Here is a 72,089-nt window from a genome sequence, read left to right on the forward strand (position 1 = left end):
AAACTGACAAAGCAATGGCTAAAAAAAGAGAGAGAAAACAGCCAAATAATAGTACATAAGACACAAGATAAGAAAAACTGAGGACTAAGCAACACGAGCCCCATCGAAAACTGGGGTGAAGCTTATGTACCCATGAACAACTGGATTTATCAATCATATTTATAAGGTCATTTTTACCAGGTGCTGTTTGTCTTCAAAAAAAAAGATAGCGAATGGAGTATCCGTCCACGACTGACATAAAATCACTAAACAAACAGGAAAAAACACATAAAACAAAGGAACAGTGCATTTAATGTTTGTAGTCATCACAAATTCATAGTGAGGCCTCCAGTAGGAAGAAAAAAAAAACTTACTTCAAGTTTATGTTGGCCTCTAGAACTGGTTTGATCAGAATACTTACAAAATTACTTTTGATCACATCACAATTGACCAACGAAGTCATGGATTTTAAATTCATTTGACTGATAAAACTAATGAAAACTAAACATGGGTTAATTTCTACATTCAGAAATTAATCAAACCCTTGTAGGAATTCTTTAATTTAGGGTTATAAATCAAATTACCGAATGAATGTTAAAATTGTGTTAAAATAAGGAAACAATTCATATACCTAGTACTTGATAGCTATATCGGTTTTAGCATCTTTTAAATGGATACAAAATATGTACACACAAATATACAAACAAAATTATTTAAAACGGAGTAAAATGTTCTGTTAAATATATACTTACCTATGATAAACTAATACCAGTCAATTCTATGACGTCCTTTTGCGCTTTTTCATACGAATCTACATATTAACAATTATATTTTGTTTAATTTAATGTGAATGACCTTAACTAATAACTATTTCCCTGTTGGTGAATTAAAAATGATTTCCTTTAACACGCCTTCACGGTGATTAAACAAATAACAATCAACACTGTATCTGTCGCAGTCAAATAAGGACTAGTAAAAACATAAGATCAATTTAAAGCAAATTGTTTAGAGAACAATTGAAGGTTTGTTCACCCTCAATGCACATCTTTTGGTATGAAAATATTAACTTTCAGTTCGAAATGTCATATATGTCTCAAATGATAAATAACTTGAAACTGATTCTAAAAGTATATATGGTTGTAGAAACGTTTACATAAAAATATTTCAAAAAAATATTTACCTTCGTTGTCTAATTTTGGGCTAATTTTGTAGTTTACTGTTATAGTCTTAAAGCAGAAGTGTAAATAAACTCATTACAAAAATATGTAATTTTGTTTTGCCAGACGCGCTTTTCGTTCTAACAAATACTCATCAGTGACGCTCGAATAACTTTTTATTTAAAAAGCCAAATTAAGTACGAAGTTGAAGAGCGTTGACAAACAATTATTCATCAAAGGGCTGCCAAATACAACTCATAAAAAGGTAGTTTTCTTAGATCATATAGATAATTTATAAAAGAAGGATTTAATAAGACATTAAAATCTTATAAATTGCCCGCCGAAATGACTTATATCTAATTACAGAAAGTTTCAGAAAAACCATATTTTGTATTTGCCATTACAATTTTTTAAGGCTATTTGACTGATATACCTTCGTCAAATAAAATCAATGAAAATTAGCAGAATTACATTTAGACAGCTTGCCACCCTTATTTATACATGCGTTACGTGTAGCACTAATTTATCGAAGGTAGTTCATAAACAACAACCTTGATCTTGTTTTTTTAAATCGTGACATGTAATTCGTATACACCGACTTCGGGAAAAAAACATAAGCATGCATCCACATTTTTCAAGCAACATGTCTACCCATCACAATAACGTGGATGTCATTTTACAATGAATTGTTCATAAAAAAAATTTGAAAGCGTCATTCATATTCGTACTATTGCAGAGTATTGTTTAAGAACATATTCTATATATCTGACTAAGTAAGGCATTCGAAAGTAGACCTAGTTTGTTATTTTAAAAAAAGGACACTTTCAATGTATTAGGTAGCATATATGCAAGTACAAGAGGACAGCAGTTTGTCATTTTAAAATCTTTAAGTTCTTTTTTGAATAACAAATCGTGTATTACTCTTATCAGATTTTCATGATCAAGCCGATTATGAGTAATATCTAAATATTTTTTTTCTATATGGTAATGTCCCAACGTCCTAGATTTCTATTTTGCAGCTTGCCATTACCTTAATAATCAAGATACGGAAGATACAGAAACGTTAAATCTGTCACAGAAGGGAACAAACAAACAAATATGGTCCACTTTGTAAGGTTACTAAATGATCTATATCTATTTGAAAATCTAGACAATAACAATTTGTCTGCAGCATTGATCTCTATAAACTGTAATTTCTGAAGAGGTCTGAGTAAAACTCTTGGGGAAGTGTTATATTTGTGAATATTTGTTCTGTTCTGAACAACAAATTGCGCGCCACATTCAAGTGTGTTAACGACACCAATGAAAATATCTTTTGGTATCTCTAAACTGTAATTCAAATAATTTCATCCAATAGACATGATAGATAATGACTCGAGACTTGATCTACCATTAAATGTTCCTTCTTCTATATATGATAGCCTATCTAAAGATAAATCCAACTATGTAAGAGATGATTAAAGGTTGTTGTTGGAATTATTTCTTTTCGATTAAATTCCAGAAAAGTTAATGCATTCCTCTGGGAAAAGGAGGGATGTTGCCGCCAGGGATGTTTTTCTTATTACAACAAACTAGTATCAGAATTACAATACATCCCTGGTCAAATTTACATACATACTCTTAGAATATTCCCGTGATTACAACCGACATTTTAGATAGATCACAAACCGAGAAAATGTAAAAATGTCATATCCTCATCGTGTTTGAAATAAAAACGATTCTTAAAAACAAAATGAAATATGTCTATTTAATATGAATAAAAAACAATTGTTTCAATTGGAAACAAAGTTATGATAACTTAAATGAATCATTATCATGTTTAATACATAGACTAAAGTATGGCGCGTTTGTATCATTTACAAAAAAGGGATAAGATACCAGAGGGACAGTCAAACTCATAAATCGAAATTAAACTGACAACGCCATGACTGAAAAAGAACAAGATAAACAGACAAACAATAGTACACATGACACAACATAGAAAACTAAAGAATAAGCAATACGAACCCCAAAAAAAAACTAGGGGTGGTCTCGGGTGCTCCAAAAGGGTAAGCAGACCCTGCTTCTCATGTGGCACCCGTCGTGTTACTCATGTAATAACAAATCTGGTAACTGGTTTGCTCCTTCATATTTTGCAGTCTATCTGTTTCATGCGATGCTTGTCTTTAATTGAAACGATATAATATTGAGTATCTAAACATGACACAAAGTCAGTATTACAGCACAAAACACAAAAGGTTTATCCAAAAAGAGAGTTGAAAAAAGCGTTGGTATTGCTTATCTTCCTTTAAATGTCACAGTGCGGCCATTTCCACAATGCCACTTAACAACAACATTGAAGTGAAGAACAAAGCCATGGAGTAATCGCAACTACATTAATTACTTCCTGTCAAAATTAACCCACCAATCGCACAGAAAAATGCACGAACAACACAAACAACTATGCGATCACGGGGCACATCGCGGGCACATCGATAAGGAAATAACAGGCAATAGGTAGGAAACACTTTGTAAGTTTGTAACACACCAATTCGGGCCTGGCCAAAAAGACGACCCGTAAGAAGTACATACTAGTATCAAAATGGTGCCCTCGTATATGAGACGGTCTTTATTTGTTATACATCTCGTCAATGTGTTTGTATTGTCTTTCATTTTTGGTGGCGTGCTTTATATATGCGATTTTTTGTATTTCTTTGGTTCTTATATATATATAACTTTTGGACTATATACAATCTCGGTCTGTTTCTGAAATTCATTCTTACATACTTTTGATTTTTAACCCTATATGCTAACATTGCCTATGTAAATTTTAAAATTGTTTGTATGCACATTGAACGACAAATTTATGTGACGTAAAAATTTTTTTGACGTCAGACACACAAGTCAGTGAATATGTTTGTAAATAGATGATTTGTGTTCTGTTAAATTGTTCCTTTTAAAATTGTTATACTATAATTACTGGTGTACCCATATTTTGACTATTTTATTTATTGTATCTGTTTAATTAACGCATCAATGTAAATATAACGGAATTTGATGAGACTGTCATCAAAGTGAGAGAGTTAGCGCTATATAACCAGGTTTAATCCACCATTTTCTACATTTGAAAATGCCTGTACCAAGTCAGGAATGTGACAGTTCTTGACCATTCGTTTTTTAAGCGTTTTGTTTTTTATTTGATTTTGCCATGTGATTATGGACTTTCCGAATTGATTTTCCTGTAAGTTCAGAATTTTTGTGATTTTTTTTTGCTAACAGAACAAAAATACTGAACTCCGCGAAAGTTCCTAATCAAATGGCAAAATCAAAAGCTCAAATATATGAAATGATTGGATAACCTCTCACTTGCATGACAGTCACATATGTTCCATCATATTGACAACAATGTGTGAAAAACAAAAATAGACATAATTTGTAACAATGTCAAAACTAGGGACACAGCAGTCAACATTGTTATATAATCTTAATCATTATAAAAACAAAAACAGATTACTTATGTACGTAGCAAGTCACCCATTTTTTGTATATTCAATTTGTATGGCCTTGTTGATTTAAATTTAAAGATCATTTCCTTTCCCAATGCCTTTATCATTGTTTATGGCAGACAAAACAATTAACAATGCACACATATCTCTGTCGCGGACAAATACGGAAATCACGAGAGTAATTAAAATCAGATTGTTTAATTGAGAACAATTTAAAGGTTTTTTTTACCCATAATTCACATATTCTGATACCTAAGTTGAAATGTAATTTCTGGTGTTATTTATTGTATTAATTTCCCTTTTTTATAACATTACCATAGTTTGCAGTTATTATACCAATTTTACCATTATCAAGTAATTTTAATTATACATGGGTCAATATATACTCTAAGTTTTGGACATTAATTAAACCATTATATGAATTCTTTAATTTAGGTTAATAAATAAAATTACCGAACGAATGTTAAAATTATGATACCAATAAGGAAACAATTCGTTTCATGTTATTTGAGAACTACAAAAACACATAATAATGACACATTTGTATATATAAATATATTTCAACAACAAAAATTACAAACAGTATACAATATTCTATAAAATAAATGATTTAAGTTGAAAAAAAGATATTTTTGCCTTTTCCTTCGCCTTTATGGTAGACAATATAATTAAAATCCACAAATTACACTGTCGCGGTCAAATTAGGAAATAACCCAACGGAAAGCAATGAAAATCAAATTGTTTAATTGAGAACAATTTAAAGGTCTTTGCTATATAAATTTTAATTTCTGGTTTAAAATTGTATTCCTGGTCTAAGATAAGAGCTAATGGTTTCTTCCTCTTTTTGTTTTTGTTTTGTTTAACATAAGGGAGATTATTTGCTACTTTCGGTCTGAAAAAAGCACTAAAAGTGCATATGACAAATTACTGTACACCAACTCCTAAAATGTATTGTTCTAAATACATTAACATCAAAATAGTGCGTTTACTAAAGTCACATACGTTCACCTTTTTAAGGTCAAATGCCTTTCAACTATAACAACGGTCATACAAGTGAAAGTTAAAATTTAAAGCATCATGATGGATTTCTTTTAAATATTCTAATGCAATTAATGTGTATCAATGTTTCAGATTTGATTCGTTAAGCGTAAAATATTTTATCTTCCTTTTTCTAACAAAAGAAGCCGATATTTGAATTCTGGAATGTATTCACATGTAATTTCTCAAAAAGTAAGCAAATCACATACGTTTTGCACATAGCATCTTCTTTTTGACAACTTTTATTACATTCTGACGTGGACAAGAAGTCAGATAACGCCCGCAGTTTACCTTCGATGTCGAAAGCATACATTTGACATCACATTGTAATGGCGCAAAAGAAGATAATATCTTATCGCAGAATTTTCGTTTGATGAAATTTTACACTGAAATAATGAATGTAATTGAATGATTTGTTTATTTAACATCAGAATATATATAAATGTATTGATTCGACAGGTTAACTAAGTTTTCTAGAGTAAAACTACCGATGGACGTCCGCAAAGCTTCAAATGAAATACAGTTATCACTTTAATGTAGTGGAAATAGTAGATTGCAAAAGTGACTGCCATGTTCGTTCTACATTTATGGCTTGAAAGATTTGCAGTATTTACATGTCTTCATCGTTTTATGTGCGATTATTAGGACACGATTTTGACGTTTAATATACAAATTGACGACTTCTAATTCAACATGATGATAAAAACCATAAAAATGTGAAATAAAGGCAACGATAGTATACCGCTGTTCAAATTCATAAACCGATTGAGAAAACAATGGGTATAAACCTAAAACTAGGAAAACAAATAAACTATCAGAAGGAAACAATGGAACAACAGAAACTTTGCACTAAAGGCAAAGGCCAACATAAAATTGAGAATGGAAATGGGGAATGTGTCAAAGCGATAACAACCCGACCATAGAGCAGACAACAGCCGAAGGCTACCAATGGGTCTTCAATGTAGCGAGAAACTCCCGCACTCGTAGACGTCCTTAAGCTGGTCCCTTAACAAATATGCATACTAGCTCAGTGATAATGGACGTCATACTAAACTCCGAATGATGCACAAGTAACTAAAATTCAAAATCATACTAGACAAACAAAGGCCAGAGGCTCCTGACTTGGGACAAGCGCGGTTAAACATGTTTTTGAGATCTTAATACATAGAAACGAACTATTTGAAAACAACTGATTGGATGGCAATGACAGTAAAATTCTCTATCTCCCTGTCTTTAACAAAGGATGCCAACATCTTGAATACCGGAATGTAATGACATGACATTTTCCAAATAATACACTAAAAACTCAAAGTTTGCACTGATAATTCCTCTTTTTTTAAATTGTATTACATTCAGTCAGGAAATGAAGCCGGAAAACGCTCGGTGTTCTAGTTTTAATGATGGAAGCATACCTATGACGTCACATAGATAAGAAGCCAAAGGAAATAACATTATTTCTCGGAATTTTCAGCTTATGTTACGCCAAAATATTGAATAGTTTGTTTTTTTTTGCATTAACATAGAGATAACTGTATTGTATTTGAAGATTTGTGGACGTCCATCTTTGCAAGGTTAACTCAACTTGCGTTTTATGTTTAATGTTGATCAGAAAATAAAAACAGATGTAAAATGTACAGAATACACTATTTCAGAATAACAATTGTGAAACTATCATACAAAAAACGAATAAATTGATCCCATTAATATTCAGGCAATATTTTAGAATTTAAATCAGATGTACGACGTACTACATTGTTTTTGTTCAGATGTCATGAGGCTGATTAGAAAAGAACGTACACATACCATATACATTTAAATTTCAAACAAAGTTGGCTGTTTGGAAAAAATGTCAAGCTAGAGTAGTCTTTTTCAATTATTCAGATGAACCTAACGATTCCGCTATTTTCTTCCAAAACACAACATTACCTTGTTCATCATTTGGGTACTCGATATACGATTGCTTCTGAACTAACTCAAGAATGACTAATGGCAGATCTTTCGGACGCAATTGTTCATAAAAGACCAGAAAGAGAATGTTTTGTCCATCTCTTGAATATATGCTCTCCATTCGTGCCATGTTAAATTCAAACATGCAATAATAAGAATCGAGAAACGATTGAGTTACTATGCATATAGTGAACCTACTTTGGTGAATGCCATTGGTAATGTTTTGTGTTATATCTTCTCCTGGAACGAAATCCCGCTGATGTACGCAGAGTTTCAAGTTTTCATCACGTTCCAAGTGTGGTATAACTTCACTCACAACGAAATCGGTTTCTTCATTTGCATATGATATGAATGCATCGTATTTATAAGTAGTGCTAGATTGAATATTTTGGAATACCTTGTACTTATGTCTTGTCATATAATACAGATAGCGTAATCTCCATCGAAACCTGTACAATAATCCAGCAGATAGAATAAGAAGAGACATAATTATCCCCACAGTTATACAAATAATTAACGTGGTAAACGAGCTGCATTCCTTTTCAAGTTGTTTGACAACTTCATTTACATTTGTCAGTTGAAGAACATTATTGTTTTCAAACCGGCACCTGTATTTAGATGTGTGCATGAGCAAATCTAAATTTGCGTCCATCCATTGTAAGAATTTCAGGTTTTGACAGCTACATTTTAATAAGTTATTTGAAAGATCTATTTTCAACTTTGATGTTTTTGAGAGTTTGTGTAAAGTATCCATAGATGTTTGTGAAGATATTTCACTGATGTTGTTATATGATAAATCCAGTCTTTCTAAATTAACGAGATGAGAAAGATCGAAAGTAACATCCGTTAATTTGTTGTGACTCAGATCGATTTTTACGGCTTGTGCATGTCCGTGAAATATGGCAAAAGATAAATCCTGAATAAAATTGAAGGATAAATCAACTTCTTTGAGTTCAGTATTACTGGAGTTAGTATATCTTTCCGTTGAAAGGTATGCACCTAGTGTGTTATTCCGTAGGTTCAGTATAGACAAGTAGGGCATTCCAAAATAAAACTTCGACAGTTTATTATTTGCAAAATCGCATACTTTCAACGTGGGAGGTAACATGAAATACTTTTCGGTACCAACAGCTTCTACAAAACTGTTTTTATTTGCATATATTTCCTTTATTTTTGTTGCATTTAAATCAAAAGCAAAGTATTGTGGCACAAATACATAAACAGATGGAGAGGCATTCGTCATTTTCAAGATTTCAAGTTTGTCATTGAAATACAAATCGGACATTAAATAAGACAGACCGTTGTCAGTTAAATCGTTTTGTGAAATGTCTAGATATTTTAGCTTTTTTCCATTTCGCAATGTCCAACGATCATAGCTTTTTATTTGACAGTTATGCATGTCAAGATACTCAAGATTGTGAAGATTGAAAAACGTTGCATTTTGTATATAAGGCAAAACACAATGGCCTATTTCTAATCTTTTAAGATGTGTTAATGATCTATATGGATATGGAAATATAAACAATTTAATCACTTTCGATGGCTGTATTGCATCTACTTCTATACTCTCTAGTCGAACTAGAGAAAATAGTAAATCGCTTGGAAAAGATGGAAATTGGTAAATTTGTTTGAACAAATTATTCCACCCTACATTCAAATGTTTTAACGCAACCAATGGCTTGAAAATATTATTTGGTATTGCGAAGCTATAGTTCAAATAATTCCCTTGTATAGATAAAGTTTGCAGATTTGATAAACCATCAAAAGTTCCTTCTTCTAGATATACAAGTCTATTAGAAGATAAATTTAACTCAGATAGATTGTTCATGTGATTAAATGTTGTTCGCGGAATTATTTCTATCAAATTAAACCAAAGAGAAAGTTTTTGTACACTCCTTGGAAATTGAGGAATGTTGTCACTAGTTATGTTTTTATTAATACAAGAAACTCTTAGATTTGAATTGTAACATTTACATCGCGGATCAAATGTACATGTATTCTCTGTAAGGTTCGTTGTATATACAATCACGATGCAGAACATGAAATAAACTGTGACCTTCAGTAATTTAGATATCTTCATAGTTCTATTTTTAAACAGCAATGGTTCTGAAAATATAATAAAATGTTTATATTGAACTTTATAAAAGTTGTTAACGATAAATGATCTCAAAACAGGACAATTGAAAAGTTTCAAAGATTTTTTTTTACAGAGGTTAAAGGATTCCTATACCTTACTTTCTATAGACAATATATAAATAACACATAGATGAAAAACTCTGTGAAGGGTAATAGAGTATTTTAATCCACCATTTTGTATATGGGAGTGTTGCGGTTGTATTTTGGCTTTTGGTTTTGCCCTATGATTGGGGACTTTCCGTTCTAGGTTTTCCACTGATTTTAGTATTTTTGTGATTTTACTTTGTTCTTCATGAGACAATGTTATTGTCCGCCTCGAATCAACCAATCAAAATATGTCATTTTGATATATATTGATATCTAAATATATAATTCCTTTACTCGTACAAGGTCATATCTTATCATGCAAAGATGTTGACTGATATTATAAATGCCTAAAATATCAGCTTTCTCATTTATAAAATAAATTCAAAATTTAATATTCATCATGAAGCAATGTGATACATGTATTTCATTAAGATGAAACAAAAGCATGTTACAATAAAATCGAGAATGGAAATAGAAAAATGTAAAAAAGACAGCAATGTGAAAATGGATGTCTTACTTGATTCCAAAACATATAAAAGTTTTGATTAAAACGATCTGAAAATAATGGCAAACTTCCTCCCCATTTGACATTCATAAAACGATTGAGTTAATTGAATAACTGTTTAAAGTTTGGCTTTTTAACTGTTTTGATCTGAGCGTCACTGATGAGTCTTGTGTAGACGAAAGGCTCGTATGGCGTATTAAATTATAATCCTGGTACCTTTGATAAATATTTAAAGAAATAAATCATACAACCCAAAACATGGTGTTGCATGTAAAGACAATTGTTTTATAATTCCTTAAATGTAAGGTTTAAATAAAAAAAAAATGGTCTTAATATTCATAAACTTATATAGGAAAGATAATTAAACAATTTAAACAGCAATCAGAACATTATAGAATATGCCATCAAATATATATTTACCTTCGAATGACCAGCTCCTCAACTTTAAATAATGTGAGACAATGTTTTATCTATTTCACGTACGTCGTTTAACTCCGACTAGACGGTGAGATAGAATTATTCTGAATTATATTGACTTCAAGCCGACTTTGATAAAAATGTTTCCTTTTTCCATTGCATTTTAATATTTCCTTTTTAACATTTATTGAATGTCCTTTTTTTATTTTTGAATGTAAAGAACAATTAACAATTCAAAATTTTAATTTTTTTGAACTGATTTTTTTAATTGAAAAATTAGTCACGTTTTCCTTTTGCACTTAATAATATTAATAATTGCAACCTTGAAATGTGAAACCAATAATAACAGTTTAATTCGGATAACGGTTCATTTAAAAACGTTTATGAGAGATATGGTAGATCATGCATATACATTTTCGAATTTTAGGGATGATCATGATTTTAAAGTTATAGTAATGTAAAAAAATAGTTCTCATACGAGTCGATGATAAAAAGTGTTACAATTTTTCTATTATGGTTGCGTATATTTTACTCACTACATGTATATGTACCACTTTATGTTTATGAATTGCAAATACTGTAAATCAATTGTATTTTGTCTTATTATTGCCACATATTGTTCCTATAAAAAGTAAAATAACAAAATAAAACTCCAAGGAAAATTATAAACGGAAAGTTTAATAAAAAAAAAATAGTATACTCGAAACTTCGTGTTGTTTATTTTCTATTTTTTTATGTTGTTTCATGTGTACTTTTATTTGTCTGTTTGTCATTTTTATTTTAAACCATGGCGTTATTTTCGATTTATGAGTTTGACTGTCCCGCTGGTATCTTTCGTCCCTCTTTTTCAAACAAATCAAACGAATGGAAAACAAAAGTCAATTCCTTTTTTGAGATTCCATTTCTAAACTAAAGGTATTTTTTTTAAAGCAACATGTTTAAGTAAAATATATTTTGGAAAATCATAAATCACAGAAGCCATAAACGTTGAGATCCTTCACAATTTCAATGGCATGTACTTGCAAATAAAAACTCTCACAGTTGAAAAGAAGGAATTATTTGATTATGAACAAAGAGTCTTCAAATATCAATTTCATAACTCTGCACTGATGTTATGTAAATATGTATTGATGGCTTTCGTTTTAGTTCTGAACTTACTATAACGGACATGCATGGCAATGTGATCGCTTAGTATAGACCAGTATTCTTATACGTTTTTTAAAAAGAAAACTTATATATACCAATATTTTTCGTTTAATACACTGAATCAAGCAAAAGGGAAAAAAGTTAGAATATTTCCTTCATTTTACCTGGTTTTACTTCAATAAACAGTTATTACATCTATAACAAATTTTAATCGTCCAGTATATGGTATTTATGGCCACTTCAAGAATATTGTCCGTGTGGTAAACAGGCATTGACGTGTTCAAAAAGTTAATCAAATGAACAGAAAACAGTTTGTCCCTGTGACTTTTAAAAAAGAGGGACAAAAGATACCAAAGGGACAGTCAAACTCATAAATCTAAAACAAACTGACAACGCCATGGCTAAAAATGAAAATGACAAACAAACAACAGCACACATGACACAACATAGACAAATCTTTTTTTCTTTTTTTTTTAATAAAATAGATACTTTATTGCACAATTCTCTGCTGTTTACAACTTACTCGACTCACAGCATTCAGTCGGGTATCCCTGTAAATTAGTTACTGTTTAACCAGGGAGATTATACAGTAAAATTATTATATATCAAATATGATTAGTTATACAGTAATAATATATAAATACACTGATTTTGACAATTTGGTTTTTTTACAGCTTCCTCATATTACGTAATTTCGGAATTTGTACAATCTTTTGTCTGATATTGTTTATAAGTTTGCAGTTCTCCTGTAGATACTCCTGATTACCCAGTAGGGGTGTTCCTTAGATAGGAAGCTCATACAAGAAAGAAAGAAGTTAATCGATGACCTTAACCTTGATCTAAACAAGTTCACGTGAAAGTTGAGATGATCGGATGATTAAAGAATGCCACGTGTATAAATTTGATGATGAGCAGGAGGTTCTCATCTAATTTAAGTGTCTCTTATGGTGAGTTTTTGAAATATTTCCAATTGTTTTATTTATGATAATTTTATAGAAAGCATCATGATTTATTCTAAAATGTCAAGGAATTTTTTGTCTGACATTAGATAGTACAGTGTTAATCTTCACTAAGCATGCTGACTTTTTGTACAGGTAAACATTGATCATTTGTCATATGTAAACATACACATGAAACTTGTTTACATTTCCTATGAGTCATCCTTCATGATATGTATAATGATATTAAATATAAATACATTTATGATATAAACATGGTTATTATATATTTTTATAAACATCACTCAAAAACCTACTTGATTTTTTATCAAGAACTTTCATACTATCAAAGTATTGTTGAAACATATACAAATCAACAACAAACAACATGAACTCCACCAAAAAAACAGGGGTGATCTCAGGTGCTCCAGAAGGGTAAGCAGAAACGTAACATTTTGGTATGCTTTTTTAACACAACGGGACGCCATCACGAGTTGATTGGCCGTTATTGAATATTCGTTTCACAGATGATAGCGGGTCCCACATGTGGAGCAGGATCTGTCTACTCTTCCGGAGCACCCGATATCACCACACATTATTGATGGAGTACGTGTTACTGAGTCTTTAATTTGTTTTTATTTTGAGTCTTGTGTACTATTATTTGTCTATTTGTCCTTTTCTTTGTGAACCATGGCGTTATCAGTATATTTTCGTTTTATGCGTTTGACTTTCCCTTTGTTATCTTTTGCCCCTCTGTAAAACATATACAGTCAGGGGCATTACTTAAACAAGTAATTTTTTTTTAGTTACTTATATAGGTAACGTTTGTTTAAAAAAAATATAAAATAACTCAATAGAGTTATTTTAAATTTCAATAGAAGCATGGACTAAATGTAGTTTTCATGAATTTTTACAGCATTTTATATCATAAAATGAAGAATATATTAGATTTAAGAGGAGTATAGAGATTAAGGGTTACTTTAAATATAATGACAAAAATATTACTTGAATAAGTTATTTTTTACATCTTTGACAGAATTAGTAATGACACTTATTTAAGGAACATATATAATTGTTTTGGGTTACAAATTATAAATAACTTCAAGTCTTAATTAATTCACAAGTTTCTATCTATTTATATCTGTCTACCTTCAAGATTTTGAGGAAAATGATATTTTAATAGTCCCAAGAGACCAATCTTTGACCCAAAAGCGTCGATATGAAAGATAAGTGCGTCAGGAAGGCAATTAGTGTTTCAGAAAGATTAGATTTCATATTTCATGGGAAAAATAAGCAGATGACTGCGAAAATTTGTTAAAGCTAGGAAAATCTGTATAGTTGGACACCTATAAAAATAATATTTAGAAAAGTTACTTATATAAGTAATATTTAAAATAGCCTCGTTTTCAACATTACTTGTATAGGTAATTTTAAATGTTACTTATTTAAGTAATGCCCCTGACTGATATATATATTGGAGCTCGTACTGTTCTTCATAGTTATACATTTCTGGCTTTGAAATGAATAGATCTATTGCATTAGTAAACTATCTTTGATTCCGATTATAAACATCATTTGTATTAACATGAATAAACAATCTTATTTATCGCCTTGATCGTGTTGATTCCATGAAACTCTATTGTTCCTTCTGATTACAAAGTACATTCAGTAATGTATGAAAAAAAAGAGTCAACGATGAGAATTCAAGGAGTTGAGCTAGATGACATACAATGACGATTTTATATAAACATGTGATGGTTTGAGCTTTTAAAATTTAAAGTCGCGCTGAAATTCCCTATCGTCAACTGATAACCTGTTAACTCAACATTTGATAGGGGCTTTTTTTCAACACAGGAATCTGATGTTTAGTGGTTGTCGTCTGTTTATTTGGTTCAAAAGTGTTTCTCGTTTCTCTTTTATTTTTAAAGATTAGACAGTTGTTTTTCTCGTTTAAAAGGTTTTCACTAGAATTTTGTTGGCCCCTTATAACGTGCTGTTCGGAGTGCGCCAAGGCTCTGTGTTAAAGACTGTACTTTGACTTATAATGGTTTACTTTTATAAATTGTTGCTTGGACAGAGAGTTGTCTCATTGGCACTCATACCACTTCTTCTGATATCTATATATGACAGATTCCATTGGAGTCAGGTTAACCGAAATGTGTTCCATAGTTACTACTCATGTAAATCAGAACGAAGTGCAATGGGGGAAAACCCCATTTTTTTATTTGTTTTAAAAAACATAAGCATTAACTTGTCTAATGCTTCAAATATACTTTTAGTGGGGTTTCGTGTTGAATAGTGTTTTCTTTTTATGCAATATTTTTTCTATGTTTCTTATAATATATAAATACATCAACAAAACTATACGTTTTCATGAAATATTACTACACTTAGAAGTAGTATGCAAACATTGTCAACCTTTTGAAGGGAAATAGACAACATTAAGACAATACATCAATTTCAATAAAATTATTTTGTTTTCCTGTAAAAAAGAGGCGGAAAATACCAAAAGGATGTAAAAGAGAGCTTAAGAACACAAAAGGTACATTCAAATTCATCATTCGAAATAAATCACAAATTGCATGGGTAAAAAAGCAAAACGGACACACAACGGTATACAAAATACAACAAATACAACACAGAAACAAAAGACTGAACAGCATGTCTAATTCGGCAGGTCATATTCGTGGAAATGAGACGAGACTTTAGCTGCGACGAATGGATCATATCCATTGTCATCTGTGAATTTGATAGTCCGTAAAATATACGAAACGATGATTTGATCTTCATCTTTTGACACTCTTGGATTAGCGGCTTTCTTGTTAATCAAAAACGCTATATCAAGGACATCATAATACAGTAAAACCTGTTTCAACCGAACCTCTTCGGGACTAACAATTTTGTTCGGTATTGGCTGATGTTAGGTTTTATCAGGTTCACGACGCATACAATTTGATATGACAGTGGTTAAGAACATGTTTGGTTTATACCGGTTTTCGGTTTATGCAGGATTCGGTTTAGCCAGATATCACTGTAGAAAACATGGTATCAACTTAAAAATGTGTTTTCCAGAAGTAAGTGCTACTTGAATGCTGCTACATGAACTGGTAAGTTTACAATAAGATATTTGAAATCATCTGCTATATATTAAAGTTGTCTTTCTGATCGACCCTCATTGTAAAGTTCTATATGCAAGTCTTATGTGTACGATACAACTAGAAAATTATCTGGCAATGTCATGTAGAAACGGTAAGAGATCCAAATACAAACATCCGAATTCAAAATCATCATAGAAAACTAAAACCTGAAATGCTTCACAGTGATAAGCAGATGAGTCCTTTGTTTAACATCTGTCGTGGTGCTTATGTAAGAACTGACCAGTGTCTAATTAGGTAGGTCACATTTGGAACTTATTCAATTACAACTAAAATAAATAATGATAAATGATAGCGCGCATTATAAATGTATTCCATCTATAAAATATATATGGAATTTCGAGTAGTTTTACACATCGAGATGACATCCACTATAATATTTTAATCTATTTACAGTCGACTCAGAATTCGAACTGCACAATGTCTCGCTTGAACTTTGTTAACTCTTTTATGATGAAACACCACCTCCACAGTTTGTGTGTAAAGCAAAGTGACATATCTATCTTCTTCCAGAAAGCTGAGAGGATTGAAAAACATTTAAAATTTTCAAAACTATCTGTGTTTAATTAAAGATATTTGTTTATTATTGTACAACTGTTTCTATTGTTAGTGCTGATGTAATGATGATTATTAAATTATTGAATACAAATCGTATTATTATTATGTAACAATGTAAAATATTATACTGTCGACTTGAAACCACAAAAAAATGAGTTATCGTACAAAGAAAAAAGAGAGACAAACTTTAAAAAAAACAATGTTATTATAATCATAAAACACAATTACATAAAAATACATCGATCTCAGAACAGAATATCGATCCCTGACACATATCCAACGGGATTTATTTTAGTCTTACCCAGCTAAGCAAGAGTTGTTTCCCTTGGTCTGTCATACTTCCGGTATTCGTTTGAGTCGAAATACGGGTGTCTCGAAATATTCCTCTGGTCCGATTGACTTCGAGGTAACGAGAGTCGACTGTTTTTGATATATTGGCTCTCAATAATGACGACTTCAGTTTGTATGTTAAATGAATGTATCCTGTTGAACTTACTTAACTTACTTAAAATAATGCTAATACTGAAAATGGCCACTGCCCTTTCTTCAATCTTAATATCTATATCATAAACGGGAAGCTTATTACAAAAAAATTATGATAAAAGAGATAATTTTTCGTTTCCTATCGTTAATTATTCATTTTTAGATGATGGCGTTCCCTTGTCACCATCTTATGGTGTGTATCTCAACTTGTACGATTCCCTTATGTATGTAACAACGTATTAGATTTTTGCGAGAGTTTATGTATTACTGAAAAATAGTTACACCAGGGTTTTCGATATCACAAACTAGTCACATAATTTACTAAATTGTATCATCGGTATAAGGAAATAATTCGTAAAATATAGCTCAACAAACAGAAATCTTATACGTTCAGGAATTTCACACCCAATCTGTTATGGTAATATTCTTAACAAACCATAAAAATGTCAGTATTCACTTCAAAACCTTTAAACAGACTTATTAAGGAGGCTAATAGAGATGCATAGTTTGGCTTTAATATTGATTCACTTATAGGGTCTTTGCATCGGAATTAAACATATCTATTCTAAAATCAGTTGTTGGCATGACACGGGTTATGTGCTGATCAAATATTTCATGATGGTATAATACTAAACTCCTAACAGGAGGGACTTTGCTTGATATTGATGTGATGACGACATACTATTTCACTTTAATTGAGGTATGGAGCTGACATGTCAGTAACTGTTAGTAGTCTGTTGTTATTTGTATCATTGTCATTTTGTTTATTTTATCTATTTTTTTCATATTCTGACATCGGACTCGAACTTCTCTTTAACCGAATTTTAATGTGCGTATTGTTGTTAGTTTGTGGTTTTTTTTTACATTGGATAGCGGTATACGGGAGGGTTGAGATGTCATAAAACATGTTTAACCCCTCCGCAGTTTTGCGCCTGTCCCAAATCAGGAGCCTCTGGCCTTTGTTAGTCTTGTATGATTTTTAATTTTAGTTTTTTGTGTATTACTCGGAGTTTAGTCCATTATCACTGAATAAGTATACATATTTATTTAGGGGCCAGCTAAAGGACGCCTCCCGGTGCGGAAATTTCTCGCTACACTGAAGATTCATTCGTGCCTTTCAGCTGTTTTCTGCTCTATGGTCGGGTTTTTTGTCGCTTTAAACCATTTCCCATTTCCATTCTCAATATTACTTTTGATGTGTTGAGCTTATGATTTTGCCATTTGATGAGGGACTTTCTCTTATGAATTTTACTCGGAGTTCAGTCTTTTTGTGAAATTCCAATATCTAGGATAATAATGCCTTATGGTATAACCAACAGTGTACGACACATTGTTTTGTTTAATTCAGACGTCAAAGTTTTAGACCAAATTAATCTTATTCACAACGTTTTTCATATACAAGAAGTTATGAGTAGTTATCGTGCATATGATCTCGATTAAACGACATATATAGTAATGGCTGAACATTTTAGAAATTGAACCTGCTTCGTATTTCCTTGTTACGATTGTGATATTTCTTCGAAAATGACAAGTTAAAAGCTTGTTCGAATCTTTGAATTGGCATCATAAGCTTCGGTTCATTCTATTTGATATTTTAGCATTTTAACAATAACTTAAATTGAACATGATTATATGATTTCAATTTTGAAATTATCAAGTTATCCCACCTAAGTACCAATATACCAACTTCTCTGGAATATGAGATATACATTTTCTAATTTATTCTGTATATAAAAGCTTAAAGCTTCTACTTATTATGAATGTTTTTAATATTCTGTATATCAAAATACAATATCATTTTGATGTACTTTGTTTTGTTTATACATATATGTTAAATAATAGGTAATTTGAAGTAATTAAAGTCTTTTTGTCAATTGATTTCAATTCTCTCTTATTGTTACATCTTTTTTACTCCTCTCTTACTTAAGTTTGAAAAAGCGGGGCTATGTTTTTCTTATAAAATATTATACAAAAACGCGTTGTTAAATCCCATGGTTTTCGAAGACTTCTCAATTTCACCCTAGTGGTATACATCTTTTAGTAGGGTGGAGGAAAATATCGTTATGATTTGTAGTTTCTTTTCTAGTCAATATTTTAGTTTGAGAAATGAATACCTTCATTCAGTATAATCAAACAAGGAAATATATCGCAGGACTTTTCAAATCGATACAATACATTTTTGTAATCTACTTTAAAATATATTTGCATTTTCATGAGACAAAGAGATCAAGAACATTGTTTGAGTCTATCAAAGGTAAAGATATATATACATATTCATACTGGTCATTTTTTTTTGTAATATTCTTAAGCATTTCAAGTTATTACTAATTCACAATTCGTAAATTCAAGATTCATTTCAAACATTAGAGTATCAGGTTAACCAAGACACCTTCTATAACGGGATGTAAATATGTGCCAGAAAAATGCTCTTCGTATTTGTTTTTAAATCGCTGGAATCCTTCTTTCGTCAATCATTCATTATTTTGTCGTCTCTTTTTTTTTGTGTGTGTGTCTTCGAATGAATAATATTTATCAGTTATAAGTACTCAACTTTAGTGCTTTTTGTATGTTTATATTTATATACTTTTTATCTGCTACTTCAATTCAAAATAATTTTTGTTGGCTGAATGATTTTTATCGACGATATCTATTTTTGTTGTTATTGTTGTTGAAATTGATGAACTGTAGGAAGAAATCCGTACTTATTTGAAATGAATATTACATTAAAATATCGTTCTATGTATTTTTAGAGTATTTGCTGTTATTATTGATCGTGATGTTACCAAAATTATACCTTGCTTCATTGTGTATCATAAACTTCATAGTGGTTGCATACACAAGAAAACCTACAAAGTATATTTGTAAATTTGATCAGCGTTGTGAATGCTATAACTCGAGCATTAAAGTTTCTTGCGATCACAAAAACATTACTGGTAATAGCATTCCTCATTTTCCGAGAGAACTTCATACAATTTTGCTTGGGTATAACTTAATAGAAAGAATTCCTCCAACAACATTTAATAACATGAGTAATTTATTTGAGTTAGATTTATCTTGGAACCGACTTGTATACCTAGAAGAAGGAACGTTTGATGGTCTCGCAGGTCTTCGGAAACTATTTCTAAACGGGAATTATTTAAATTACAGTTTAAATATACCAAATGATATTTTCAAGCCTTTAGTGTCGCTGACATATTTGAATGTAGCGTATAATTTGTTGTTTAGAGAAAGTTATTTATTCTACACCCTCCCGGGTGATTTACTTTTACCTCTTGTACGCTTGTATAAAATAGAAGTAGATGTAAGACCCCGATTTCAATTTTTTCAATTTGCAGAAGAATATAGGACATTAACGAATCTTAAACGATTGAAAACAGGATTTTGTGTTTTACATCATTTAACTAACATAACGTTTACAAATCTTCTATACCTAGAATATATCGAAATACAAACTTGCTGGTACAGAAATTTGACCGTGGGACAATACCGAATAGAAATTACTTTAGATATTTAGACATTTCGCATAACGAATTATCTGATTATGATCGTGATAGCTTGTATAGTCTCATGAAGGAATTGTCATCCTTCAAAGAATTGCGAGGTTTGAAAATGACAAACTCATTTCCATTTGTATACATATTTAAACCAGGATATTTAACGTTTTTCTTGAAATCAACGAAAATAGAGAAATTATATGTAAACAACAACAGTCTTGTAGAAGCTATAGGGAACAATCAACTTTTCATGATGCCTCCTACTTTAAGAGTTCGCGATTTATCAAATAATAGAATATCTAAGTTTTATTTCGGAATGCCTTACTTGTCGATGTTAAACCTACGAAATAACACACTAGGTGCATAGCTATCATCTAAAAGGTACACAAACTCTAGTAAAACTGAACTCAGAGAAATTGATTTATCTCACAACCTTATTCAGGATTTATCATTTGACATTTTTCACGGACATGCTCATGCAGTAAAAATAAATCTGAGCCACAACAAGTTATTGGATGTTTCTTTCGATCTTTCGCATCTCGTTAGTTTAGAAAGACTTGATTTATCATATAACAATATCAGTGGGATTACTTCAAAAATAGCAATGGATTCATTAAACAAACTCTCAAAAACATCAAATTTGACAATTGACCTTTCCAATAATTTATTGAAATGTAGCTGTCAAAATCTCAAATTTTTACAATGGATGTATGTTAATTTGAATTTGCTCTTCAACACGGATCAATACACGTGCCAGTTTGATGGCAATGGTGTAGTTCATATGACAAATGTTGAAAAGATAGTAAAACAACTTGAAAAGGAGTGTAGTTCGTATACTACGGTGATCATTTGTATAACTACGGGAATACTTCTTGCTTGTGTTATACTTGTTGCTGGATTGGTGTATAGATATTGGTGAAGGTTACGCTACTTGTATTATATGACCAGACATAAAAATAACATATTGAAAGATATTAAACCTAGCTCTTCTTACAAATACGATGCGTTCATCTCATATGCAAATGAAGATACCGACTTTATTGTAAATGAATTGATACCAAACTTAGAACGTGATGAAAACATGAAGTTATGTGTCCATCAGCGGGACTTTATTGCGGGAGAAGAAATAACAAAAAATATTACAGACGGAATGCACCAAAGTAAGAAGATAATATGCATATTAACGAGATCATTTCTAGATTCATACTATTGCATGTTTGAATTTAATATGGCAAGAATGGAAAGTATATATTCGAGAGATGGACAAAATATTTTCTTTCTGGTCTTCTATGAACAACTGCGTTCAAAGGATCTGCCATTAGTTATCCTTGAGTTAGTTCAAAATCAATCGTATATCGAGTACCAAAATGATGAACAAGGAAACGTCGTGTTTTGGGACAAAATCAGGGAAACTTTAGCTTGATCATCAAAAACTTCATCCAATTGGATTGAGTATCAAGCGTGGCAAAAAGCCAGTCATTACATGTGTAATATCATCATTGATTTTCCCCTATTAGTCTTTGTTAAAATTCACTTTCCCAAAAATGAATTTGTGGAGATCAGCATTGTTTTAAATAAAGAAATACTTGGCATTAGTAAATTTTATCCTGTCTAGTATTCTGGAAAAAATCACATTACATTTCATTGCATATAACAAAATAACCATGACTGGCAGATAACCAATCATATCTTTCCCTTATTTAACCTATGTACAAGATTTACTAACCAAAATATTTTTTAGGAATAGCCAAAATATAATATGATGTTTTGAAATACACAAGAAAAATGTTAATGACACAGCAATGTTTTACTGCAATAAAATGTAGGATTGATTACCTACAACTGTCAAATTCAAGGGAATGTTTTTTTTTTTACAATTTTCGTATACAACCGTATGTGACGTACCATGATTTTGTGGTATACCACCTTTAAAAAGAAGACATTATTGTTTAATAAACTGAATGTGAATTTTTTCCCTGTGTAATACTGGTTATTTCAAGCTTGCCTGTCAAGTTTTGTCATAATCAGTTTAATAGTTTGAAAAAAATCTAGTAAAATGAAAGACGACATCAACAGCGATTCGAGCAAAATTTCTTCGACATATCCAAACCAAGCCGCGTCAAGATAGAATATAATGTGTACCAATAAATGATTAAATATTTATCTCATCTGCCTACAAACAGTTGAATATGATTAAAAAGATGAATTTAGGAAGATAATTATCACTAATGTACCTTTTTGTCTTCTTTATAAGGTCTCTTTTGGTTAATTTATACCTCTCATTTCCTCAAAATTTTAACTTTTCAGACTAATAGACAAAAATAATGGGGAAATGTTCACTCATTTATGATAGAAATATTATAAGAAATTGTAACTGAAGTATTCAAGCAGAATGAACAATCCATATAAAGGTTTACTGTCTCGAAGGAGGTTTCAATAAGTCCTTATGGAAAAATTGAATTTACGCCGCGTTCCAGAGAATAAAAGTTTTCTTTTTTAGTGAATTATTTGTTGTTACAGCGTTGAAAATAATTATTTTCTTATAACTATATATTTATTAAAGTATTTCCTAGGATAATGTTCTATCATAGCAGAATATAAGAAATAAGGAGAAAAGGCACCCAAAAACATTAAGTATGTCTTCTTTTGTCAACTGAATATTCATGGTATAGTCCTATTTCATAGAAATGTTCTCATAAAATGTGTTTTAGAGGCTCAATCCACTCGATTATTTAATTTTTTGTAATATTTCAATTAAATAGCAAGAAATTTTAACACATGAGAATACTCACAAGGTCAAATGTGCATGGACAGCTTCCCATCTTAGGTTTAATACCATCATTGATTTTCCCGTATTAGTCTTTGTTAAATTTGCACTTTTCACAAAAATGTGCAGAATTTATCTTTGTTTCAAATAACGAAATACTTTGCATGAGTAAAGTTTCATCCTGTTCATTATTATAGAAAAACAATCACATAACATTTCATTGCAAATAAGAAAATAACCATCACTGGAAGTTGACCAATTACATTTCTCCACATATTTAACCTGTGTGCAAAATTTAGTAACCATGTAAACTCAAGTTTACAAAAAAGTCTATAAAACCAAAAATAAAAAAAAATGTGTGCTTGCTTTGAAATACACAAGAAATATGTCTAAAACACAGATTTTTTTACTACAATATAATGAAGGATTGATTACCTACAACTTTCAAATTCAAGGGAATATTTTTTGCGACCTATGTTTGTATACAACCGGATGTAACGTACCATGAGTATGTGGTATTTCACATACATGTATTGACTATGCTGACTGTAAATAACGGTAAATTTCTAGCAGCACTTGGCAGTACTGGTCGTTTGATTTTTTTTTAGTAGAAATTACTGTAAAACCAATTCAAAACCTGATTAACACTTGTTAGTAATGAAATTATGAATGTTGTACAGTGATTTGTATCAAACAGTATTGCAATTTGCTATGAAAGATATATTGTAATTAGGTTTTAACAGTTAAGATGGTTAAAACATTCAGTTTGGGTTTGTTTTATTTTTTATTTGAATCTGGAGATTTTGCTACAATCTCAGATTTATCCAGGTTCGCGGATTTAAAATCTAGAAACATTGCAATCGTTATGCATTTTTTTTTTTTTTTTTTTTTTTTTTTGCAGTTTAGAAGTTCTTATTTCAAACTTAAGGTTTCTTTTTTAATGTGAACGGTAAATAAATATTTTGTTGAAATCATAAATCACAGAAGCCATAAATGTTAAGATCCATCACAATTTTAATGTGTTTTATTGCAAATAAACTTTAACACAGTTGAATAGAAGGAAATATTTTATTATTTAGAATATTTATTTCATTACTCTATACCCATGTTATGTAAATATTTATTGATTGGATTCATTTTAGTCATAAACATTTTATAACTGGAATGCTTTGCAATGTGATCGCTTAGTAGAGACCAGTATTCTTAAATGCCTGTATTTTATTTGCCTTTAAAAATCTTAAACTGTCCATTAAAAAAATTATTGTTATACATGTTGATGCTGTATTTAATATACTAACCTTAAAAATCTAAATAAAGTTATTAGAAATTTTACTGTTTTATCAAATATACCAATATCTCTCGTTTCAAACTGAATCGTGCAAAAGTTAAGAATATTTCGTTCTTTTTATCTGTTTTTACAAAATAGTTAAAAATAAAAGTTTAGGAATAAACATGTGATGGTTGCAGCTTTTAAAATATAATGTCCCGATGAAATTCCGTATCAATAACAAACAACCTGTAAATTCAACATATATGTATGACTGATTTTTTCTTCAACATGTATATATGACAGATTCAACCGGAAAGTTAGATTAAACGAAATATATACCACAGTTACCACCCATGTCAATCATTACAAAAGTGAAATGGTGGGGAAATCCTTTTGATATTGTGTCATGAAACATAAGTATTAACTTATTCAAACTTCACCTATAGTATTATGTGGAGTTTGTGTTGGATAGTGTTTATTTTCATGAAATATGTTTCTTATAATTTATTAATAAATAATACATTTTCATTAAATGTTTCTTCACCAAAAACTAGAATGCAAGCACTGTAAACCATTGGAAATGAAATTGACAACATTTTAAGACAATATATCAATCTCAATAAAATGATTTGTTTTCCTGTAAAAGAGAGGCAGAAGATACCAAAAAGATGTTAAAGAGAGCTAAAAAAAAAACACAAAAGGCACATTCAAATTCATAAGACGAAAAAAAAACAATTGCATGGCTAAAAAAAGTCAAACAGATATACAACGGTACACAAAATACAACATAGAAACTACAGACTGATCAACAAGTCTTACTTGGCAGGTCACATTTGTAGAAATAGGACCGACTCCTTAGCGGTCAACCAACTCGTGATTGCATCCGTAAAATTTACGTAGAGGGGATTCGCTCTTCACCAATTGAAACTCATGGATGAGTATGTTCTTTGTGCATTAAGAGTAGCAACTCTCTATCCAGGACATCATGATAGGAAATATCGTATAAACTTGTAAGCAGGCGCTCATCTCTTTTATCGAAAAGTTTTGTTTTAACCGACCCTCATTGAAAAGTTCTAGATCTGAAAGATAAAACTAAAATATAAGCTGAATATGCCATGTCAAAATGGAAAGAGATCCAAATACAAACAACAGTATACAAAATCATCATAGAAAACTCAAAACCTGAAATGCTTCGGAGTGATAAGCAGATCCTGTCCCTTATTTAACATCTGTCGTGGTGCTTATGTAAAAACTGACCTGTGCATAAGTCTTATTATGTAGATCATATTTGAAACTTAGTAAATTACAACTAAAATGTATAATGCTAAATGATAGCGCGCATTATAAAAATATTCCAAATATAAAATAAATGTATATTGAACTCCGTGTAGTTTTAAACATCGATACGACATCCACTATTGCTTTCCATTGTTTGAAGTGTTTGAATTTTGATTTTGCCTTTTGATTAAGGATTTTCCGTTTTAAATTTTCCTCGAAGTTTATAAATGCATTCTCGTTCAGCGAAAATTAATGTCACACTTTTTATAATATCAATTTTTATATTCCTATTGGCATTTTCACTTTTCATTTATTCTTTTATTTTTTAATTTGAATACTCAATAAATGTAACAGTTTTTCAGTCTTTTTAGGTACAATTCGAGTAAACTCGTCAATCCTTTACAGAAATGTGTTATGAGTTGTTACTGACACTGTAATTAGATATTTGAATATTGTTAATTGATATGAATATTGATTTTATCTGTCTTCGAAACTAAAAATAAACCATTCCAAATAATAGTGATATACATATATTCTCATTCACGTTCGAGACATATATTTTGCCATTATACATATTCCTTTTTCTCTGACTGTTAAGGGCGTCTTTTAACCTAATCCATTGGATATTGATGTGTTCTGATTGATATTTTAATATTAGATACAAGATATTTGTATTAGTTGCTATTGGCTTTGATCTTGTTGTTAGTTTTTTTCTATCGAACTGTTTTATATATTTCCTTTCGGGGTCTGTCATATATGACTAAACGGAACTTTTTCGTTGTTGACGGCAGAATATTGCCAATAGCTGCGTTCATCCACTTCATTTCCCCTTTGGTGGATAGCCCCCTAATTGTGAATTATATCACAACTCCTTGTATCTATCCAAATCAACCTTACACGTTTCCAAATTGAGAAGAAAATATTTTGGTAGTTTAAGCTATTACCTGTATGAACGTTCTACCCAAGGTACTTCATCAGTTAATTATGGGTACATAATATAAGACGTAAACTGTTGATAAACGCTTTTCAAGGTGTTGCTTCGTCAAGTTTCTGAAAACTCTTCTTTTTGATAGATTTAATGTGGATATAAATCTAAACTGATAAGTTGACACCTTTTTCTGCCTAAAGGACCATCATTTTAATAAACATGCTTCTTATATTTCGGAAAGTAGGGATGAATTTTGTTGTCAAATGCAATCATTAATGTGAGGATTACTCTACAGACCTCTCGCTAATATGATTTATTTCAATTTAAATGAATGATGATACTAACCGGAACCACATAATTAAACTTATACCGGCCACTCAACCAGATAACTTCCCTTCGAAGCAAGCACATTTTGACCCTGCTTTCCCAATTAGTTAGCGCTGACTTTTTTATATTTCATATTCCATGTCTATCCTTTTGGTAATATGACTGTTTCAGTTGTTTATTGTGTATTTTATTATTACAATATATTCGATTCAGTTATGTAATAAGATGTTTTGGGAGCACATATTCTGGTATAAGCCAACACATTTTGTGACCACTTCAGATCATGCTACTTTAAGTGCGATATGTGTGATTTTTTGTATTTAGCCTTTGAATGTAAACCTTTTCTTCAGAACAGTCAGATTGCAGCAGTTTTGGGTTCTGATGAAAGGTGCAAAATGTGTGTAAATTCAAGTTATCCTACCGGTAAATTACAGGTTTTCAAATAAAATGTAAGAGAATGCAAATGCGATTAGCGAGAAATATTAGAAAATGGCCGATTTAAACACGTTGTAAATTCTCTTTATGTGTTATTATGTTGTAGAAAAAACTTTCCTGAAATTAACGCAAATTCGTATTCACATTGGATCTTGAAACTATATTAAATAGAGAGGACATTTGAAAAGTCCCATACGTCTGATTCGACCACAAAGTGAAATTGAAATATATTTATTCAACAACGAAACATTAAGAATGAAAGAAAATACGGCGAAGATTAGACTTGCATTTCACAAACTGTTAAACGTTGACATTGAAAACGTTTCCAAGTATATGTGTTTGATAAACAAGAAACCGTACCATAAACATGGTCAAAATGTGGATAGTTGTCTCATTGGGAATCATAGCACATCTTCTTTTTTATATTTGTTTTTATGTACTTACGCCGTTTATGGAAATGTAAAAAAAAAATATTCGTCAACAGGTCAATTATATAAGATAAGGTACACAGTTAAATGTATTCATTAAAATCTCCTGGATATGTTCATTGTGGGACAGGTCATAAATAAAACTTTCAAAAACATATTATTTATTACATAAATCTTAGGAATAGTATAATTAAAAGCAATGTGATATTGAGATCTTTAAGTACAATGAGGTTATTTTGGTTAGTGTTGCGCTAATTTGTTCTGGACATCAATGAACTTTGTTTTTGAACGTCTTACTTTTGAACTTAGAAAAAACATCGGCTGGTGTAATACCTGTTATATTTAAACAATTTTTATTTACTGAAGATTAAAACTGTATCCCAGCTCCTTGTTGAACAGAGCCATTGGCATTCCCGGGTGTAAGCATCGGATTCAAATTACGAACTTTGCACTCAAAGACCTCATTTACATGATAGCCAAGCCCTACGAAAATGTCCTTTTCCTTGAGTTCTTCTGGAAAACATTCTTTACCGCTTAAGCACTTCCCAACAAAAATAAAGGCATCTGATTCGCAAGGTAACTGTGGTGAATCCGTTGCTTCAAAACAAATCATAGAACCGCTATCACCTTCTTTTGCAAATTCTGCATTTCTTCACTTACTTTGTATAAAATGTATACGATTTTTGAATTCCTCACCCTCCTTCACAAAAATTGATCCTTTATAAGTACCTGTGGTCAAACTTGTTTTTACCCCCCCCCCCCCCATTTATATACTTCATGTTTTTCATTTCACTGTCGTTTGCAAGTGTAACTGTTCCAGTTACAAACCTGTCCTTAGAATCTCGCAATCCAAATCGACAATCTTCAACCCTTTCTCCGTAAACCTTAACCAATGATATGTCGAGACTTTTGGTAATTGAGGCGCTCGAGAGATCAGTAGCAAATACACTTTTTCCAACGGCTGATTCAATAGTTTCGGTGTACGCATCTGAATGTTGTGAAATTACATGTGCGCATGTCGTAAAGTAAATACACCCCTCGCTGTCACGTACGAAAAAACCTAGGGTTCCATACTCCTGACTGTGATCTGTTTTTTTATTAACTTTGCTGCCTTGTTTTAAATTATAGCTGGCTAATTTTGGTTTACCACCCCATGCATATGGTTGAATGTAAAGTCACAAATGTTCTTCGGACCAATTTCCCTTCTATAGCGACGAACGGATTCCTCTTCTATAGTAAAAATTAGCATCTGACCGTCATTTAATGAAAATGCTGAGATATTTTTGTTTCTACAAAACGATGTATAATTAATATACTATGTTTTCCGTTTCAAATAAAAAAGGTTTTTTATTAATATTAAAGTAAGTGTCTCATTGGCGATTACAAACATTTTTTGTTCATTAAGTACAAAACATTCAAAATGACAATTGAAATACAATATCACTTTCGATTGGTAAAAAAAAGAAGTAGTTATTTTTCTTTTTTTGTTTCGAATATCTTACATACTGGTCAATTAATGGAAAAGCACATCTAGAAGAAAAACTACTTAATCGAAATGACATAGTCCTATTTAAAAATCATATTCAATTTCCTGTTCACAAGTCACATATACTTAACACAGAGAAAGTTGATATTTTTTATCACTTTACTATATTATACATGCAATATTACAGTGACAGTCATACTTCTTTGAAATAAGTTGTAAAAGATAACAAGTATATATATTTCGGTACAGAAATATTTGTGAAAGCGGTTGAATTGAGCATATCCTTACATAATACTAGAAATCATATTATGGTCTTGTTCAAGGAAGAAATAATCTGTATCACACTTCTATATTTAAGCGTATATTCCAGTTTCTTAAATCATTTACTTATTTGTATGTTTACATATAATCTATTAATTGATCACTTCTATGTTTTCATAACTTACTAAAATACCTCTGAAGCAAAACTTCAAGTTTGTGGCATGCGTTGTGGTCTGTTGTGTCGTTCGGGATAAACGATTCAAGTTTCTTCATTTTTTGTGCATAATCATACAAAATTGAATTAGCATCTTTTTCGTTCAATGGCTTTTCAATATGCATTAATGAAAGGGAACGGTTGTGCTCTTGGATAGCTTTGTTAACTCGCTGTTCAGCAAACAGAGCAATTCTCTTCTTAATATCAGAATCATCTTTAAAAAATACATTGCAGTATAGTGCATGTGGCCTTGTTTGGAGTCGGTCTTTTATTGTATGGCTTACAATTCTACGTTGCTTGTTTTGTGATGATTTTGGAATTATGCATAGTATGTCTGCACAATCCTCTGTAATTTCGTTGGATAAATCAACCAGAGTCAAATCCTGTAGTAAACCAAATAGTTTCAATTATTTAACTTGCCGTCTGTAACTATAATCAAATATATCTGATCTTAAAGACAATTATATATTTATATATTGTAAATTAGCGAATGATAATGAGTGTCTCTTTGATATCTTTATTATCTTTCGCCTCTCTTTTGAGAGGACATGAGAAATGTTTCAGACAATGATATTAACTTTTCTGCTCAAGATGCATATGCATGCGCATTTCGACAAGCATTATCTCATCAGGGAGGCTCGACACCAAATGTTTTGAAAACAATTTTGTTTTTTTTAAATGAAGAGCTCAAAAGTGATCTATTGTCGTTATATGGAATGAATCATAATAATGGCAGGAACATTAATGTGTCATATATCCCCTGTTTTACTACATTTGGTATAGGCGTTATACTTTCACAGAACGGTCGATAGTTGAATATTTCATTTAACAACAGGTCTTGTAATGTTGTTTATAGTGGTATTGATAGTATTATTACACAAAATCGTTTGTCAGCTGATTCTTTTAATGACATTTACTATATAGAAGAGGGGCGAAAGATACCAGAGGGACATTCAAACTCATATATTTTATTACCAGGTTTTTGATTGTACATAGAGTACCTGTAAGTAAAATAGATAGTTTAGAATTGGAACAATGGCTTGACGACTAATAAATCAATATTTGTAAGGAAATTTGTGCAGCTTCGGAAGCCAGTACATAGTCGGAACTTTCATTGTATTTGGTTCTGCTTGTGAAGAGGTAGCTAAAAGTTTATGTTTGTTACAGATGTCATTTTCCGAAATGGAGTCGGTTGGAATGTTGGTTTATTCGTGATTTCTTTTTTAATATAGAACCTCAATGTAAACTTTTCGTCAAGCAATAATGATATTATTAGCAGCCTTATCAGCTTGGACAAAAACAAATTCCTTTGCGAGTTCTTCTAGCTTATTTTTGATACGAAAATAGGGCTATTATGGTTGTTGTTAGAAGTAAAATGTTCTTTAAAAGGTTGTATACGTATATCAACTAGTATGATCATTACTGAATTAAAAAAAAAAAAGAATCTAATGTTTTTTGTCAGCTTATCCTCGTTTTATCCATTTACAGCAGTAATAAAATTGAAAACGGAAATGGGGAATGTGACAAAGCGACAACAACCCGACCAAAGAGAAGTATACAGCCGAATGTCACCAATGTGTCTTCAATGCAGCGAGAAACTCCCGCATCAGTAGATGTGCTTCAGTTGGCCCCTAAACAAAAATCTATACTAGTTCAGCTAAATAAACGTCATACTAAACTCCGAAATATACAAAAGAAACTAAAATTAAAAATCACACAAGACTAACAAAGGCCAGAGGCATCTGACTTGGAACAGGCGCAAAAACGCGGCGGGGTTAAACATTTTTTTTTAGATCTAAATCGTCCGCCTATACCTCTAGCCAATATAGAAAAAGCAAACACACAACAATACGCACAGTAAAACTCAGTTCAAACGAAGTCCGAGTCCAATGTTAGCATAAGTAACAAAAGAAACTAAACAAAATGACAATGATATATAAATTAACAAAAGACTACTAGCAGTTACTGACACGCCAGCTCCAGACCTCAATTAAACTGATTGGAAGATAATGTCTTCATCATATAAATATCAAGCACACACGCTCCCGTTAGGGGTTTTGTATCATTCAATCTGAAATTTATGAGACGAATATAACATGCATCATGCCAACAACTGGTTTTTGAATAAATGTGTGTATTTTCGATACAAAGACTCTATAAGTGAATCAATATTAAAGCCAAAATGCTGACATGCCTGACTTTCTTCATTGTCTTCAGGTAGGTCACATTTACTGGAATGTGACGTAAGCTCTAACTGTTGTAACTTCTTCTTTTTAGCTTTCTCGGTATCAGGTACAACCCTCCCGTTAGGGGTTTAGTATTATACCATCATAAAATATATGAGAAGGACATAACCCGCATCATGCCAAAACTGGTTTTACAATAAATGTGTTTATTTCCGATGCAAAGACCCTATAAGTGAATCAAAATTAAAGCCAAAATATGCAATCTTTAATGACCTGACAACAGTATCGTAACTATATACCTTCCTAATAAGTCTGTTTAAAGGTTTTGTTAGCTTTCACTAAATTTAAAAATCATACAAGACTAACAAAGGCCAGAGGCATCTGACTTGGGACAGGTGCATAAACGCGGCGGGGTTTCACATTTATTTTTAGATCTAAATCGTCACCCTATACCTCTAGCCAATATACAATTTTCCGGGTGCGGGAGTTTTTCGCTGCATTGAAGACCCATTGGTGACATTCGACTGTATACTTCTCTTTGGTCGGGTTGCTGTCTCTTTGTCACATTCCCTATTGCCGACATTTTTGTGCTTTGTAAAGAATATTACCATAACAAAAAAAAAGTACAGATTGAGTCGTGAATGATGTTACTACACTTATTACGGGGGACTATATTTAGGTCCTTTACTGAAGAATAATTTCAACTCTCAGTCACGAACGATGTAAACTATTTTGTCATGATACATTTAATTTTAAATCTAGATTTATTTTTCTGAAATTAGTTCTTTTAAAACTTTTCAACCCTGTATACCACTATTCCCCATGTGAAATTGAAAAAAATCGTCTAAAAGAAATGATTCACAATGCTTTTTAACATAAAAATGAAGCATATGCTATTAATTTATTTCTTTGGGATACCAAACGGCGTATTTTGTTAAACATGAACAAAAACGTAAAACATGCTACACAGAGGAACAAGGGATCAGTATGCTTGAGTTTCCAATTGACAGCATATTTGTTGAATTTTGAGCTAGACTTTTTCAACAAGTTGTCGACATTCCTATGGGAACAAACCGTACGCCTCTTCTTGCTGACTTCTTTTTATATTTTCATATATGAATCGGATTTCCTTCAGACACTTGTTTAAAACAAGAAGGTCAAAGAAGCCAAGTCATTTAATTCCACATCCAGATATATAGATGATGTTCTTTCCATTAACAATCCAAACTTTAATGATTGGGTTCCATCAATATATCCCCCATAACTAGAAATTATAGACACAAAAGACACGCCTTCCTCTGCCTCATTTTCAGGTGTATACCTCGAATTTGACATACACGGTCACCTCAATACCAGATTCTATGACACACAAGACGATTTTAATTTTGAAATTATCAATTTCCCCCACCTTAGTAGCAATAAACAAACTTCACCTACATGTGAAATAAACATTTCCCAATTTATTTTATATTCAAGAACACGCAGCAACTACTCAGACTTTGTAAAACGTCACCAGTGTCTGATAAGAAAGTTGATGAACCAGGTGTGTGTCAAAGAACGTCTCGTCCTTTTTCTAAAAAAAAAGGTTCATCGGAATGTACCAAGACCGTGTTAATAAATATTACATATCAATTCACAAATAATACACGATGGTCTTGAAGTATAGATTCTGGGTACTGACGTTGTTTATCATCTTAATAACGTGTTATATTTTTATTCCATTATTTGTCTTTATAATATTACCTTTACTGTTTAGTCTATTTTTGGTGGTCTCCATTTGACGTGGCTCTGTACTTATACATCACCTCATTGTGTTATTGTTCTATGATAATTTCTGTATATGTGTCTTTCATTTTTGCTAATAAGCTTTGTCTATATTCCATTTTGTGTTTCGTTCGTACATATGACGTGGATCTGTGCTTATACATTTCTTTTGTTTTATGTATTAACGTGTCACGGTAAATGTTTCTTTATATATTTGTTTGTTTATAGGGATGAAGATAATAACACAATGTTGACTGCTGTACCCCTATTTTTGACATTGTTATCTATTATGTCTGGTTTTTGGGGGTTTTTTTTATTACACACCGTTGTCAATATAATTGAATTTTATGCAACTGTCATAAAAGTCAGAGGATAAGCTAGCTTTAAAACCAGGTTTAATCCATCATTTTCCACATAAGAAAATGCCTCTACCAAGTCAGGAATATGACAGTTGTTGTCCAATCGTCTGATTTGATTGAGCTTTGATTTTTCCATTTGATTAGGGACTTTCCGTTGTTGCATTTTCCTCGCATCAATATTACATCATATTACAATGTTGACCGCTGTACCTCAATTTTGACGTATTATTTCTGTTTGGTTTTTCTCTCACACTTTGTTAATACGATGTCTTACAAGCGAGAGGCTTAGCTAGCTATAATACAAGAATTAATCCATCATTTTCTACATAAGGAAATGCCTGTGTCAAGTCAGGAATATGACAGATGTTTCCCTTCGTTAATTGCGTTTGAGTTATTTTATTTTGCCACTTTTATTAAGGGCTTTCCATTTTTAATTTCATTGGAATTCGATATTTTTGTTATTTTGCTTTTTATTGATATGGATTGAAAATATAAATCTTTTCCAAATAATTGTATCGGCAAAAACACTTTTTTTAATTTGGTGGTGGAGGTGGTGGAGGTCTTTCTGTAACTGGAGTAAATGGAATAGTTGCAATTGCTGTAGTCCATGAATCTCGTACGTTTACAGTCTGTGCATCTATTGGTGTGACACCTAAATACAAAAACGGTACACATTTACAAAGTCATTTATTCTTAAAGATTACAACATGAACTTTTTCTTACTGGTTTGAGTATCAGCCCGAGACTTCCATACTTGAACAAGAGTATTGGTCAAAAGCCCCGATATGGGTTCAGAGATGATATGATATAAAACCTGTCATGTAAATACATATCTATATTTTATACTAAAGTGAAATATCCCGGTTAATCCTGCAATTTGATTGGTTACATGATCAGGGGATACTAGCCCATATCCTTGTGAAGGAAAAAAAGATAAAAATGATAATTAGTGTTGAAATCAGGACACTCCATTATGATATAGTTGTTATTCAGGCTTCACAGGGGATATGGGCTCATAATTCCTGTCAGTGTCCTAGATCCCCTTCGTCTGGCAGCCCAGGAGATATGAAACTCTAACAGGGAATATGAGTCCATATCCCTTGTGAAGGTTCCGAATAATATTATGATACCACATGCACTAAAGCTCATTTATTGATTTATGTTCCATGTTTTTTTTTTTTTTTTTTTTTAAAGCCTAATTGTTTTCACGTATAAATGTTTCCACGTTAAAACCCTTCCACCACGCAAGTTCTTTTCCGACTTTTAACATTGGCGTTTGTTTCTACGAATGATAATATCCGATGTTGTGTGTTTTATGAGAAAAACAATGAATTTTTTTATACAAGATTTATAAACAAAAGGGTCAGTTTCTGATAAAGTTAATGTCCAGATTCGTACATAATTGTTTAAAACGAAGTTTACTACATGAATATTTTCACGTGCGAGCTGATACAATCCTGAAATTGAATTATGAGCCGATAGCATCCTCTGTTAAGTCCAACAGATCCGGTAGGTGATTATCTGTTAATGTCATATAACCGATACAAAACTAGATTATCGCAAAAATATACTCGATCAGAACGGTTCGATCAAAGTATTTAAAATGAATAATTAAAATGATGAGCTATTATGTGGATCATAATCATAGACATAAATGTCTTAAGACAATTGATACAGGCTCAATAAACCAAATGGTCGACTTACGATATTGATGTAACATAGTGTTGACCGTTTTAAGTCCTTTCATTGTTTTTACAATGTTTTATGCTCCACATATATTTATATCTCTCGAGCTTTCCGAACTTTTTCTTATTAGGGTTTTTATTTTTTAAAGAAGAATATTTCAAATAGCTTTCACAACGTTCATATATTCGCTGAACTAGTATACATATTGTTTAGCGACCGATCCGTGTTTCAGATTCTCGCTGTGTTGAAGACGGAACCGTAGTCGTTGGCTCTTTGGTCGCGTTTAAGTCTCTTTGACACAGTCCTTTCTCAATTTTATGCAGTGAGTGGGAAGAAGCCTGAACCTTGAAATATAAATGTGTTGGTAAATGTATGTCTAAATGAAACTATGTTTTGTCATAAAGCTAAAATAGTCTACGATGTTGTTTCACACTAAAACAATTTATATAAGAGACGGCCGGACTTTCGTCATGACTGATTTTATTTGCTTACGTATTCTTCCATTTAGAAATGCAGGTACCATAATTTATTAATAGAACGAAGGAACATGACTGAAATTGGATTATCTCTCTTTTGACAATTAAATATGAACTGATAAATAGTTTAAACTACATTATGAGATACAAATAAGAAGATTGGTATGATTGCCAATGAGACAACTCTCCACAAGAGACCAAATGAGACAGAATTTAACAGCTATAAGTCACTGTACTGCCTTAAATAATATGCAAAACCCATACAGCAAAGTCGATATAGAAAAGGCCCCGAAATGACCAATGCAAAACAATTCAAACGAGAAAAAAACTAACGGTCTGATTCATGTACAATATAATGAACGGAAAACAATTACGATACACAGCAACAAACGACAACCACTGAATTATTAGCTCCTGCTTGGGAAGTATTGCTAATAGATGCAATGCGTTAGTCAAGTATAACTTATGACAAACGTGTTTACTTTTTTTTTATTGTTTCTTGTTATGTTTAATCATACTTTGTTTTAAAAAGCATCATTATATTTCTTAAATATATCAAATTAATTTCTTCAGCAATTATGTAAATTATAATTTACCTTCAGTCAAAGATACCTGTGAAGAAAATACATTATTATATTTTAGACTTTACTACATGTACTAGAAATCAAGAACTATTGTATAGAATAAAGAATGTATTTCGGCCATTTAGTCATTACTGTCGAACAAAACTATATGCTTGATATCTTTGATGATTTTTAATGAATAATGCTAGTTTCTTTTCGTTTTTCTTGCTTCAAACGAAAGATAATTATCGAATCTACAAAAAGGCGATAAGGGCAAAGGTATGTACCTATTGAAACGTTTAAACCCTCTGCATTTGTTTGCACATGTCCCTAAGTCCGGAATCTGATGTTCAGTAGATGTCGTTTGTTGATGTGGTTCATAATTGTTTCTTATTTCATTTTTTTTTTTATATAGATAAGTTTGTTTTCCCGTTTAAATGGTTTTACATTAGTAATTTTTGTGGCCTTTGTTGTTTGGTGTGAGCCAAGGCTCAATGTTGAAGACCGTACTTAGACTTATAATGGTTTACTTTTACAAACTGTGACTTGGGTGAGAGGGTTGTCTCATTTGCACTGATACTACATCTTCTTATATCTATGGATTAATCTTGTTTGATTTTATCAAACAATTTCTTTTTCTTTTGAAAGCATTACCAAACAAAAAAGGTCAACAAAAAAAGCACAGTAAAAAATGATATAGGAACTCTGGAAATTGCAGTAATCGTTTACACATTTAATTAATCCGCTGAGCTCCAGTTGAAAAAATATTGGAAATCTAATTATACTGAATCTTACCGTCAATGACATCATCGTTTGTGGTATCGTTCCCGGTGTCGTTCGTGATGCATTCTGGGATTGCAGGGATATAATCATCATACCTCTCCGCGATACAATTGACATCAACCAAATAATCAACATTGCTAATAAATATAACTGTATTTGTGTAAATGTTCTTGAATTGAATTGATTAAATTAATTATCGGTTGGTACAAACAAGAATATAAGACCACTAGAAAGAAATATTCAAAATTATTGAACTCTACTAAGGTATAATCAAATAGGGGAAGACCAAATGAATTGACAACATCAAACATACGACTTTATCATCCAACAGTTGTCAAGTATCGTGATACGACATCTAGCCATTATCCCAATATGACGTACTTCATTCGCTTTGTGAATAAACCCATGCTCTAAATCCAATAAAATTTGTTTGCACATGCGTATATTAACTACTGCAGAATAATGAATTTTATCAAATTGGCATGCATTTATTATATTTGATTAACTTAAAACACTTCCAACCTCTTAAATGATGCACATGTTGTTACTAATTCTTTTATTATGATTGTAACGTGTTGCAATTCGAAATTGACATATTTGACCTAGATACGACAACCGTTCATGCTGGCTGTTCAAAACTCCTCTCTCTGAAAAATCACATTTTTGTCGCTTGCTTGTTTACAAATAAAAAGAGATGTTCATGGAAGAGCATGCACAGATGCGCTACACTTATACACATCTGACATAGACATCACATTAATTATCATAATCAGAATCGAAACAATTGATGCAAGCTATACTGTATTGTAGTTTTAACATGCGTATGCAATATATTCGTGTTATTTTAGCCCTCACTATCGCTCGGGCAAAAATAATCACGAATATAATGCGTACCCATGTTAAAACTACAATAAAGTATAGCTTGCATCAATTATTTCTTAAACAAAACCCATGCCGTTTAGCAAGCCATAAAACAGCACAACACAACAAAATTCGGAACAATTTAACCGAGAAACTTATCAATCCACCATTTTCTACATTTGAAAATGCGTGTACCAAGTCAGGAATATGGCAGTTATTGTCCATTCGTTTGATGTGTTTTATCATTTGATTTGGCCATTTGATTAGAGACTTTCCGTTTTGAATTTTCCTCGGAGTTCAGTATTTTTGTGATTTTACTTTTTATCAGCTTAAATCTTTTCATCACACCACTTTAAGGAGTAATATAACGCTAATTTACTTTCTTTATAACGGAAGAATACCTTTTTTTTTTAATTTAATGTAAATAGGAAAAACTAGTGTTTTATACTTGACTTTATAATGAGGGCAAGGACTTTTGGAAAAAATGATAAATTCATCTTTACGAACTTTTTTGTGTATCGTCTTACGTCTACCACTGTACAATATAACTGTATTTGTGTAAACGTTCTTGAATTGAATTGAATAAATTAATTATCGGTTGGTACAAACAAGAATATAAGACCACTAGAAAGAAATATTCAAAATTATTGAACTCTACTAAGGTATAATCAAATAGGGGAAGACCAAATGAATTGACAACATCAAACATACGACTTTATCATCCAACAGTTGTCAAGTATCGTGATACGACATCTAGCCATTATCCTAATATGACGTGCTTCATTCGCTTTGTGAATAAACCCATGCTCTAAATCCAACAAAATTTGTTTGCACATGCGTATATTAACTACTGCAGAATAATGAATTTTATCAAATTGGCATGCATTTTTTATATTTGATTAACTTAAAACACTTCCAACCTCTTAAATGATGCACATGTTGTTACTAATTCTTTTATTATGATTGTAACGTGTTGCAATTCGAAATTGACATATTTGACCTAGATACGACAACCGTTCATGTTGGCTGTTCAAAACTCCTCTCTCTGAAAAATCACATTTTTGTCGCTTGCTTGTTTACAAATAAAAAGGGATGTTCATGGAAGAGCATGCACAGATGCGCTACACTTATACACATCTGACATAGAAATCACATTAATTATCATAATCAGAATCGAAACAATTGATGCAAGCTATACTTTATTGTAGTTTTAACATGCGTATGCAATATATTCGTGTTATTTTAGCCCTCACTATCGCTCGGGCAAAAATAATCACGAATATAATGCCTACCCATGTTAAAACTACAATAAAGTATAGCTTGCATCAATTATTTCTTAAACAAAACCCATGCCGTTTAGCAAGCCATAAAACAGCACAACACAACAAAATTCACCATTTAACCGAGAAACTTATCAATCCACCATTTTCTACATTTGAAAATGCGTGTACCAAGTCAGGAATATGGCAGTTATTGTCCATTCGTTTGATGTGTTTTATCATTTGATTTGGCCATTTGATTAGAGACTTTCCGTTTTGAATTTTCCTCGGAGTTCAGTATTTTTGTGATTTTACTTTTTATCAGCTTAAATCTTTTCATCACACCACTTTAAGGAATAATATAACGCTAATTTACTTTCTTTATAACGGAAGAATACCTTTTTTTTTAATTTAATGTAAATAGGAAAAACTAGTGTTTTATACTTGACTTTATAATGAGGGCAAGGACTTTTGGAAAAAATGATAAATTCATCTTTACGAACTTTTTTGTGTATCGTCTTACGTCTACCACTGCTACGTCGCTAGGTATTTTGTCAAACGCATGAAATCAGATATCGACGTGAATACAATCCTACTGCATCTACGTAAATTGGTACCCACGAAAATAAATCAAGTAAATGAATCCAGGCCATATTATACAGTTAATGTCTGGTAGACGTTGCATGCTGTGAACACACCTTATTTCAATATTTACTTCATCATTCCAATACACATATACTGTAAACCAACTTATTTCGCGAGCGATTTATTTTCGCGACTTTCGCGAGTAGAAAAATAACGGGAATATAAATCGTCGCGAAAATGTAAAACTTGGATCTTTCCTTATTAAACTACATCACATAAATTTAAAAATCGCGAAATTAAATAGCCGCGAAGTGGACTAGAAAGGATAAAATGCGAAACAAAGTATACTCGAAAATAATTTGGTTTACAGTATGCATTACGTTTATATCACTTACAAAACTTATTTTTCTTGTGATTTATTGATGATTGAAGAATGACACTAATAATAAATACGAAACTTACACAAGATTATAGCTGAATAGAGAGAGCGAAGTGATAAATCATTTTTCTCATTTTCCAAAATCAAAATATAAGTTGGTTGTTCATTTTCTCCTGACATATTATAGAATTGAGTTGCGTCTGAAAAATTAAAAAAAAGAATATTACCCGAGTTGACATTGTCTTATCATTTTTTTTCTCAAGGTGCTCAATAATTTGTGGAGTTGCAAGAACTTGAATTTGTTTATCACGGAATGAACAGAGCCTTTATCCCTTTGAAACCAAAATTGCCCAACTATAGTTAAGAGCAAAAAGTAGTTTGTACGAAAAAAAAAAAAATATTATACCAGAGGAAAAAAATCAAAGTCTAAGATGTCACCCTGGCCATCAGATATAGAATTCTAAGTGTTTGTTAGAAAAGTGATAAACTGCAGAAACAACATAGTTAGCTGGCAAATGAATAGCTTTTTGTAGGAATCATCAATTTCATATAAGAATTGCCAGTGTCATCTAGATGCACTTGCAATCCAAACATGACAAAATAGAAAAAAAATATGTGCAATATTTTACTTACCACTAGGTGTAATTATTCATATAACATTTACCTGAAAATATTTGAAAAAATCTGTTATATTACTACAAAATATAAAAGTACAGTCATGATTGATTTGTAAATATTCTTCCTCATGTTGTCAAACCTAGAATATGATAAACATGTATCTGTACTATTATAAATAATGTTGACATGGGAATAAAGTTTGTGCAATTATCATAGATTACTACCTTCGGTAAATACTTATGTTATACTACTATGGTATCATATGCAGAGTTGTCCGTGCTATGGTTTTGAAATGATTTATATCATACTTTTCTTGTTTTCAAAATTTAAAAAAAAACAATTATATTACAAAGAAACTTAGGTTCGAACACACGAAGGCAACGTTGATATCGATGAATTCAGCTATTTTATTTAGAACCCATTTTTTCTAATAGTTCCGCAAGGTGATTTTAAATAATTTTTATTCAACTTTTTTTAGTTTAAAGTGCACTGACCCAGGCAGTCAATAAATCGTTTGTTTCGTATCCAAGATGGATATATCCGAGTATATTATCATTTTGTCGGTTTTACTTTTAATGTACAGCCTTCAAAAGACTCATCAGTGAAAGTCAAATAAAAAAATTTAAAAGGCGAAATAAAGTTCGAAGTTGAAAAGCATTAAGGACCTAAATACCTAAACTAGCTTGGCTAATTACAGCTAAGGTAATATGTTCCTTAGGGTAGAATATCCTCATTTATTTATTTATTTCGATAAACCCAGTGATTTGTAACAGTTCATTTATGGTAATTGCCATTATGATCATTCATGTCAACACATGAACCTTAATGATTTATTGCAGCTTATGTCCAGCCACCACGAAGTTTTTAATCGTTACAAGATACAATAGTGTCACCTTACCACATGCGTTCGAAATCCAATATCTAAACTATCAATTCATCTATCATTAACTTTCTAATTGTCAACTTCCAATTTGTTAACAGTAAAAATACCCTCTGCTACGTCGTTAGGTGATACCATATCTCAGTTTCTGCATTACGCGGGTGTCTGACCACTTTCGACGGTCTTCTTAAACAGGGGTGTGCTTTAAATTTCAACCCTGGTATATATATAACAAGTTTCTTTACACAGGAATATAACAGTTGTTTTCTCTTCAGTAAGAATTATACTTCGACAAAATGATCTCCCGATTACACCAGATAATTATTACAATCGTAAAAATGGAAGCCATTGTAAGAATTACGCACTGCAAATTTATAAAATATCAGAACGTTTGGTGGGTTATTCGATTTTAATGTCTTATTAAATCTTTCGTTTATAAATTGTCTATATGAACTAAGAAAACTTCTTTTTATAAGTTGTATTTGGCAACTCTTTTATAAATAATTGGTTGTCAATGCTCTTCAACTTCGTACTTAATTTGGCCTTTTCCTTATCTTTTGTTCGAGCTTCACTGGTGAGTCTTTTGTACACGAAATGTACCTCTGGCGCAAATACAAAATTGCAATCATGGTTTCTGTGATGAGTTTATTTGCACTAAAGCTTCATGACTATAACAGATAACGAAACAAATATATTCCAAAATTACTCAACAAAGAACTATTATTCATCGAAGGTAAATAGCTTTTAAGATTAAAATGTGATATTTGAATTGCAATAAATGTAAAAAGTAAACGTCATTATTGGATTTATTTAAAACTTTTGGCAGTAAAAGAAAATAATTTCCCTGTACAGTGTTTTGTTCCGCACGAAAACGAAATGGAATACAGAAGAATTGGGATAATGACATATTAATCAAATGTTGTTTGAAAGAGAATCAATACAGGATGTATTTATCACGTTCCACATAATTATGTATTGTAAAAAGATAAAGCGATGTTTTATATTTCAAAAGTTCAGAGGGAGGTCTATCAATGGTAATATACATTTCAATATACTCATTTTATAATGATTTCATTGAGGTTAATGTTAAGATTTTCTTATCTCAGGAATAGATCACCTAAATAATATTTGGCACAACCTTTTGGAATTTTGGGTTCTCAATGCTCTTCAACTTTGTGCTTGTTTAACTTTATAACTATTTTGATCTGAGGATCACTGATGAGTCTTATGTATACGAAACGCGCGTCTGCCGTATTAAATTATAACCCTGGTACCTTTGATAACTATTTACTTACATGCGCTCCTATCGTAATGGTTTCATGCATATGCTGGACGAGAATATTTTAATTGGAAAATTCCCTGGTAAGGTAAAAACAATGTTACCACTTGCATCTACATTAAATAGATGTAATACTGTCGTGTTTACAGGGTATAGTCCTTGGTAACACCAAAATGTGTCCTCTCGTTTAATTTTTCTCATATTTACATCATTAGAAATGTAGGGGTCCGTGCATCATCTGCCAAAGTCTTAACCAAATTCACCGTTTCATTTTATGTTTTGGGTATATTGAATATGACCAGTTTTGGGGTACCCTAAAAGACGGTCGAAAACACTATTAGGTACAAATCATTGTGTTTTTTTTGCACATGTTGTCCTTAGAAATACCCCTGACTGTCAAAATGCATAGAGTAAACATATTTAAAAGTAAATCTGAAACATCAGGATAATACAAATAGCCTGAATGTAAAATAAAACGATTTTTAATTATCGATACGTCGAAAATTATGACCAGCTCATATAACAATGTTTTTTCAAACTGATAAATTTTTCAAAAATTGTGTCGGTCAATTCCTGCCGAAAATTGTTTAAACATTTATTGGTTATTAATCCTGAAAATCACAAACTTTTATCGAATTTGACCGTTTTGAATTTTCAAAATCTTTAAACAAGATGGTTAACAAGGCACACGAAAAAGTAGAATTTTGGGACAAAATTCATTTTCCCTTCCAAACCTTCTACAGACTTTTTTTGCATTCTTTTTATGTGTAATAGTCAAAGATGAACTGTCCCAATAATAATTGTAATACATTTTGTTAAGGAAAACAGTCATATTCAGTATGGATGAGAACCCTCGGGGCGAATTGACATAATTTTGTATCACAACTACATATTGATTTATCTCCCCCGACTACAAAATGCACCTGTCATCAATAGCAGACGCTATCAGAATTCATTGTTTTGAAAGTCTGTCACTATCTAAGTACTATCTTTGTGTTAATGTAGATTATCTATTAACATAAGCTTGTACTAGGATTGATGTTCAGATCATATCTTCTAGATTATAGCCTTTATATTTGGAAAAAAACAACAGTAAGTACAAACTCTGTATCGATGACTTAGCACTTAAACCATATTACTTCATTATTTAATCCATTTATTGAAATCGAATTTCCCAAAACTTCCAAGATTTTTTTCTAAATGATGCCACAAGACACTATGATAGTCAGTATCCAGATATAGTTAATCCAGATCTCGTCAGACTTAGTTTATTGGTGGGTTTTTTAAGCATTTCGTGTATGAATGGTAATTTTATACCTTTTCATCAACATCATTAAAAAATTACTCTTTTGTTTAATGCTTGGTGGTGTCAAACATGTACAGTCTACTTGATCTATTTGCATCATTCTCACAGCCAAATGTAAACAACATCAATGCTTTATCACTGTTATGTTAAAACAAAGATATCTAAAGACGGAGCATCATGAATCTAACCAAAAACCGGGAATTATCTCAGATGCTAATGACGGATGAGCAAATCCTGCTGTACATATGGCACTCGTCGAGAGAAAAACGTTTTTTTTTTTCCAAAATGACCTGTTGCATTAATTAAGTATGGTTTCATTTAGGAATTCCTCGATTTTATTCCGCCATTGTTTAACCACAGCAAATGAAATCGCAGAATGTAATATAACATTTCTTTTCGATCCATTATTTCATAATAAATATTTGAAATTTTGAAATTTTTATGAATGAACTCACTATATAATTAGAATAACAAATATTTTATTAAATTTCAGAACTTATGCTGTTAAAATGGCCATGACGAAGATACCAAAGATGTTCCCTGTTTTCTACATGTTCTATTTTATATGGTGAGTATCAACTATTAACTATCAACTATCTTTAATCAGGGATGTAAATGTTCTTTTTCAAATCTTGAAATAAATTTTTTTCACGAACTGTTGTTATGGGTTGCATATTTTAGAGTTAAAATTTTTAATAACATTATCATGACTAAGTGCAAGAGGAAAACATGACTCATTTTTAATTAAAACATCTGGCGTTAAGAGCTAATAGCTTGTTTGTGAAATTGTTCTATACACCAAAAAGTAAAAAAGGAAATATTGCATTCAATTAATTTAAAAAAGGAAATAACGTCGATTCAATTGAAAGAGGAAACATTTTAATCAAAGTTAATATAGTACAGAAAAGTTCCATTTCTCTGTTTAGTCTCATTTAAACGGCATAAGAGTAGTAGATACAAAATTGGAATACATCTTCAAAAATTGATCAATCGGAGGTAAATATATATTATCTTGCATATTTTATGACAATACTATTATATTTTTTATTAAGTAATTGACACAATTATTTCATGAAAGCCTAATCAACTGGATAATAATTATCACTTCTTTTTTTTTTATTATTATCAACATGCTTTTGTTTTATATTTTTGAAAGATCACATTTGCTTAATCAAGCATATTAAGTTTTTAACTTATTGTAAAAAAAGGGGGAAGGTTCGATTTTATGAAATAAAGTACTAAAATATCAGCCACACTGTCAATTTAATAATCTTTTACCTTCTAAGTATAAAATAGTATATTGGAATATTGCTTTATTCATATGAAACCCTTAACATCTCACGGTGAGGAAGAAAATTTGAATCGTCTTTATTGATTCTGTAATGAGATCATTTGTCGTTAACATTATTATAAACTCAGAAGTTCTACTCGTACAACTTATCAATGCTTCTGCATATTGATATAATAAATAGCAGCTACGAATTAAGGTATGAAGTTGTATTTCTAGTAATTAATCTACTTTAAATTTACATAACAGTTTCTTTCTTCTTAGGCTATTTTTGCCTGATTATATCAAATATGTAATAAAAAATATACCGTCATGTGCTACTCTTTGAGACAATTAGGTCGAAATTTTATATAGATTTGCTCAAAACTTGGATTTGTGGACGTATTTTTCCTTTCGAGAGAAATACATAACGTTTTTGTTTGAAAAGATGAACACAAGCTTTTTATTGTTAAAATATTTGTAAATTCTGTTGTATATAAATGTCCTTGAAAATTGTGCAAAATAATTTATTCAAATAACTCATATTTATCAAATGTTCACGAATGTAGAAAAAAAAACATCATTTTTTGCTGTATATTTATCAAATTAAAAAAAAATTGCACTATTGACGTTTGCACGAAAATTTGCACACATAATCTTCTTACGTAGTAAAACCAAATGGCATTTTAAAAAATAGGGTTCTATGAACTCGTTTTTAAGTTTAATAAGTTTGAATGATAAAAATCAGTCGAACACTGAATCTGTTCCCGATAAGTCATAGTTTGACGTCGCGAAATTAACAATTTACATGAGCAGCGTCATTACCTCTCCTATAACTGTATCGCATGCCCTCAAAGGTCAAATATAAAAAAGAAGATGTGGTATGATTGCCAATGAGACAACTATCCACAAAAGACCAAAATGACACAGACATTAACAACTTTAGGTCACCGTACGGCCTTCCACTATGAGCAAACCCAATACCGCATAGTCAGCTATAATAGGCCCCGATAAGACTATGTAAAACAATTCAAACGAGAAAACTAACGGCCTAATTTATGTAAAAAAATGAAAGAAAAAAGTACGGTCTTCATCATGGCCTGTTGGCTCACATCGAACAAGCAAGTTATCTAGGGCCCGACAGTAACTTTCGTGATAGAATTCAAACAGGAAAACCAACGGTCTAATATAAATTTAAAAAAAACAAGAAACAAGAAACACGTATCACCGACAACAACAAACTTTAACTACTGAGCAACAGGCTCCTGACTTAGGACATGTGCATAAAATTGCAATGGTTGAAATGTTTTAACATGCGCCAAACTTCACCAAACCCTGAGACAGAAGTGTTACAATACAACATGAAAAGACACACTAAAACATCAATTGAAATGGCATAACTCGATAAAAAAAACATTAAAACGAAAGTAAAAAAATATACACTGAATGAATAAATTTGATCTATGACACGGTTTAAATAGGTGTAATACCACCATTGATTTTTCCCTATTAGTCTTTGTTAAATTGGTACTTTTAAAAAAAATGTACAGAATTTACCTTTATTTCAACCAAAGAAATACTTTGCATGAATAAAGTTTAATCCTTTCCAGTGCTACAGTGAAAATTTCACACTACATTTCATTGCATATAAGAAAGTAACCTGCACCGGAAGTAAACAATCACATTTTTACCAGGTTATTTACTGGTTACCTGCTTTGGCAACTATGTAACCTTAACTTTCCAAAATATTTTATAAGACCATCAAATAAAAAAAGAATGATGCTTTCAGACACCCAACATACATGTTTATGACTCAGAAAAATTTAAGTGCATTGAAATGCAGGGTTAATTTTCTACAACTGTCAAATTCAAGGGAATATTTTTTTAGACCTACTTTCGTATGCAACCGGATGTGGCGTATCATGATTTGGTGGTATTACACCTAAAGAACACCTAAATGTCAAATAAACTTAATGTAATTTTTTTCCCTCCAATTGCAAGTTATTTCAAGCATAACTGCCAAGTTTTGTCTCAGTCAGATCTATAGTTTCAGAGAAAATCACTATACTGTAAGGCCATATCCTACGGCAATTTCAGTCTAATTTCTTCGACAAATCCAAATTTCAGTGTATCATTATAAAATGCAGTGTTGACTAATATCTGATCAAAAACTCATGATCTATGCATTCAAACAATTAAATAGAATACAAAAGACAACTTTTAGATGATAAACAATTTTATTGCACCTTTTAGAGTTCATTTGAAGGTCTGTTTTGGTCTGTTTTGGTCCATTTTTCCTCCTTCCTTCCTTTTTCATCAAAACTTGATATCTTTTGTCTAAAAAATAAAACAAATGTGATTATTTCCCCACAAAAATGATATAAATGTAATGTTAAATCAATAATTAAAGTGTTTTAGCTGAAAGAACTGTCTCTATAAATGTTAACAGTCTACACGGAAGTTTCTAGAAGCCCTTATGTGTAACTCGAGTTTTTAGTCTGTTCGCCTAGTGTGACAAATAACGGTTCCCTTTCAGTCAACCATTTATTGTTACTGGTATCAAAGTCTTTTTATTTACTCATAACAGTATATTTCTAATAGATTTACACAAAGTGTCCACTTTCTTGTATTTTACATTAGAAAATGGGGAGAAAGAGTAATAAAAAATACCTCAAAATGTTTTTAAAAAGGGTTATGTCCCTTGGAATGCTGGTACAAAAAATAATTGGTAAGAATTATAAAGTTTAAGTATGTGAGACTGGATTCTGATGTGTATAAATCCAGGGCAAATAAGTGTTTAGATGATTTATTGTCTGTGCAAAATGTAGATGGCACAATGGCAAATTGTAAACTTTTGCGGCCAAAAAAAACACAAAAAACATGATGATAGTTGATACTTACTTTAATGCTGAAGTGTCATCTGCAGACCAATTCACATATAAGATTTTTCAACAGAATGCTCTTCAGAACATGTGAACACTGAAATAAAAAATTCACATGTTGTATAAACAAAACTGTTAGGGCATTATTTAAAATTTAACACAGTAAACTAAATACAGCTTTGTCTGTCCACCCATTTGACTTAGAAAACACCCGTAAACCCCCATTTCAAGGCAATTTTACCTCAAACGTGCTTTCTGTGTCTCAATCCATTCCGAATAGTCCATGTTTACAATGTATGAACTGGTTTATTAATAACTTTTAAAAATGAAAGTACAATAAGGTCACGAGTGCACATGTAGTTTCCTTAAATAGGTGTAATACCACCATTGATTTTTCCCTATTAGTCTTTGTTAAATTGGTACTTTTAAAAAAAATGTACAGAATTTACCTTTATTTCAACCAAAGAAATACTTTGCATGAATAAAGTTTAATCCTTTCCAGTGCTACAGTGAAAATTTCACACTACATTTCATTGCATATAAGAAAGTAACCTGCACCGGAAGTAAACAATCACATTTTTACCAGGTTATTTACTGGTTACCTGCTTTGGCAACTATGTAACCTTAACTTTCCAAAATATTTTATAAGACCATCAAATAAAAAAAGAATGATGCTTTCAGACACCCAACATACATGTTTATGACTCAGAAAAATTTAAGTGCATTGAAATGCAGGGTTAATTTTCTACAACTGTCAAATTCAAGGGAATATTTTTTTAGACCTACTTTCGTATGCAACCGGATGTGGCGTATCATGATTTGGTGGTATTACACCTATAAAGATGGTAAAAAGACAATTCTAACCTGGGACAAAATATCGTTCAATTAAATCATACAAAAACATTTTTGATTATAACCTTTAACATGTTTAATTGAAACAGTGTGTTATCGTTTTTCAGAAAAAACAATTGCTGTTTTAATATCTAATTATGAAGATATCCGAATTGCACACAACAGTGTATTTCATATACTGCATCTTGATTGTATATACAACGAAAGTAACAGAAAATAGATGTATATTTGATCCGCGATGTGAATGTTATATTTCAAATCTGAGAGTTTCTTGTAATCATAAAAACATCACTGATAATAACATCCCTCATTTTCCAAGAAGTGTACAACGACTTTCACTTTGGTCTAATTTGATAGAAATAATTCCGCGAACAACATTCAATCATATGAAAAATCTATCTGAGTTAGATTTATCTTATAATAGACTTAAATATCTAGAAGAAGGAACTTTTGGTGGTTTATCAAGACTTGAAACTTTATCTATAAAAGGAAATTATTTAGACTACAGTTTTGCAATACCAAATAATATTTTCAAGCCATTGGTTTCGTTAAAAAGTTTGAATGTAGCGAACAATAAATTGGTTGAACAAAGTTACCTATATCCATCTTTTCCAAGCGATCTATTGTCATCTTTAGTTCGGTTAGAGAGTATAGAAGTAGATGTAATACATCCGCAATTTAAACTTAATTTGTTTATGTTTCCAAACATTTACAGATCATTAACGCATCTAACAAAATTGGAAATAGGCCTTTGTAATTTGCCTCATGTTAGAAATATAACGTTTTTCAATCTTCCCAATCTTGAATATCTTGACATGCATCGCTGTCACACACAAAGCTATGATCGTTGGACATTGCGAAATGGAAAAAAGCTCAAATATCTAGACATTTCGGAAAACGAGTTCACTGATGATTGCCTGTCGAAATTAATGAGCGATTTAAATTTCAATGTAAAACTGGAGATCTTGAAAATGACGAATTCCTTTCCCTCTATGTCTATATTTCTGCCGCAATATTTAGCTTTGTTTCTAAATGCTACACAAATAAGGGAAATTTATGTAAATAATAACAGTTTTGTCGAAGCTATTGGTAACGATGAATATTTCATGATGCCTCCCACATTGAAAGTGTTTGATTTTTCGAACAATAAACTGTCGAAGTTCTATTTTGGAATGCCTTACTTGTCGATATTGAACTTACAAAATAACAAACTAGGTGCATACCTTTCAACGGAAAGATATACTAACTCCGGTGAGACAGAACTCAGAGAAATTGACTTATCCTTCAATTGTATTCAGGATTTGTCTTTTGGCTTATTTCACGGACATGAGCATGCTGTAAACATAGATTTGAGCCACAACAAGTTAACTGATATTACGTTCGATCTTTCTCATCTAGTAAGTTTGAAAAAACTTGATTTATCATATAACAACATCAGTGGAATATCTTCACAAAATTCTATGAATACTTTACACAAACTCTCCAAAACATCTAAACTGAAAATAGATCTATCAAATAATTTATTGAAATGTACCTGTGAAAACCTGAAGTTCGTACAATGGATGAACGCTAATTTAGACTTGCTACTAAATAAGGACAAATGCATGTGCCGGTTTGATAACAATGATGTAGTTCAATTGACAAATGTAAATGTAAATGTAATTGTAAAACAACTTGAAAAGGAGTGCAGCTCGTATACCACGTTAATTATTTGTATAGCTGTGGGGATATCTATAGCTCTTCTTATTCTTTCCTCTGGATTGGTGTACAGGTTTCGATGGAGGCTTCGCTATCTGTATTACATGACTAGACATAAGTACAAGGTATTCCAAAATATTCAATCTTACACTTCTTACAAATACGATGCGTTCATATCTTATGCAAATGAAGAAACAGATTTCGTTGTGAGTGAAGTTATACCACACTTGGAACGTGGCGAAAACTTGAAACTCTGCGTTCATCAGCGGGACTTCGTTCCAGGAGAAGAAATTACACAAAACATTACGAATGGAATTCACCAAAGTAGAAGGACAATATGCATAATAACGCGATCATTTCTTGATTCATACTATTGCATGTTTGAATTTAACATGGCGAAAATGGAAAGTATATATTCGAGAGATGGACAAAACATTCTTTTTCTGGTCTTCTATGAACAACTACGTCCGAAAGATCTACCGTTAGTCATTCTTGAGTTAGTTCAGAAGCAATCGTACATCGAGTACCCAAATGATGAACAAGGGAATGTTGTGTTTTGGAAAAAAATAGCAGAATCGTTAGGATCATCTGAATAATAAAAAAAGAACACTTGACCTTGACATTTTTTCAAAAAGTCACCTTAGTTTGAAATTTAATTGTATATCGGTTTTTGTACATTCTTTTCTTTTAAAATATAATGTAGTACGGTGTATCTTTGGTTTAAGTTCTTAGTATTGTTTGAATGTATAACGCCATAGACTTATTCTTAAATCATTTATTCTGTACATTTTCATTTGAATAATCCTCTGTTTTATCTGAGCTACATATAACTTTTGAAAGTAAAAACAAGTATTGTTCAAAGGAAGGACAACAACTATAATGGTACAACGTTGTATTTGTTTTGCGTATATCATATCATGAGATATAAAGACAATATTCTTAAACAATACCCCGCAATGGTAAGGATATGAATGAAACTTTTAATATATATTCATTAACAATTCATAGTACAATGACATCTAAGATATTGTTAAGGATGGCATGTTGTTTGAAAAATCTTTTTATTTGCTTATATTTTTTCCAAAATCCGGTTTGAAAGAATTTACAAGTCACAATCTAAAAAAACACAATCGTTGTCGTTGTAAATGAACGACCTTCTATACATTATGCTGGTAGTCAATGCATTTGAAGTGCTACACGTAATGCATGTGTATATAGGGGCGGTAAGCGGATTTATTTGACGAAGGTATATCAGTGCTCTGAACAATTTGATTTTAACTGCTCTCGTGATTTTATTAGTCCTCATTTGACAGCGACATGTGATTGTTAATTGTTTAATCGTCGTTAAGTCGTGGGAAAGGATGTCATTTTTAGTTCAACAGGGAATAACTATTAGTAAAGGTTATTCATATCAAATTAAATAAAGAATTGATTGTTAATACAACTAATACGTACATTCGTATGAAAAAGCACAATAGGACGTTATAGAATTGACTGATATTAGTTTATCATAAGGATGTATATTTTTTACAAAATATTGTGCTCTGTTTGAACTCTTGTATACAAATATCCATCGTGTTTAATTTGCGTTTTGTGATTGAGATAGGCCTGCCAATTGATATTTTATAGTGTATCTTTCTATGTTGTGATGTAATACTATTGTTTCAGAAGTGATAAGGCGCGTTACCATTAAAACGTTTAATCCCGCTGCAAAAGTTTGTACCGTCATAAGTCAGGAATCTGATATACAGTAGTTGTCGTCTGTTTATGTAGTTTATACGTGTTTCTCGTTACTCGTTTTTATATAGATCAGACTGTTTGTTTTCCCGTTTAAATGGTTTTACATTAGTTATTTTATAGCCCTTTATAGCTTGCTGTTCGGTGTGATCAAAGGCTCCTTGTTGAAGGCCGTACCTTGACATATATTGGTTTACTTTTATAAATTGTTACTTCGAGAGAGAGTTTTCCATTGGCACTTATACAACATTTTCCTATATTCATTCTATGCATTTTACAGATGAGAAAATTCGATGTAGTTTTCAGATATTAGTTTTATGATTTGTCTCCTTGTTTTACAACAGAATTTTAACATTCGTACGGTATTTTGATTTATTACCTTAAATGAAGGATTTCCTATCATGGTTTTATAAATTTCTTCGTGTACATATTGACCTATGTTTATACTCATTAGTTAATCAGAGTTTTATTAGTCAAATGAATTTAAACTTAGGTATTGTCAATCATCACCTTATCACTCAATTCACCCGAACTATACAAAATAACATGCAAATACCTACACATAGGCGAATGAAGTATTTTGTTTTATAGAATATTTTTCCGGGTTTCTGTTGGTTATTTTATATTTGACAAAGTCTACTACTTCTGACTCATTTATTTACGGTTATCTAAAATACCTCTCGATGTGCCCTACGGTTGTCTAAGTGTTTGTGATATATTTTATTGAGATACATCATGCACATCTATGACTTCTTCAATTCGTTGGTCAACTGTGGTGTGATCAAATGTAATTTTATGTATTCCGCTCAAACCAGTTATAGAGGCCTACATAAAATTGAAATGAGGGGATATTTTTTCTCCTTGCTTGAGGCCTTACTATGAATTTGTGATGTAGAACACCATTAAATGCGATTTTCCTTTGTTTTAAGTGGGTTTTTTTCCTGTTTGTTTATTGATTTAATGTCAGTCGTGGATGGATACCCAATACGCTATCTTTTCTTTTAAAGACAAACGGCACCTGATACAGGTAACCTTACAAAATATGAGTGATAAACCCAGTTGTTCATGAGTACATAAGCTTCACCCCCAGTTGTTTAATAGGGTTCGTGTTACTTAGTCTTTGTTTTTTTTAGTCATGTCTTTGACAGTTTATTGTCGCTCTACGAGTTTAACTGTCCATCTGGTATATCTGTTATGCATTATCTATTTATTTAACTATGTTTAGTTTGTCTAGTATAAATATATTTAAGTAATTATCAATATCATTGTTAGAATAAAAGTAAGTATGGTTATAACTACTTGTTTATTTGGACTTGAAAAATCATAATTCATAGCGGTAGTATTTAGAATTTATCTTAAACAGAAAGTAATTATCATTACAATTGTTAGAATAATCATGATTATTACTGTTTGGTTGGTACTTTTTTTCTACTTGAAAAAATATAAATCTTATCATTATGAATTTATATTAAATAGAAATATTCAATTATATATTAAAAATCTTTGTTGTTTCAACTAACAAAATGAAGATAATCACTATATACATTACGTCTACCATATGCATCATGCCAGTTGTAATCACAGGAGAACATTTAGAAGGTGTATGTACATATGACCAGCGTTAAAATTTTATGATTTTGTAACTACAGTTTAGTGTAATCAGAAACATATTACTGACAGCAACATCCCTCATTTTCCGAAGGAAGTACACAAACTTTTTATGAGAATTAATAAAGTGATAATAATTGCATCACCAACATTTAATCATTTAGAAACTCTTACCGAGTTGGATTTATCTTGACATCAGCTTTCATACATTTAAAAAAAAAGAACATTCAATGCTCTATCAAGTCTCAAGACATTATCTATTGAAGAAAATTATTTGAATTGCAGTTTAAAAATACCGCACAATATTTTTAAACCATTTGTGTCGTAAACACACGAGAATGCACGCTGTTTTTTGCGGAGTTTGCTGTTCAATACAGATATAATATTTCACACTTTCCCAAGCGATTTAATTACACCTTTACATTAATTACAAAGTATTGAAGTAGATGTAGGACACCTCTTATTATCGTTTATGTTTTCAAATGATCATAGATTATCAAGGCATCTTACAAGGTTGAAGATAGATTTTTTTTTTATGCCTTCTGTGAATAACGAAACATTTCGTTATCTTCCATATCTTGACTATATTGAACTGACAAACTGTAGGATACAAAACTATGACGTTAGGACATTACCAAATAGGAAAAAAATTGAAATATTTAGACATTTCTCATAACCTGTGTGATGATGAGAACCTACGAAGGGTGATGCAAGATTTGGTATTCAATGACGAATTAAAAGTGTTTAAAATGACAAACTGCTGTCCTTTTGAATATAAATATATGTCAACATGTATACTTTTGAATGCCTTACTTGTCGATATTTAACTTAAGCAATAACTCGCAAGGGACATACCTTTCATTAGAAAGATATACTAGTTCTTCAAAGACTGAACTCAAAGAAGTTGACATATCTCATAATCTCATAATCTTATTTATAATTTATCCTACTCGATTTTTCACGGCCATTTGAAAACAGTTAAAATTAATCTCAGCCAAAACAAATTAACTGATGTTACTTTTGATTTCCCCGATCTAGTTAGTTTAACAGGAATTGATTTATCTCGCAACAACATCGGTGGAATATCGTCACAAGCTTCATTGAATACATTACACAAATTATCTAAACAGTTGAAAATCGACCTGTCAAACAGTTTGTTGAACTGTAGCTGCACAAATTATTTCCTACAATGGATGAACGTGAATATAATCATCATAGATACCAGGACTAAATTTTATATATACGCCAAACGCGCGTTTCGTCTACAAAAGGCTCATCAGTAACGCTCGAATCCAGAAAAAGTTAAAAAAAAAAATCCAAATAAAGTACGAAGTTGAAGAGCATTGAGATCCAAAATTCCCAAAAGTGTTGTCAAATACAGCTAAGGTAATCTATGCCTGAGGTAGAAAAGCCTTAGTATTTCAAAAAATTCAAAATTTTGTAAACAGTTAATTTATAAATATATAAATATCAATGATAATTCATGTCAGCACAAAAAGTGCTGACTACTGGGCTTGTGATACCCTCGGGGAAATAAATCTCCACCAGCAGTGGCATCGACCCAGTGGTTGTAAATAAACTCATCATAGATACCAGGACTAAATTCTATATATACGCCAAACGCGCGTTTCGTCTTCAAAAGACTAATCAGTGACGCTCGAATCCAAAAAAGTTAAAAAAAAAAATATTTAAAAAAATGTGGATTTGTTCATATTCAAGCATAAATAAACCTGTCGGTTTGATAATAATGACGTAGTTTATCTGACAAATGTTAATAATATTGTTAAACAACTTAAAAAGGAGTGCAACACACATACAGGTCTAATTTTAAGTGTAACTATCGGGATCATAACAGCTTTAATTATTCTTTGTGCCGGTTTAATGTTCAGATTTCGATGGCAGCTGCGTTATCTGTATTATATGACTAAACATAAATACAATGTTTTCAAAAATATTCAATCTAACCTTACCTACAAATACGATGCATTTATATCATATGCAAATGAAGAAACCGAATTCGTTTTAAACGAAGTTATACCAATCTTAGAACGTGATGTCAACATGAAACTATGTATTCATCAGCGGGATTTCGTTCTAGGAGAAGATATAACACCTAGTATTACCGAAGGAATTCACCAAAATAAGAGAACATTATGCGTAGTAACTCAATCGTTTCTTGATTCGTATTATTAAAATTGAGAATGGAAATGGGAAATGTGTCAAAGAGACAACAACTCGACCATAGAAAAAACAACAGCAGAAGGTCACTGACAGGTCTTCAATGTAGCGAGAAATTCCCGCACCCGGAGGCGTCCTTCAGCTGGCCCCTAAACAAATGTATACTAGTTCAGTGATAATGAATGCCATACTAATTTCCAAATTGTTCACAAGAAACTAAAATTAAAATAATACAAGACTAACAAAGGCCAGAGGCTCCTGACTTGGGACAGGCGCAACAATGCGGCGGGGTTAAACATGTTTATGAGATCTCAACCCTACCCCTATACCTCTAGCCAATTTAGAAAAGTAAACGCATAACAATACGCACATTTAAAATTCAGTTCAAGAGAAGTCCGAGTCTGATGTCAGAAGATGAAACCATAGAAAATAAACAAATGACAAAAATACATAAATAACAACAGACTACTAGTAGTTAACTGACATGCCAGCTCCAGACTTCAATTAAACTGATTAAAAGATTATGATTTCATCATATGAATATCAGGCACAATCCTTCCCGTTAGGGGTTTAATATCATATCATCATAACATATATGAGAAGAACATAACCCGTGTCATGCCAACAACTGGTTTTTGAATAAATGTGTTTAGTTCCGATGCAAATACCCTATAAGTGAATCAATATTAATGCCAAAATATGCAATCTTTAATGACCTCACAAAAGTATCGTAACTATATGCCTTCTTAATAAGTCTATTTAAAGGTTTTTTTTGGTTCTGAGGTGAATACTGACATTGTTGTGCTTTATAAAGAATATTTCCATAAAAAATTGGATGTGAAATACCTAAACGTATAAGAAGTCTGCATGTTGTGCTATATTAACAAATGATGTCCTTATACCGATGATAAAATTTAGTTTATGGTTTGACTAGTTTGTGATATCGAAAACCATGGTGTAATAATTTTTCAGTAATACATAAATTTCTCTCGTTAAAATCTAAAACATTGTTACATTCACGAACGAATCGAAAAAGTTGGAAATATAAACACCATAAGACGGTGACAAGGGAACGTCACCATCTAAAAATGGATAATTAACGATAGGAAATGAAAAATCATCTCTTTTATAATAAATTTTAGTATTAAGCTTTCCGTTAGTGATATAGATATCAAGATCGAGGAAAGGGCAGTGGTCATTGTTAGTATTAGCTTTATTTAAAGTAAGTTCAACAGGATAAATTTCTTTAGTATACATACTGAAGTCGTCATTATTGAGAGCCAAAATATCATCCAAATATATAAAAGTATTATTAAATTTGTTTATCAGATGTTGTTTTGATGGGGCTTCGCTGATTTTTGTCATAAATTGTAACTCATAGCAATACAAAAACAGGTCCGCAATAAGTGGTGCACAGCTAGTCCCCATTGGAATTCCGATAACCTGACGATATACAGAATCTCCAAAGCGAACAAAAATGTTATCTAGTAAAAATTCAAGGGCATATATAGTATCAAAGCATGTCCAATTGACATAGTTTTATTGTTTATTGCTACTAAAAAAAATGACCTAAAAGAGTTTGAACATATATATTCACATTCTGATTTTTTAAATTCCCATTTAATTAGGTGTTTGAATTTTTTCTTAATGAGAATGTGAGGTAATGTGGTATACAGGGTAGAAAAATCAAAACTTTGAACAGATTCAAGATCACCAATATAAGCATGAAATTTATCAAGTACTTCCAACGAGTTCTTGACACTCCAAAAGTAATTAATTCCACTTATTTCGAAGGCCTTATTTGAACAATTGTTTTTGCATGTTTGAATTTAACGTGGCAAGAATGAAGAGTATATATTCGGGAGAAGGACAGAATGTTCTTCATCTGATCTTCTATGAACAACTGCGTCCAAATGATCTACCGGTAGTCATTCTTGAGTTAGTTCAGAATCAATCGTACATCGAGTACCCAAATGATGAACAAGGGAATGTTGTGTTTTGGGAGAAAATTAAGGAATCATTAATTTAAATAAGTTAAAAGAAACAGAATTCTTAGCTTGATGAAATGTTTGTTTGAATATACTGTTTTTTTTTTCGATAGACTTTTTATTATATAAAAAGTTATATAAGATTAAATGGCTTTTCAACAAAAATATAATAGATTTTATAATTTTACAGGTGTAATATCACCATTGACTTTTCTCTATTAGTCTTTGTTCAATTTGCACTTTTTAAAAGATTGTGCAGAATTTATCTTTGTTTCTAATAAACGAATACTTGGCATGAGTAAGTTTTATCCTGTCCAGTACTATATCCGATTTTCACATATTATTTCATTGCAGATAAGAAAATAACCATCACTGGTAGTTAACCTATCAAATTTTCAAATTTTTTAACCTGTGAACAAGCTTTAGTAACCATGTAGCCTCAAGTTTCCAAAATATTCTATATAAACACAAAATTGAAAATAATGATGGAGCTTTTAAACACGAAAGATATATATTTATATGGCCCATGAATGTTTTCCTGTAACTGAATACAGTATTAATTACACCTACACATGCAACCCACTTGCAAGGCAGAGCCCTTAATAATGTTCCATAGTAATATATTGTAAAAATATCATTTCACACAATGGATTGCCTCTCTCTCTCTCTCTCCTCTCTCTCTCTCTCTCTCTCTCTCTCTCTCTCTCTCTCTCTCTCTCTCTCTCTCTCTCTCTCTCTCTCTCTCTCTCTCTCTCTCTCTCTCTCTCTCTCTCTCTCTCTCTGGCAGATGTGATTGAAATCCAGATACAAACAAACCAGTTTAATTAAATGCTTTTTGCACATTTAGTAGACTTCAATATAGAAATAATAAGATGTGGTGCAACTTTTTCTCCAAGGCACAACGTGTAAATATAATCATGTTGATTACTTATCCAAATTAATATGAAACACTGTATTCCAGAGTTTGCATTTTCTGTCTTGATATCCTTGATAGAGGGCAGCTGCCTAATTAGCTATCAAAAGGTACCAAGTTTATAATTTGATACGCCAAACGCGCGTTTCGTCTATATAAGACGCATCAGTGACGCTCAGATCAAAATAGTTATACGGTCAAACAAGTACAAAGTTGAAGAGCATTGAGGACCCAAAATTCCCAAAACGTGGTACCAAATATACAGCTAAGGTAATTTATTCCTGGGATAAGACAATCCTTTGTATTTCGAAAAATTTATACTTTTGTAAACAGGAAATTTATAAAAATGACCACATAATTAATATTCATGTCAACACCGAAGTGCTGACTACTGGGTTGGTGATACCCTCGGGGACTAAACATCCACCAGCAGTGGCATCGACCCAGTGGTGTAAATAGCTATCAAAAGGTACCAGGCTTATAATTTAATACGCCAGACGGTCGTTTCGTCCACATAAGACTCATCAGTAAAACACTGTTATTAAAGAATAACGAGTTGGTTTACTTCTATGGAATACCTGTTTCACAGATGATGACGGATATGTTTCTCAAATGAGACTTACCAAATAAGACTTATCACACAGTTTTTACTGACATGAACAACACGACGGATGGCACATGTGGACTAAGATATGGTCACCCTTCAGGAGCACCGATATAAACCCTAATTTTAGGTGGGATGTGTGTTGCTTAGTCTTTTGTTCTCTTTGTTGTGTTTTGTATACTGTTTGTCTTCTAGTCATTTTTATTTCGCCATAACATTTTCTGACATATGAATCTAGATACCACTTTGGTATCTTTTGCCTTTTTTTTACTGGATATTTAACAGTTCGTTGATTTTCTCTTTCAGTCTTTTTAACATTTTGTCAAGGCATTATACGTACAGTTTTGACTCTCATTGCTGAAGGTTGTTTAGACACAAGTAACTGTTCAGATCTTTTCTTCGGTCTATATGATTAGTTATCATATTCGTAAGAACTTCATCTACTAATTTTATACTGGCAATTATTGTTAACTCTTTTCTGGCTAACCTGGCCTGAGTGTGGATTGAAAAAATAGATAGCAAAAAATTATCAGCAAGACATTATCTACAAATAAGTTAGAATTTACTGAAAAAAAACATTCGATTCAATATTGAACTATTGCCCTTGTATGACAATTCTTTACCAATCTTCTGCATTTTTGCCTTTTATCTTGAAACCTATAATCATGATAATATATAAGCTTTTATGGCCCTTTATAGCTTGCTGTGCCGTGTGAACCCAGGCTTCGTGTTGAAGACCGTATTTTGACCTATAATGGTTTACTTCAACTTTTTTTGGATTCGAGCTTCACTGATGAGTCTTTTGTAAACGAAACGCGCGTCTGGCGTATATACTAAATTTAGTCCTGCTATATATGATGAGTTCATTTACTTTTATAAATTGTGACTTGGATGGAGAGTTGTCTCATAAGCACTTATACCACATCTTCTTATAACTTATACTTTATATAGCAAAAATTAACAGCAAGCAAGATTTACAAAGAAGCCAAAATGTATTAGAGTTGTTGCACATTAATGATTGTTTTAGTAAAAAAAAATCGTGTTTGCCTTTTATTTTGAAAACGTAAAGAAATAGATTAAAACTTTAAAGAGGAATAATGATCAGCAGGACAAGATCTAATGACATGAATGATGCATCCACATAATTCAAATTATCAGTTAACTCTTTATTCTCTTTTTCTCTTTAAAGGTGACATTTAGCCAAAAGTAGCCTTTTTGCTGATACAGGTGAGAGACACGGGGTCTTCATAGCCTCTATTTGTTTTAACGGCCTTGTGTTTTAGAATTACTTTATTAATCACAATTAAACATGTTAAAGATTAGTTTAAAAATAATGCTTATCTAAAGTAAAATAAATGTATTAATAAAGTACGTTACTTCCTTCATAAACGTGTACTGAAATGAATTCTCGTATTTAAGCTAGATGGAAGATATATATTATTATTGATATAATCGTTTAGATCTCTGCCAAATTCGGTTTATGACATGGTTCATGTATTTTCAACAACAAAAACAACAATAACAAAAAAAAAGTATTGGACACTGAGCTGTTGCTTTAACCTACAAATTAACAAATTTGGGTCGATCGTGTTTCGGAAAAAATACGTTTGTGTTGTGTAGAAAAAACAAATGACTGAGTTTTAAATTAAATTATGAAAAAATGTCTTTTAATGTGAAATAAAAAGAACCATTGGTGTCACCGCACTCTTATTTTTGCAACAAAATAGGACAATTGACTATTCATTCATTTATATAATTGAATTATCTTAGTTATCTCTGCATATACGGCTAGGTAAAAAGAAATGTTCGAAAATAAAATATACTGTATTTTGTAAAATAAGATAAATGTTCGTTATAATAGACAGTTCATTTTCATTCCTGTTTCAAATCGGCTTAGTTAAAGACCCAATTGTTCTGTTATTTTACAAACCGACATGACTGAAGAGCTCGAACGTCCTAAAAAAAACTATTATTCATTTGAAGGTTAATAGATTCTAAGATTAAAATGTGATATCTGATTTGCAATAAATGTAAAAAGAGAACGTGATTATTTGTTTTATTTTAAACATTTGACAGTGAAAGAAAATAATTTCCTTGTGTATTGTTTTGTTCCGCATGAAAGCAAAAATGAGTACAGGAAAATGTTTATTCAATAGAATGGAACAGGGATATATTAATCAAAGGTTATTTGAAAGTGAATCGATACAGGATGCATTAATCACGTCTCACATAATTATGCATTTAAAAAATCAAGATAAAAGATAAAGCGTTGTTTTATATTTTCAATAGTTCGGAGGGAGGTCTATCAATGGTAATATACATTTCAATATACTCATTTTATAGTGATGTCATTGTGGTTAATGTTACTAACATGCTCTCCTATCGTAATTATGTCATGCATATGCTGGACGTGAATATTCCATTTGAAAATTCCGTGGTAAGGTAAAAACAATGTTACCACTTGCAATTACATTAAAAAGATGCAATACTGTTTTGTTAAAACGGACGCTGATACATGTATGTTTTGAAAAAAAACAGTCATTGGCATTACACGGGTTATGTTCTTCTCATATATTTTATGATAGTATGATACTAAACCCCTAACGGGTGGGATTGTGCCTGATATTCCTATGATGAAGACATAATCTTTCAATCAGTTTAATTGATTTCTGAAGCTGGCATGTCAGTTAACTGCTAGTAGTCTGTTGTTATTTATGTATTATTGTCATTTTATTTATTTTCTTTTGTTACATTTTTTGACATCGGACTCAAACTTTTCTTGAACTGAATTTTAATCTGCGTATTGTTATGCGTTTACTTTTCTACATTGGCTAGAGGTATAGGGGGAGGGTTGAGATCTCATAAACATGTTTAACCCCGCCGCATTTTTGCGCCTGTCCGAAGTCAGGAGCCTCTGGCCTTTGTTAGTCTTGTATGATTTTTAATTTAAGTTTCTTGTGTATAATTCAGAGTTTAGTATGACGTCCATTATCACTAGACTAGTATACATATTTTTAGGGGCCAGCTGAAGGACACCTACGGGTGCGGGAATTCTCGCTACATTGAAGACCCATTGGTGGCCTTTGGATGTTGTCTGCTCTATGGTCGGGTTGTTGTCGCTTTGACACATTCCCCATTTCCTTTCTCAATTTTATGTAGTTTAAAGTTTGTACATGTGAATTATAACAGTATCATGGTATGTATGGATTACGAACATTTTGGCCTATAGAACATGCGTTAAAGTTTTATTCAAACTCAACAGTCAAAGACAAAGTGATAACGCTCTACAAAACTCGAACAATTACGAGAATATCAAAACAGTCACAAAACACGACACAGATAACTAAAGATTGAGCATCATGAATCCAACCAAAAACCGACAATAATCTTAAGTGCTTATGACGGATGAAAAAATGCTGCTGTACACATGGCACTCGTCGAAAGCAGAACGGATCTGTTATTTTCCAAAATGACTTGTTGCATGAATAAAATATGGTTTCATTTAGGACTACCAAGTTTTAATTCAGACTTCTTGAGATAGCTAAAGTACTTTAAATTGAAGCATTTATTATTTCATTTCTTTTAAATTCTTTATTATTGTAATGAATATTTACAATTTCTATATATTCATTAAAAAAATCATGTTTTAGATAAAATCGTAATAAAATTATTTTATGTAATTTCAGAGCCTGTGCTGTTTAATGGACATGAAGAAGATTCCAAAGTTATTCACTGTCTCGTTCTATTTTATATATTGCGTGTCAACTATACAAACAAACATACATACAGAGAATCTATGCATATTTGACCAGCGGTGTAGATGTTACTTTCCAAACTTCAAAATATTTTGTAATCACAAAAATATCACTGATAACAACATCCCTCATTTCCCAACATCTGTAAAAACCCTTTCACTTGACTTTAATTTGATAGAAATCATTCCCCCAACAACATTCAATCATTTAAATGATTTAACCGAACTAGATTTATCTTGGAATCGACTAGTATATCTAGAAGAAGGGACTTTTGAAGGTCTATTGAGTCTTCGGAACTTATATCTCAAAGGAAGTTATTTGAATTTCAGCTTGAAAATTCCAAACAACATTTTCAAGCCATTGGTGTCATTAACATATTTGAATATAGCGTACAATAGTTTGGCAACAGTCAATTATTCATATACCACTATACCAGGGATTTTAATTTCTCATCTATTTCGATTACAAGATATAGAGGTAGATGCAAGACGTAACCGATTAGTGTTTAATTTTCAAGACGGATACAGGAAATTAACGCATCTTAAAAAGTTGATAACTGGCTATTGTCGTTTGTCTTCTGTAACTAACGCAACATTTTTTAATCTGCCCTATCTTGCGCATATTGAAATGAAAAACTGTAAAACGAATGCATATGACCGTTGGACATTGCGTAACGGAAAAAAGTTACGATACGTGGACATTTCTTACAATAATTTTCAACCGCTGGTCTTTACAATCTGATGACAGATTTGAATTTCAATCTTGGGTTGAAAGTTTTGAAAATGACAAACTCTGTTCGAGATGTGTATTCCTTTATGCCACAATATTTCTCTCTTGTTTTAAGTAAGACACAAATTGAAGAAATTTATGCAGATAATAACAATTTCGTAGAAGCTTTGGGTAACGAAGAATTTTTCATGCTACCTTCTACATTGAAAGTGTGCGATTTTGCAAATAACAGACTTTTGACGTTCCATTTTGGTATGCCCTTCTTGTTGACATTAAACTTACGGAATAATTCGCTAGGTGTGTACCTTTCGAAAAACAGATACACAAATTCCAGTAAGACTTACCTAAGAGAAGTTGACCTATCTTTCAATTCTATTCAGGATTTATCTTTTACTGTATTTTACGGACATGTAAATACAATCAAGATCAATCTTAGCAACAACAAAATATCGGATCTCACTTTCGATCTTTCTCATCTCATTAGTTTAGAAAATCTTGATCTATCTTGTAACAACATCAATGGAATAACTTCGCAAAAATCTATGGATACATTACATAAAATCTCGAAAACATCAAAGCTGAAAATTGACCTATCAAATAATTTATTAAAGTGTAAATGTCAAAATCTACATTTCCTACAATGGATGGAAGCTAACTTGGATATGTTCAAAAACAGCAATAATTACATATGCCAGGTTGATAACAATGACGTAGTTCAATTGACAAATGTTCAAGAAATAATTAAACAGCTTGAGAAGGAGTGCAGTTCGTATACTATGTTATCATTTGTATAACAATGGGAATAATTACTGCTTGTATCACCTTTGCTGCTGGATTGATGTTCCGATTTCGATGGAGGCTACGTTATCTGTATTATATGACAAGCCATACATACAATGTTTTAAAAAATATTCAATCTAGCGATACTTACAAATACGATGCATTCATCTTGTATGCAAATGAAGAAACCGATTTCGTTGTGAATGAAATTATACCAAAATTAGAAAGTGATGACAACATAAAACTCTGTATACATCAGCGGGACTTCGTTCCATGAGAAGAAATTACACATAACATTACAAATGGAATTCACCAAAGTAGGAGAACAATATGCATATTAACGCGATCATTTCTTGATTCATACTATTGCATGTTTGAATTTAATATGGCAAGAATGGAAAGTATATATTCCAGAGATAGTCAAAACATTCTCTTTCTGATCTTCTTCGAACAACTCCGCCCTAAAGATTTACCGTTAATCATTCTGGAGTTAGTTCATAGCCAATCTTACATTGAGTACCCAAATGATGAACAAGGAAATGTCGTGTTTTGGGGTAAAATTAAGGACGCCATAGCTTGATCTCCATTAACTCAAAACTTTGAAAACGTTTGTTGTAACAGTAGACTTTCTTACAACTGATTTTAATATTGGAATGGTAACAAGTGTTGCAGAAAATACCTGTAAATACTGGGTAATATAATGACTAAAATTGATCTTTACTGCATGGTCAGGTGCTTGAAACTCAATTGCAGCCTGGTTGTCTTCGACAAGTTTTGAAACTGTCTCTTTAAGATTGGTTTAGACTTCGTGGTTTTGAACTGTCGGTACTTGGAACTCTTTTGTGTCACAGTTGTATAATCAAAAACTATTTAATTGTTTCAAGGAGGCCTCCAATACCACTTTACTTTACACTTCAGTTATGTCAATATCTATTGCGGGTTTTTGTTTGAGTTTCTAACATTATACAACTTGCATGCTTGGCCATGTGATCGGCCATTAGAGACCTGTTATTGTATATATGTTGTGTTGCACAAATTATAATTTGTACAGATTTTTTGTACAAGTTATCAGTGTTTTATGAACTGCTTGACACAAATGGATGATGCAAGCACACAGTATTTTGTTTCACAGATTTCTGTCATATTTTCACAACTTCATCATACAGTCTAATGCTGAGCATTGGTACAAAAAACATTATAAGACCACAAAAAGACTTTTTATAGGTATTAATATGGTATAGGGAGAACAATAAAATTAGAATTAAAACCATTCAGGTATCCTCATTTCCCGTTTGAGGACAAGGAGACTAGCACTAAATGTTTAAGTATCAAACATTGAATTTAAAACATTAAACTAGTACATTTTAGAAGATAAACCTGTATCACCTGGTGCAAGAAGGTATGTGTCAAAAAACTTATAAATTGTACGAAAACCCTGTACAAATTATAATTTGTACAAACTTACATCTTGTACACAACATAAAGACTTGTAATTTTATTTGCCTGTAAAATCATACATCTTCAATGAAATAAAAGAAATTTACCTATATTAAATTGTAAAGTATACGTCAATAGAATAACCTCTTAAAAACTAAATTAGTGATCAGTAATGTTCAAAATTAATTAAACATATTAATATTATTTCTTTGAATAAACTGAATCATGCAGAAGGAAAAAGCTAAAAAATGTCCTTCTTTTTATCATGTTTTTACTTCATTTTCACGTAAATTAACTGTTATAAATTACCACCATGACAAATCTTAATCGACAAGAATTTGGCATTTATAACCACATGGTCATAATGTCCGGGGTGATAAATATAACCTTCGTGTGTTCAAAGATTAAATGTCATGATCACAAAATAGCTGTTACCTTTAAATTTTAGTTACTCTTAAACATTACCAAATATTTTTCTTAAACTGAGGTTCGAATTTCCTCATGCAAAGTTAACCTTAAAATTTAGGTATGCTTTTATGCACCTCTTGGTCATGCATATCTTAATAATTCTAAGTTTTTATACATTCTAGGCTTTGAAATGGCTAGGTTGTTTATGGCATTACTGAAATATTCATTCATTTTGATAATTTTGTTTTTTGATAAATGTATTAAATAATCTTATTAATCGCGTTTATTGGATGAAACGTCTCTTGTCCGATCTAATGAAAAGGTACATCTATTCCAAATGTCTAAATTCATCGAATATAAGACACCAAGATGTTCAGGTTAGATGACATACAATGAAGACTATAAGAAACATTTGTTCTGCTATAATCATTAAAAGAGGGACGAAAGATACCAAAGGGACAGTCAAACTCATAAATCTATAACAAACTGACAACGCCATGGCCAAAAATAAAAAAGACAAACAGAAAAACAATAGTACACACGACACAACATAGAAAACTAAAGAATAAACAACACGAACCCCACCAAAAACTAGGGGTGATCTCAGGTGCTCCGGAAGGGTAAGCAGATCCTGCTCCACATGTGGCACCCGTCGTGTTGATTGTACCGTTGAAAATCAGTGCTGTCTACGGACAACCTGTAAACTCTACAGCTTACAACATAATGTTCTCCATACATTATAAACCTTCTTATTTTATTCGTGTGAATATGACAAATGCAACTGAAATATTCAGATTATAAACCATGAACCACGGCTTCTTCCCATGTCAATCGGTATGAAACTGAAATGGTTGAAAATCTCATCTTTAGATTGTTTTAAGAAGCATAGAAATCAACTTATTAAATATTTTGAATTATTCTATATTGGAATTATTTTAGTAGGTTTCTCTATATGAATTGGATTTTGAATAAAAAAAGCATATTCACCTGAGAAAGTGTTATTCACCGCGCTAAACGTCACGCGCTTTTACATGCAACGTTATGGTAAAATGTTTCGTGTAAAATTTGTTTTAGTATATGTTTGTCATTAAATACATTTTCTTTTCTCGGAATATGGAATAAAACAATTATTGTCTTTTGTTTCGGTAAATATGGGGTTTTATTGACTTTTGAAAAACTGATATTCACTTCGGCCGTCGGCCTCAGTGAATATCAGTTTTTCAAAAGTCAATAAAACCGCATATTTACCTCATCAAAAGACAGTAATTGTATAGTATTTTTAAACATATTTTAAATATCAATAGAATCATATACTGGTACATAAATAGTCTTTATCAAATACTGGCAATTGAACATTTGAAAGGCGAAACTGTTTTACTATAATAGTTAATTATCCTAATAACATGTTCATGTGCATTTCCAAAGCCAGGAATATCGTAAAATGTTACCTAATTTCATCGTGCATTTTGTCTTTTCACATGTTCCCCACAGTTGTAACAATAAAGTTTCCCACAGAAATACGGAAATTATCATTATTCTAACTGCATTTATTTATACTCTGTCTGAAATTTAGTTCAACAATGATGGATCTGCAAATTTGCTATAATAAATCTGTCATTAAGGTTGATGAATTTTCTTACCATGCAATATCATTAAAATAATTTCATTATATACTTTTATATATGTAACAACAGACGTTCTCCATCGGATAACCTATAGATATACAAGGAAGACATCATATATAACAAAACCTTTAATACATTTATTAATATAGGCACAAAATCATATCACCAGAGTTAAGAGCATTATTTCCATACATTTATTGTATATGCATCAAAATTGCAAGAATTTGAGCGTTACTCTATCATTAGACTTTAAAATTAATCAGTTTTAAATACTATCAAACGTGTAAATCTTTCATTGGGAAAATCTTTAATAACTGGAACTGATCATATAAATATATTTACATATGTAATTGTTATAAAAAGTCAATGTTATTCATATTCCCTGATATTCATTTCCATAAAACCTTATAGTTAACGACCAAAAGTTATTCAATAGAGACAAGTATTTCTATTCCGAATTGAACATATACCGGTATGATAGAGACATATGTAATAAATAAAATAAACACCTAATACATGCAATTAAAGCGTGTTTCTTTGTTTGCCTTCACCGGGAACGTTCACGTTTTAAAGGCAGGAATGCGTAAATACGTTCCAACATTTTGCGATATTTGACTTTAGTAAGCTTTAGCCTTTAGTTTTTCGAAATCATAATAGCTAAATTCATCAACAATCAACTTTGTCAGACGGAGTTTGAAGTTAAGTTTCATTTAACTATTTCTTAGTTTATGAACGGCAAATTTTTAATAAGCTTACCTGTAATAAGCTATTACAGTACAGAAGTTCTGACTACAAAACGTTCGATAACCTCAGGGACTAGCACTCCACCAGCAGCAGTATCCACCCTTTGCTAGTAAAGAAATAAACGTTTAATAAATTCCATGCGTCCAAAGCTAAAATGAGGTAGCAATACACTGTTAGGAAAAAACTCATAATTTTTAAACACCCTCTTTCCACTCCTGTCTAACAAATAAGGCTTAATATTTGTGTTATGCATGTATAGATGTGTAGAAAGAGAATCTTCCATATATTTTATTACAATTTGTCATAATCATATTAATGGTGAAATATAATTCCTTTTGGGTGTAACCATGGCAACAATCTGCATTTCTTTGATACAAAATATAGCAAAAAAGGGGGGGGGGGGTGAAAATGTCACAAAAGTCTACAAAATTTGGTCCAAAGGACAATTTCAATCGATTACGGGGATACCTTTCCTGAAACCATAGGTTTATATCTATCAAGTGATCCAAAATAATCATATGCATTTCTGCTCGTTTTTCCATAAAATTAAATTGAAAAGATCGAGCGCAAAATCTTTGATGATAATTTTTTGACCTATGGGCGGTACGGATATGAAAATACGGACTGTCAAACAAATAAATGACCTATAAAATATACTAAAACAATCTAAATGTTCATATAAACCCACTAAGAAGGCTATGTTATTTTTCATTTATCTAAAAATCAATTTTATTTATACAAAAACTTTCATATCTAAAAAGTTTACCATGGCCATAATGCGAAACTAAACTTCTAACTGTGTATTGCTACCTGAACAATTTTTGTGTACATTAAAATGTATAACAGTTTTATTACTGGTCATTAGCATGGATTCTGTGGGATTCTGACGTTACTGACGTTATGAAAGTTGTTGAAAATGTCGCCGTTGAAACTAGTTCCATTTAATTCTGTAGATTAAATATTAGTAATGTAAGTTAGGACTGTCGTTACATAGATTATTCCTTATACAAAAAGGTTCTTTGTTTTTGTCACGATTATGTTCTCAATTTTTCTTCTTTAAACAAAATGACATTTGAAGTATTTCAGAAACGAATGATTTTAACAGGAATAAAAAGTATTATTTCGCGACGAATAACTGGGTATGAGTGGAATAGTTAGTTTATTGTCCCCGAGGTGCAACAATTTCCCTGAAGGGAGCAGAGGGCAGAGGTTGTTTCCTAGGGGACTTACTATTCCACGAATATCCAGTCAGTAAGTATTTTCATTATACCAAAAAGAGACAATAGACAATAAATATTGGGGCTAAAGCATCTGTTGTAATATAAAAGAGCAGAATCACAACCATACTGTTTAAAGTTTTATATTTTGAATGCTAAGGTTTACGTCAACCCTAGATACAATAGGTAAAACACGTCGTCGTAACTTACGCGGGAGGTATTATCAGCATTCTCAAATTCCGTAGTTGCTGTTGAAATTCCGTCAAATATAACATGTATAATGACGCTTGCGATGAAATAGTTTCATCGAGGGCAAATAGTTGGAAACTATGGTTGTCTGGTCAAAATGTTCAACGCTTGCAATTTAAAAAATAGTGAAAATATTGTTAACTACTTTTATATAGAAAATGACAACTGATATATATATAAATATATAATATGCACTTAATGACTGGTTTTAAGAGAAATAACAAATGTGTTGTCCCTTTGATATAAACTATTGCTAAACATAAACTGTTGGTTTAAAAAATCAGACAACCTGTAAGTGTGAGACTAATTACTTGACTGATAAACTAATAATTCATAACGTTTAAAATATATTGAGAATGCACAATATATATGGAGTGAAACATTCGGTCTTCAACAATAGACAGGTTTCTATATGATATATGAAGCTCGATATCGAACCGAAGCGACCTGAACTATATGAAACTGATAACAGAAAATTTCAACTGGTACGGAAATAATTGTACAATGCATTTTTC

At 31.4% G+C, this 72,089-nt stretch overlaps 1 protein-coding gene and 2 long non-coding RNA genes across 3 annotated transcripts in view; 1 reads left to right on the forward strand and 2 right to left on the reverse strand.

The window, feature by feature from the left end:
- LOC139502556 (uncharacterized) overlaps positions 1–860 on the reverse strand; it is a 5,413-nt gene extending 4,553 nt beyond the window's left edge. The window contains exon 1 of the long non-coding RNA XR_011658881.1: positions 732–860. This is a non-coding gene — a long non-coding RNA (uncharacterized lncRNA). The remainder of the gene's footprint in view (positions 1–731) is intronic.
- A 47,528-nt stretch (positions 861–48,388) lies between these two features.
- On the reverse strand, positions 48,389–49,885 carry LOC139502880 (uncharacterized). Its single transcript, XR_011658962.1, has 2 exons — positions 49,072–49,885; positions 48,389–48,507 (listed from the first exon to the last, which is right to left on the reverse strand). It is a non-coding gene; the product is annotated as an uncharacterized lncRNA (long non-coding RNA).
- Positions 49,886–50,290: 405 nt separating this feature from the next.
- Positions 50,291–52,198, forward strand: LOC139504005 (toll-like receptor 4). The gene has a single exon (XM_071294055.1). The coding sequence runs from the start codon at positions 50,291–50,293 to the stop codon at positions 52,196–52,198; it is 1,908 nt and encodes a 635-aa protein (XP_071150156.1).
- Positions 52,199–72,089: the final 19,891 nt, after the last annotated feature.

This window comes from Mytilus edulis, chromosome 14, assembly GCF_963676685.1.
Source record: "Mytilus edulis chromosome 14, xbMytEdul2.2, whole genome shotgun sequence".
Lineage (NCBI taxonomy): Eukaryota > Metazoa > Mollusca > Bivalvia > Mytilida > Mytilidae > Mytilus > Mytilus edulis.

Excerpts from the sequence above, each read along its gene's own strand:
- LOC139504005 (XM_071294055.1), top strand. The coding sequence starts at position 50,291 with ATGAAAAATCTATCTGAGTTAGATTTATCTTATAATAGACTTAAATAT.